The sequence below is a fragment of the Nicotiana attenuata genome, chromosome 12 (genome assembly GCF_001879085.1).
Source record: "Nicotiana attenuata strain UT chromosome 12, NIATTr2, whole genome shotgun sequence".
NCBI lineage: Eukaryota > Viridiplantae > Streptophyta > Magnoliopsida > Solanales > Solanaceae > Nicotiana > Nicotiana attenuata.
The window spans coordinates 32,142,958-32,215,046 of NC_032000.1; the positions used below are offsets into that span (position 1 = coordinate 32,142,958).

The 72,089-nt window shown below is 39.2% G+C and overlaps 2 protein-coding genes across 3 annotated transcripts; both read left to right on the forward strand.

Annotated features, from left to right (window-relative positions):
- On the forward strand, positions 23,248-26,918 carry LOC109235527 (protein-lysine methyltransferase METTL21C). 2 transcript variants are annotated; one of them, XM_019401678.1, is made up of 7 exons: positions 23,248-23,319; positions 23,414-23,472; positions 24,471-24,604; positions 25,392-25,537; positions 25,716-25,787; positions 25,932-26,027; positions 26,120-26,918. In XM_019401678.1, exons 1-7 carry the CDS (start codon positions 23,268-23,270, stop codon positions 26,293-26,295), a joined length of 735 nt encoding a protein of 244 aa, XP_019257223.1. In that variant the 5' UTR covers positions 23,248-23,267; the 3' UTR covers positions 26,296-26,918. The 2 variants fall into 2 exon arrangements, with proteins under 2 accessions (XP_019257223.1, XP_019257224.1); XM_019401679.1 differs by having other exon boundaries at positions 25,932-26,009.
- LOC109235528 (dehydrodolichyl diphosphate synthase 2-like) lies at positions 28,133-31,815 on the forward strand. The gene is made up of 3 exons (XM_019401680.1): positions 28,133-28,632; positions 28,725-28,792; positions 30,337-31,815. The coding sequence occupies exons 1-3, from the start codon at positions 28,234-28,236 to the stop codon at positions 30,782-30,784; spliced, it is 915 nt and encodes a 304-aa protein (XP_019257225.1). The 5' UTR covers positions 28,133-28,233; the 3' UTR covers positions 30,785-31,815.

Here is a 72,089-nt window from a genome sequence, read left to right on the forward strand (position 1 = left end):
TTCCAACGAAAATATATGCTGAAGTCAAGCAATCGCACTACTAGAAATAAGGCCTATAGCAACCCTTCTAAAGCCGTTGCAGTAAATACACTAACCGACCCGACAGTTTAGGACTCGTTCCCGGATTGGATGTTACCATAGGTCTATTAGAACGGTTATGTGGAACGGTTACAAAACCGTCCCCATATGTAAATATTGTAACGGTTATGAAACCGTTACACAATCCGTGGAACGGTTTTTATTCTGTTGGGACGGTTATATACCGTTATGATATATTTGTGCCAACGATATTTTAAGGCTGTCGCAACGGGTTTTATAATATATTGTAACGGTTTCGTGATCTATTGCAACAATTATCTGTAGTCTATTGCAACTGTTGTTAGGGGCTGCTATTATTGTTTGCTAGATCTATTGCAACGGTTATATTGGCTATTGCAACGATTCTTCCTAGTAATTTCATATATATATATATATATATATATATATATATATATATATATATATATATATATATATATATATATATATATATATATACTGAGGAATATTTCCTATGCAACAAAATTTTACACGCCATAACTTATATAAACTGCACAAATAACATTGAAATATCCAACTAGCATTATCCATATACAAAAACAAAATATGAATACATTGTTTGATCAATAATTCTAGTTGAAATAGATGAGTTTGCATACAAAAAGTTCTAAAATAAAATATCCTGGAATATAATGAGAAAGTCTAGCAACGATTAACAACACTCAAGTAAGGTCTTCATCATTGCAATTGCTGCACCTACGAATGACGATCAATAAATGATTAAACAAAGAAAATTTTAAGATGTTTGAATTACAAAGTAATTGACTCGTTATCGATGCTTTACCTAACAAAGTTGAACTCTATTTACTGTCACAGTTCCTTATGTAAGAGCAACAACAAGCTAAAATACAACCAACCCATTTAGAGAGTAAAGAGGCTAACAACATATGAATAATTGTAATTAGTTATACGGTTAGTGTATATAACTTATATTGACTGTTAGAGAGCTACGGAAAATATTACTAATTGTTGTGTTAAAACATGTCATCTATACTCTTTCTCAATAGTTAGAGTTGAATGAAACTTTTCATTTGTTATGACAGAGAGATTTTAAACTGAACATAACAGATGGAGACTTGCTCTGTCTCTTATTATTTTCTAACTCTCCAATTTTTTAAAATTTTCGGCATAGTTTTCTTTGTAAATACGATTATCCCAAATATTTTAACCTGCTCAGAATATCATTATGCCATACACACAAAATCCTAATCATTTGTTATCTCAAACAAGACGCTAAATATTTTCTAACTTTCAATATTTCCATAAGACAACTGACATGTTCTACATTTTCAAATGACATTAGTATTCAAAGCCTCCAACTCCATTTCAAAGCAACTCAATTCCAATAGAAGACCAAAATAATGAAGGAAAACTCTAGCTCTATCAATTTACACCGCAGAATCTAGCATTTGACAATTGAAAATAAAGAAACACACACGCACACGCTAACTGACATATATGTTTATAGATGCACCTAACAAATAAATCCCCCAATTTTGCAAACTATAAAACACAAAATATATCATTTAATACAAATAAAACAGAAGCAAAATAATGGGTTTATCAAAAATATTATCAAAGAAAGAAAATAGAAGGAGCAATGAAATAATTTTTTAGACTAGGGAAGAAGAAAACGAAAATCAAACACAAACATTGAACAGGGTAAAAGTCGATAGCCTACCTCGGAGATTGCGGTATGTTAGCCGATAATGGTCGTCCTTCATCGAAGCTGGTCGATAGAATTTGTCGGTGTGTTCTAGGTTGAGGAATAGAGAGAGACGATACAACACTGTGTTTGAGATTTTGGGAGTCGCTGAAACAAAACAGTCGATGTGTTCTAGGTTGAGGACCTTGTTTTATATTTTAGAGTGATTAAATTATTAGTGGAGTCATCTAGATTTGTTTTTTAATAAATACGCAGGAGGGAAAGTAAGGAGGAAAAACTAAACCGTCCCGATAGCCTTTTATTTCAAAAAACCGTTCCCATAAACAACCCTATCGTATCGCATTTCAAAACCGTCTCCATATCTTTACTTATGGTGACGGTTACTACACTATTGGAACGGTTATTCTTCATAATTGCTCCAGAAGTCTTTTGACTCTATTGAACAATTAAAACCGTTCTAAAATATGATCTATTGTAACAGTTATATAACCGTTGCCCAAAAATCGTTCCAATAAGTTCGTTTTGTAGTAGTGTCGGATTCTCCCTTAGATTTTTTACTTTTTTTCTTCTAAGATCCGTCTCTTTTAATTTGAAAAATATCTACTCCAAGAATGCAACTATGAAAGATGCATCTAAAAGGCCATCTATTCCATTGGGAAACAAGAAGGAAAGGAGGAGAAACCTTTGTAAATGGTAAGATGAAAAGATTTACGGTGCCAAATTAAAGAAGATAAATGTAACGATAGCTGAAGAAAGGAATTCATTAGTGTAGTGTTGCTTAGGTTGTTTAGGCCAAGTCTTTAATTCCACAAAGGCCCACGTTCAGTGGAGGCCCAGTAGAATAGCTGAGTCCAGTAATTTACAAAATTTCCATAGGATTCCAAATAGATTCTAGAAGGAGGACACGTGTTGTCCTTAGAGTTGGTTTGTTATGGTCCTTAGCTGTCACTGATATGTTTCTTTTTTAGGTTCCTTTTCATTGTATTCAAGGCATCAGAAAATTATAACTAGGAGCGGCAAACGGGCGGGTCGGGTCGGATGTGGTTCGGGTTGAAAACGGGTAATGAAAAATGGATCAATTATCCGACCCGACCCATATTTAATAAGGATAAAAAACGGGTTAACCGGCGGACCCATGACTTCTTGTATATGATCACCTTTGGGGGAATTCTTAGTCTCTCTAACTTGAGGAACCCCCAATTTGAGGCTTTACAAATGTAAAAGTTAGACCCATTGGTTACTCATTGGTTATCCATTTTCTAAATGGATAATATGGTTCTTATCCATATTTGACCTATTTTTAAAAAGTTCATTATCCAACCCATTTTTTAGTGGATAATATGGGTGGTTAACTGTTTTCTTTGAACCATTTTGCCACCCCTAATTATAATGAACTTTTCCCTTCTTCTTTAATTTATTTTCCTTCTTGGTTTCCTCATTAACTTTGTAGCAGTCAAGCTGTTACAATAAAGAAGGTTGGAATGGTGAAAACTACATCCTTCACTAACATGCTTGGTTAAAAGAGTAGCAAATGAAGACAATCGTGTATTATTTCATGTACTCAGAAGAATTGAATCATACTTAAATTGGTTTTATCCGCAATTTTGGGTATGTTTTTCCAGACCAAGCTAAGAAAATTTCCTCATACTGTGTCTTTCTATGAGTTTTGTCCATTAGTTTTTCTTCATTAATTTTCTCATACTGATTTATTCGTTTTGGAGCTATTCGTAGGTTTTGGTTTCTGCTTGGGACAAATCATTATTATATTGGTGATTCCTTAGTGTTGATGTGATTAAAATAATACTGCTGCCAATAATAATAACTTCATAATCAGTCAAGGAAAAAAAGATGCATTCCTTAGAAAATGCATTAACCATATGCATCAATGGTCGATTTAATTCATGGACTAATTCCACATATATAAGTTCTTTTATATGGAGGATCTTTCAACATTCTAACTTGACCATTATTAGAAGGACAAAAGACAAAGATGAAAAGAAACAAAGGCAAAAGAAAAACTAATAGAAAATGTAAGAGAAAGTAGGCAGACCAGACCAACAACAGGTATAATTAAAGTCGAAATATTTTACTACCATGGCTTGCAATTTGTAATAGTAATTTATAAAGAGTTATTCTCTTTGTTTCTGGCTCTCCAAATTCATATTTTTAATGCTTTTTCACATGTGTTTCGGTTAGTCTTAAGTTACCAAGTCACTAATCAATGAATCATATCCATTATTTACAGGGTCTTGGTACTTTATTATTTAAATTTTTAATTTTGGTACTTAAACTCAAGTTTAATTTAATAATTTTATATGGTTATGCAAAATTGCATGTTAAGCTAATCGAAATACGCGTGCAACGTATGTGTCAAAAAAACTAATTTATAGAAAGACATAATAGATCTAATCCTAGAAATATTTGTCTAAATTATGATTTCTCTCTCCTTAGTCGTTTCAGTTAATTAATACTCTACTAGTTGAAACAATAAGAATATATCTGAAAAGAAAAAGTAATAATGTCTTTTCCTATTCTTCTTCTTCTTTACTTTTTTTTTTGTTTGAAAAAATTTAAGTAATTTCAAACAAATTCAGTTTGCTATAATAACTAATATTTGCGATCGGATGTAATACGTTTTAGAATGATACTTAAAAACGTTCCTACATTTTAAAGCAAAAATAATAATAATAATAATAAATGAAAAGAGTTGCCTTGTAGGTAGGGGTGTTCATGGTTCGGTTTGGATCGGTTTTTCCCTAAAAAGAAACCAAACCAAGTAAGTCGGTTTTTCAATATTAGAACCAAACCAAACCAATTAAGTTGGTTTTTTCTCAATTCGGTTTATGTCAGGTGTTGTCGATTTTTCAAATTTTTTGGTTATTTGTCGGTTTTTTCTTAAATATAAGACATACACTACTACCAAACACATATTCCGGCAATCACATTTTCAACGTAACACTATCAAATCAACTGCCCTTTGAGAAATCTATTATTTATCAAGATATATTAATGATGATTGAATCAAATAGTGATTGTCACACCTCCTTTTTTACACACCTACCCCGAAGGATAAATGTATAAGGGAGTTTTTCCATTTAAAGTGACATTATTCGAAATGGGATTATTTATTTATTTTTAGAGTCGCCACTTGGGATAGGATTGGCTTTTGGTGTCCCAAGTCACCGGTTTAATTTAAATCCCAAATCGAGGAAAAATTCGACTTCCCAATTGGAGTCTGCGAACCAGAAATTCTGAATAAGGAATTCTGTTGACCCGAGGGAAGGTGTTAGGCACCCCCGGATCCCGTGGTTCTAGCACGGTCGCTTAAATTATTATAAATGGCTAAAAATCTGATTTTTATACAAGTTCAAACCTATAGTGCAATTTTATAAATTATTTACCGCTTTCAGTTATTTTTTACGAAAGTGAACGCCGTTTAAGAGCGTGTTTTTGGATCACGTCACATGAAATGCACCCGGATCCTCAACACCTCTTATTCAACGTTTTAGGATTTGGGTTTAGGTTACATGAAATGCACACCCGAGTTTAGGAAGGTAAAATTATTAAAAGCGCGCCTAAAGCGGCTAGCGTCTTATTAACTTTGCGGAAGCCATGAAAATTCGCTAAATGGCATGTCCCGAATTTCTAAATATATTTTAATAAAGCATTTAATGAGGGCCCCGCGATTTATATGTTTTGTGCGGCGAGGCTCGTCTCATGTTTTATTTAAAGGCCATCCTAAAAGAAACTATGATTTTCTATTACAGTATTGTCTCTAAGAGGGCCCTAATTAATTCGCATTTATAAATTCGGGCCTCAAATTCAAGTCCGAATTCAAACAAAAGGGAAGACCCTCTTAATTTGAACCCGCCACCTAATTTGAAACCCAAATTTATATTTGTGAATTAATTTCCATACTCCTAATGTAATTTTAATAGACTTTTAGCGTCTAGCATTTGGGCTGTGAACTTCTGGCCTAGGCCTAAATTTGAAACAAATCCCAACTAGACCTGGACCTCACCTTAAACGTGCTGAGGCCCAATTAAATTGTCAACAGGTCATTAACCCGTGATTCTGGCGGGCCTGAACCAAAAGAGCTTAATAGATTGCATAATCAATGGGCCAAATTCATACTGTACTTCACGTTTTTGCAACAATGAAACAATGTAGTTATATTTCAAATCAACAAGAGCTATTTATTAAAATCAAATTCCTATGTCCAGATTGTGCCTAAACTGCCATATTACTTCACCAATTTAAAAACTATGCTGAAACTAGTGTGACTACCAACTGAAGTGAGACATTCAAATTCAAACAACAAACTTGCCAAAACTAAACGTTGTTTTTGATTCCAGCACCAGAAACGTTAATATTAAAGCTTAACATTTCCTACACATTTCAGTTTAATCACTAGCTTCAAACTCTGACTACTTCTTGACTTCTAAGAAACTGACTGATGCTATTTTATTATGAACTAATTACGCAAATCACAGTTATCACACAGAGGCAGTCGTAAACTAACAATAATCAGTCCAAATGTCAAACTCAATTGAGAGTCCTGTTACAGTCCAGTCCAATTATAACATTTGGTCACTAAAACTGAAATTAAACTAAGCTACTAATTCAACAATCATCATCTAAAAGTCCACAATCTGTTTAGCTACAAACAGGTATAGTTCAAACCAATTTTATTAGTGATAGAACTAGTAATAACTACAAGGACAAATTCAAATAAAAAAACTCAGTGTTTCTTCATCATACAACTTCAAGGTCATGCAAACTCAATGTTTCCAGAACTCCTAGATTGAGAAAATGTACCTGAGTATCAAATCAACAAGGAAAATAGGAGTCAGCAGCAGTTGGCAACAAATCAGCAGGGTCAGCCAACAATTTCCAGTAGCAGGAATTAATTTAGACTTAGTTAAAAACCCAGGCAATGATATCACACCAAATCAGAACCAATTACACCCAAACGAGCTCGAATACACTCCAAAACCACTTGAGTTTCACTCAGAAGACTTCTGAAGCTTCAGCAGTTCAAAAATCAAGCTAAGAAGTAGAATCAATGTTTAAAATTCAGAATTAACCTAGGAAATGCCATGTAACAGTGTTTTTGAGAGTTTTCTACTGTATTTCTGTTTTGTTTTTGGTTTTTTGGTAGGGAATTAAGATCTGAAATTCAGATTTGAATTCCTTTGGATTTGGAATTCAAATTTAGAAGATCAGCTTTGCAGAGATGGTTTTTAGAGGGGAATTAGAAGCTGGAAGCTTTTTTGGGAATTTTAGAGGTCTAAAACTTTTGGAGGATTTTTTAGAGGCTGAAAAACTCTTGGAATTTTCAGAGGGTCTAAACTTGTGAAACAAGGCAATGGGTGTGCCTTTTATAGGCAAAGCCTAAGGCTTCCTTCAGATTTTAGTTTTCTTTTTAGTCCTTCTCATTTTCAGCTTTTAGGCCCTTATTTTTTAAACTTGTTACCCAAGTAACAACACCTATTTTATTGAAAACTATACTAAAGTCTATTCTAGAAAGTCCTCTACCCATTACAATTCCTATGCTATCCCTTCCCTACTTTAAAAATTACTATTCCTAATAAAACTACCCTTTTCTATGCCTAAATTACCCTTGATCAATCCCAAAATTACTAACTCAAACAAACCCTTTACTTGAGTTAAAAGTTAACTATAGTTAATCCTAGTGAACCTAAATCAGCTATAACCAATCAATTAACCCTAACTACTGAATTAAACTAAGATTTAATCAAGCCATTGATTTAATCAAACAAAACAGTATCCGAACAGGGTTGAAACAACAATTAACTAAGATTAAATGAAACAAAATTGAATTGCAAAGACTTATCGCAACAGGCTAAAACACGTTCAAGAATCGAACTATTGAATCAAATACATACACTAACTATTAAAATTGCTAGAGCACATACTGAATCAAAAAAAATAAACAAAACAGAAAACAAAGAAACAAGAACAAAATCAGAATTAAAAGAAGGGAAAAAAAACAGAATACCTAATAGAATTAGGAACTCGGCTAGGCACTGTTGCTTGAATCCTCCAGGATTCTTGACACGTAACATCCCTAATCGTGTGTTTTCACAAGAACCCACATGATTAGGGAAATTACAGTCAAAAATCCCTAAAATTTTTGAGCTAGGGTTCTGCCGGTTCTATGATTTGAAATTCGAGAAGTTATGGCAAGATTCGAAAGGTTTTGGTTAGGGATTAATGATGGGGAGGTCATGGAGACTGCGGGGTGTGAATTTGGGAGTTATTGGATGAGTTTGTGTGTTGGCCGGAAAACTTCGATCTAAAATTCGAAGCGTTTGGCTAGGATTTGGGGGAAGTGGTTTTGGGGTTTGGAAAGAGGAGGAAGAGAGGAGTAAGGGGTGTATTTTTGGAGTGGTTTGGAGCTTCGCCGCCGGCGGCGGCGATTTTCGGCCGGCGGCGGACGGCGGAGTAAGGCGGCGCTATGGTGGAGTGACGGCCGGTGTTACAGGGGGAGGGGTTGGTACGAGGATGATGGAGTTGGTCTAGGGTTTGCTAAGGTTTGTTTTGGACACTTTTATTTAAATTGAAGGATCGATCGTGGCCGTTGGATAATGGGGAAATGGAGGGCTAAGATCGAACGACGTCAAACGGCGTCGTTTCATTTAATGAGGGGCCAGGTCGGATTTTTGTGGATTGGGCTTGGATTTTGGTCCGGATTGTGAAGAATTTGGTTTGGGCTGGGGCAGAATTAAACAAAATTGGCCCAGAAAGGCTGGCCCTCTTCCTTTTCTCTTTATTTTCTTTTCAATTACTTCCTCTCTTTTATTTAATTTCAATTCATTTTTTTTTAATTTTTTGTTAAATACAAAATAAAAATGAAAAGACCTGATTTAACTCTAAAATTAAACTACTTAATTCTCTAAAATTAACTAAATCCTAAGCAAAAAAAAAAAAAATGCAAAAGAACTAATTTTGCTATTTTCTCTTATTTTTGCAATGTCAATTAACTAATAAACCTAAGAAAACTATAAAATTGGATCCTAAATGCAAATGTGCTATTTTTATATATTATATCAAGTAAAATGCACACAAAAACGCAAATAAACACAAAATCATGCAATTAGATTCTAAAAATCAAATAAAGAAAAATCCTAATTTTAAGAATTCTATAGGAGTAATTTAAGCGAGGCAAAAATCACGTGCTCACACATTCCACCAAAAAACGACCCCCTCCCCTGAACTTTTCCGACCTGACCATTAGAACAAAAGAACCCATCTTCTTCTGCACTCTACGACCAAAACCAACAGAAGCTCCCTCACCTCGTTTCACCTCGCCGCTGTCCACTCTGCCAGCGACCCCGTCTCCAGTCAGCAACCCTCAAACGACGTTTCTCCTTCATCTACACAAAACCAGTGACCCCTACCCAAAATCCTCCAGATTTGTAATCCAAAACAAAGAAGCTTCTACTTCTTCTCCTTGACTTCGATTTCGAGTTTTTGGTTTCAAAAGCATAGAGTTCACTTGAGTTCGAAACTGTTTTGTGTTCGGGTTGTACGAAGATCGCTGGTGAGGTTCGAGTCTGCGAATCCGTGTTCGGGTTTTCGTTGCCGTCGTGGTTTATGATCCGAATTTGTTTGCAACCCTCGTGCTTGCCGTTACCACACTGTTCATTTTGTGGAATCGAGGTTCCGTTCGTCGTCTTTGGTCACAGTTCATTTCACACATGAATCTGAATGTTTACATCATATGTATCGAAGAACATTTTCCATATGTGAAGTATGAAAATGGAGATCAATTGAGGTTCAGAGTTCGACTCGAGATGTTTCTGGTTGTCAATTTCCGTTCGAGTTTTCGGCGCCGCTGAAGTTTTCCGGTCAAGGTCCCGTTCAGTTAATGAGTTTTGCGATTCAAAGCTTTTGAGGTCCATTCTTTCTTCTATCCCACTCTATGTTTGGAATAATTAACGTTTGATTAGTTGTCTGGTTTGTTGCTCTCTTTTATTAGTCTATAAATAATTTTGCAGTATTCATGAACCTTCGTAGTTTTGCTTTAGGCGCGTATTACTAAATAAATTATCGTGATTGTGGACATAGTTACGATTCCAGAAATTAAAACCAAGGTATGCGTTCGCGCAACTTTGGGTAAAGCAATCTTATTAATCATCAAAGCATTATTAATTGTGGACACGTTGGCGTGACATGATTTTTGATGCGCAAAACAAATGAGTACACGTACGCGTGACTCGTTTAAAGATAATTCCTTAATTATAAATAAATCGAGCAATTAAAAGCGGTAAAAGGAGTAAATGCACATGGGTTTCAAATAAGTGATTAGACAACTTGATTAAGCCAAGTAAGATCAAAGCGACCGTGCTAAAACCACAGAACCCGGGAATGCCTAACACCTTCTCCCGGGTTAATAGAATTCCTTACCCGGATTTCTGTGTTCGCAGACCATAAATAAGAGTCAACTTCCTCGATTCGGGATTTTAAACCGGTGACTTGGGACACCCTAAATTATCCCAAGTGGTGACTCTGAATTTGATTTAAATAATCCCGTTTTGATTGTCACTTAAATTGGAAAAACTCCCTTAATACCCCCTTTCGGGGTAGGAAAAGGAGGTGTGACAAGTATAAGTTTGGGGGGAGAGACGAGGAATGCAAAAGTGATAAAAGGTACAAAATGAAGAAAGGGAAGGCAAAAAGAAAGAAAAAGAAAAGCCAAAAAGTCAAAAAGAAAGTGAACAATGTAGAAAAAATAAAGGGATTCAATAAAAGCAATGATGAAAGGCTTAGAATGATTAGAAAGGAGAAAAGGTATTGATATGAACAAGAAAGAGTGACAGTGTGTCTCTCTAGTCCCCTAGGGAAGAAGTAAATGACTCAAAGAGTCAAGAAAATGTGAGCCGAAATGAAGAAAATGAAGTGCTTAAGGAAATATGAGGACCTTCATAGACCGATATATCCTACCTTGAACCAAAAGGCTTCATTACATTCCCGCAAAAGCCTATATGATTTTGAGTTGAGTGAGCTTACATTAGTGGTGATTCACATAAGGGGCAAGCTTATGGTACTTAGAGCCGGACTTGTGACCTTCCTTTGAGAGAGATGAGTGTATTTTCCTCAATCCTTGTACTGAGTGCTACAATCTAAAGTGAGGTTTGCATATGGAGAGTCGAGGAGATGAGTTTGGGTTCCATAATGACCAATGTAGTAGAAAGAGTTTCCTTGATGAGTTGAGTCAACTCTTGATGCTTTTGCGTCGCACTAAAGTCATGGTGCTAAAAAGGTTGTGTGTTGTTAATAATGCATTTGAGTTGAGGGTAATTGTTAGTCCCAATTGATGATTGATGAAGTCACCTTAGGACAGCTGAAATTTTCCTTTCTTTTATCTTGAGGAGGTGGGAATTACTTTGTTTGCTTGAGGACAAGCAAAAGCTTAAGTTTGGGGGAGTTGATAACTAGGGATTCTAGCCTATCTTATGCTCCTTTTTGCTTAGGTTTTGGATAAAAAATGTGTAGAAGTATTCCCGAAAACTAACTTATTGTCTTGTTTGCAGTGTTTGATCAAAATGAGGCAAGAAAGTCATAACCAGCTCATAAAGGAGTAAAACCTGCACAAGTTCAAAGCTGAGCTAAAAGCACTGACAACAAAGAAATAGTGCGGTCGCGGAAGTTGAACCGCTGAGGCGACCATATTCACGCTCTCAGCGGATTGAGGTTCAGAGAAGGCACTTTTGCGCTCAACAGACACCGCTGCCCGCGGTGAAATAGCGTGGTAGCGGAATTACCTGACGCGGCCGCGGTCCATATTACGCTGAGGGAGAAATTTAGAATCAGAGGACTGGAGATTTGAGCTCAAATGAAGAGCGCGGTCCGCGAACATATTTCGCGGTCGCGGTTGAAGACTACGTTGAGGCGGTTGCTTTTCCGCTCCCAGCAGAATCAAGTCCAGACCAAGCTCAGAAGAGAAGAAATAAGATCCGCGCTTGCTTTTGCGCGGCCGCGGAAGTCCAAGCGCTGAGGCGCTCAATATTACGCTGTCAGCGGAATCTCCGTAGGGGCATTTTTGTCCGAAAATTTCAACTGTGTATAAATAGTTCTTTTTCATATTTTTAGGGTAGCTTTTGTTTTAAAGAACACGTGAACCGCCGTACTTAGCAATTTTGAGTAATTTTAGAGTAGCTTTTACCATTAATCTTATATTTTGCTCTTGTAATTACTTTTTATGGGTTATATTTCATCTCCCTCTTTGATTTCTACCTTGATTATGAGTAGCTAAACCCATTAGCTAGGGTTGTGACCCAACCCTAGTGTGGGTATTTAATGGGTCTTCAATTTTAGGGCTTAATTGTTTATGGGTTAATGATATTTAGCTTGAATCATGTTTTAATTGTTGAATTGGTGGTAGCAAACACTGATTCGTGCCTATATGACTTCCACTCTTCTTGAGAAAGAGAGTCTAAGTCTAGGAAATTCAGGCTACAAGGAATTGGGGTGCATTCAAGAGATGATAGCCCCAATTAAAAGGGTTAAACCTAGAGATAGTAATACCCGACTTGAGCCAATTTTGCTTGCGTTGTTTGGACACCCAATTGGGCTTGAGAAAGCCAATTAAGGCAAAGTCACTCGAGCTACCGAGAGGTATAGAGTGAGTAATTATGTGCAATGGTTATATCATGATCCCAATAACAAGTTTGTCCTAAGTTTTAGACCCCGTTAAATACTCGCCTAGGTGTAAGTCACTTCCCTAGTGCCTTTTATTAATTGAGAAAACCCTTACAAAAACATTATACATAGATTACCTTCAGCATTCATTAGCATAAAAGTAGAATAGAAACAAAACAAAACATTGTTAGAAGTGCAATTAAGAACAACGCACATAGCTAGATTGGATAGAAACCCAACTCCAAACTAATATTAGCTCCTTGTGGATATCGATCTCGACCTTTCGGGTAAAAGCTGCATCGACCACTCTTGCCATTTTATAGTGGTATAGGGTTGGAACCGATCACTTTATGGCGCCGTTGCCGGGGAGCTAAACGGTTTTGGCTATCTATCTGACTAGTTTTCTGTCTTGTTTTTCTTTCTTCTGTTTTACTAACTTGTGTGAGTTACTCAATTCAGGTACAACATGGCAAGCAATGATCCTATTGGAAATGTTCCGGGGGAGGAGGTAGATGATAATGCTGGAGATGAGGTGCCTCTAGTACCTCAAGCTCAAAGAAGGGGCCGCCAGGCCAATGACAATATTCCAGACCCTCCCCTAGTTCCTCCGCGAGTGGCTCCTCTGGTGCTTCCAAATGAAGGCTACACAAGTGCAATTGTCCCACCCCGGATCCGAGGGGCAATTTCCAGATTACAAATGTTATGTTGACTTTATTGGAGCAACGAGGGTACTTCACAGATGCTCCCCACCAGAATGCATATAAACATCTCAAGGGCTTTGTGGATACCTGCTGGGGAAGCAAACTGACTAATGTGTCAAAGGATGCATTTAGATTGAGATTGTTCCCTTTTTCACTTAGAGGGAAAGCTTTGGACTAGCTCGAGAGACTTCCCAACCATTCCATCACTACGTAGGATGAGTTGGCCGACAAGATTATAGCTAAGTTTTTCTTGCCGGGGCATATGGCGACATTGAGAGATGAGATCCTAGCCTTCAAACAGGAACCTAATGAACCACTGCATGAGATCTGGGAAAGGTATCAGACGATGGTGAAAGAATGTTCGAACAATGACATGACCGAAGCAATGATCCAGCAAACATTCTACCTTGGCATTAACACGACCAATCAGTGTGTAGTGAACCAGCTAGCAGGGGAAACTTTATGAACACACCTTATGCTGAGGTGTGTGAGATATTGGATGAGATGGCAGATACTTCCTCGGCGTGGCAGAGTCGAGCTAATGTGCCAGAAGGTGATCCCACAGTCATTCACCTGCACAAAGAGCTCTATGACCACGGCCAAGCAATAGTGGAGTTGACTACAACAATGAACCAGTTGGCAAAAGCTCAATTGCAGCAAGTTCAAGCGCCAAGACAAGTAAATGCTATGGAAGGGGTAAACATGTTGGTCAACAAGAGGTGACAAAAAGGTCAACAAAGTCAAGGAAATCCAGATCAATATGAGCAGGGTAGTAGTGGTTTCAACTAAGATAATGGGTATGACGATCAATGTGAAGAAGTCCAGTATGTGAACAATTACCAAGGATAACGGGGCAATGCTCCAAACCAACAACAACAGTGGATATCCCAAGGAAATTGGGGGAATCAAAACCAACAGGGAAATAACAATTGGGGAAACAACAATCAAAATTGGGGCAACCAGAACAACCAGGGCAACTGGGGTGGCAACAATAGCAATTGGGGAGGAAACAAACAACCAAGGGGATTGGAATAATGGTAACCAAGGGAATCAGGGGTAGGGCTTTCAAAGGCCTCCGATGTATCAACAACCAAACAACCCGCCTCCATTTCCGTCCCAAGGCCTAGCTCGTCAAACAATGAGATGGGGAGGATTGAGATGATGTTTGAGCAAATGATAAAAAATAACGCCGACTCCGATGCTCAATTGGCGTAGCATAATACTTCTATCCAAAACTTGGAGGTTCAACTTGGCCAGATTTGTGATCCATATAGATCAGCACTAGTAATAGACAGCTTCCTGACTTCTTTGTGACAAGAGAGTAGTCATAGTGGCTTTGTGAGAATCCCATCTTCTGCAATGCTTCTGTGAGTTTGATATTCCACTATCGAGAAGCCTGTTTAAGACCATACAATTACTTATGAAGTCTGCATGCCTGGTACTCCCCCTACCTTGCAGCATCCGGAGAGAAACCAGGAGGAATAGTCATATACACCTCTTCATTCAGATCACTTTGCAAGAATGCATTGTGAACATCCATTTGATAAAGAGGTCAACCTGAGTGTGCATCAACTGCTATGACAGACCTCATAGTGACCATTTTGGCCACAAGTGAGAATGTGTCAGTGTAATCTAAGCCTTCCGTTTGAGTATAGCCCTTAGCCACAGGCCTAGCCTTATACCTTTCTACTTCCCCTAAAGCTTTGTACTTGATTTTATAAACCCATTTACACCCTATGGGTTGTTTGTTAGCTGGTATTTGAACTAGACTCATATCTGATTATCCTCTAGAGCTTGAATCTCCTGTTTCATAGCTGCAACCCACTTGGGATCCTGAGCAGCTTCAAGGAAGTTTCCAGGTTCTACCTCAGCAGAGTATGCTGCAAGGCACTTAGAATAGGATGGTTGTAATTAGAAGTAATTGATGGAGTCTGAAATAGGATAAACACAAGAGTTTTACTTCTATTGAGGCACTACATAGTCACTCATCCATATGGGAGGCCTAGACACCCTAGCAGAGTATCTAACAGTGGATGGAACTGCAGCTTCAATATGCACCATTGGTGGTGAGCTGGAAGCTGGAGGCTGAGAAGAACTAGTGATGTCGCCCAAACTCACACCACAAATATAGGTTGTGAGGCGGTCGAAGCAATAATAAAAACCCAACACAAGTCGGGGTCGAATCCACAGGGAGTTAGATATGGGATTAGGTATATATCTAGACTAGGTGAATAAAGTGCCCAAGATTGCACTTCCACGTATATGGTTGTTTCTTTCTACTTCTAATGATTATGCTAATGCTTGCAAATAAAAAGCTAGGAGACAATATTTTTTGTGTTGTTGTTTTTCAAGTTGATAAAAGGTCTAGGGTCGTGACTTCCACCTAGGTGGTTACCTAACGGGTTGTAAACTCTAGGGAAAATTTGATTGATCGGGGTTTTAATATCGCAATCACACGCAATTACCCACTCAGTACCTCTCGGTAGTTAGAGTGATTTTGCCCAATTTGGCTTTCTCAAGTCCAAATGGGTATTGCACAAAACAAGCAATAAATGCTCAAGTCGGGTCTTACTATCTCTAGATTCAACCCTTTATGGGCTATCAATTTTTTGAGCTCACCTCAATTTCTTGTTAGCCAAGTTTTCCTAGATTTAGTCTCTCTTTCTCAAGTAGAGACTAAGTCAATTAAGCATGAATCAATATTTTCAACCATTAATTCTGAATTTCAAGCAAGAACTAGGCTAAATATCACTAACTCAATCACAAACAAGCCCTAAATCAAACACCCATTAAGTACCCACACTAGGGTTGGGTCACAACCCTAGCTAGAAATTTATGTTCTCATGGAAAATGCAGAAATTAAAGAAGAAATTAAGATAAAATCCATAATAGAAGATTAAGGGAAGAAAATCTAATGTTAAGATGCTAATCTAGTACAATGTTACCTAATACAGTAAATAAAAATGGCCCAGGTTCTCCCAATTTACAAAACTTGACTTTAAAATAACAAAAAATTCTATTTATACTAAGCTGAAAATATCTGACAAAATTGCCTCTACGGAGGTTGTGCGGCCGCAGAATTACGTGTGCAGTCCACACATTAAGACTTGGCTTGACAGGTTCCATTTCTGCGGCCGCACAATTCTGGGTTGCAGCCGCACTCCTTCAATTTTTGCGGACCACACAATTTTGAGTGTGGTCGCGCTCTTGATTATCCAGTCGCACAAAAATGGTGCAGTCCGCATTTCTTCTTGACTTTAAAATACCATCTCTCTAATCTTTGTCTTCTGCGGCCGCACCAGAATTGTGCGGTCCGCACTTTGCGTAGCATTTCTTGTCAGAGGCTTTCTTCATTATTTGCGGCCGCACTCAATTTTGTGCGGTCCGCACAGTGCCCTTTTAGCCTTGTTTCTGTCCTTATCCAAATTTACTCCTTCTTGAGTTGATTTTCATCTCTTTAGCTCATATTCTAACACTCCTGGAAGAAAGCACATTTCATTAGTTTTCGGGAATACCTTTAAGCAATTTTGAGTTAAAACGGAAGTAAAAGAGTGCAAATAAGTAGTCAAAATCTCTACTTATCAACTCCCCCAAACTTAAGCTTTTGCTTGTCCTCAAGCAAATTCCCACCTCCACAAGACAAGAAATATTTCAGTTGGCCTAAAGTGAATCAAACACACATCAATTGGGACCAACAATTACCCACAACACGTATGAATTATCAAGAATGCATTGATTTGACTTTTTGAGTACAATAGTTCTAATGTGACACTGGAGCATCAAGAGTTGACTCTATTCATCAAGGACGCTCGCTCTATTATGTAGGTCATTGTGGATCCCAAACTCCTCCTCTACTCTTTAGCATATCTCACCTTAGAATGTAACACTCAATGCAAGGATTGTGAAAAGTTCGCTCATCTCTCTTAAAAGAATGTCACAAGTCCGGCTCTAAGTGCCATAAGCTTTCCCCTCATGTAAATCACCACTAATGTAAGCTCACTCAACTTGAAATCGTGTAGGGCTTTTTCGGGATGTAGTGAAGGCTTTTGAATCAAGATAGGCTTTGTTGGAATAGAATGGGTTCACCTTTCCTTAAGCACTCCATTTTCACTTTTTGGCTCATACTTTGTCGATTCTTTGAGTCAATTTCTTTTTCCTCGGGGGAACTAGAGAGACGTAACGTCCCTCTTTCTTGGTTAAGACATTCATTTTTCTCCTTTTCTATTTACTCCATGCCTTTCATTTTCATTTTTCTTTGAATCCCTTCAACTTTTTACTTTATTCACTTTCTTTTTTGGCATTTTCCTTTTTGTTCTTTCTTTATTTTATTTGCCTTCCCTTTTCTTCATTTATTTCTCTTCTTTGTACCTTTATATCACTTTCAAACTCCTCGTCTCTCTCCCAAACTTATGTTTTTGCCAATTATTTTTCAAGGATGCCAAGAAAGATCGGGTGCCAAGAGAGGGTCATTACAAAATGGATAAAGGCTTGTAACGTGGTTATTGAAAGAAAAAGGGCTTAGGCTCAAATGGGTTGACTAGGGATATCACATTGGTAGGCTATGGAAGATTTTAAATTTCTGATTGTATCAAGGAGATCCTACAATCATTTCTCAAGCCAAGCTACACTTAGAATTTCGCCTAGAAAAATATTCGGGACAGAAGAGACATCAGTTGTGGAAATGGTCTTAGAAGAGGAAATGGCAGGAATATGCAGATCTTCTGAATCAAAAGGTACACTAAGAGAATGCTGAACTTCAATGGTTTCAGATGGAGATGTAAGAAATGAATCTTTGAAAGGGAACTGATCCTCTTTAAAGATGACATCCCCGCTCACAAATACACAATTATTATGTAAATCAAATAATTTCTATTCCTTTCGTGCCAGGGAATAGCCTAAAAGTACTGCAGGAATTGCTCTTGGAGAAAAATTGTCCTACTTCTTGAGGTTTGCTGCATAACAAAGGCAGCCAAAAACCCTCAGATGATCAAGAGATGGTTGTTTGTGAAATGCCAGCTCAAATGGAGACTTACCTCCTAAAATTCTGGATGGAATTCTATTAATGAGGTATACTGCTGTCATCGCACACTCTCCCAAAAACCTTAAGGGCAAATTGGCTTGAAACTTTAGGGCTCTTGCAGTATCTAGGATGTATCTGCGTCTCCTCTCTACAACACCATTCTGTTGTGGGGTATAGGGACAGGTACTTTGATGAGTGATACCTGCAGAGCTTAGCAGCTCTTTCAATTGACTATTTATGAATTCTCCCCCATTGTCAGTTCTGATGGTTTTCACAGTAGCAGAAAACTTAGTAGTCATCAGGGCAAGAAAGTTTTTTAGTACAACCACTAGCTCATCTTTAGAATTCATAAGGCATAACCAAGTATATCTACTAAAATCATCCACTAGAGTGAGGAAGAATCTTTTACCATCATGAGTAGGTACCTTAAAAGGGCCCAATACATCTGCATGAATAAGTTCTCCAAAAATAGGACTTTTATTGCTACTATTAGGAAAAGGCAGTCTACTTTGTTTCGCCAGAGGGCATACATCACAATAATCAGTACAGTCAGTAATCCTTGCATTATTAAACATAGGAAATCTCTTCATTGTATCAATAGACACATGACCTAATCTTCTATGCCATAACATGCCACTTATTCTATTGACTACTAATGCAGAAGAAATCCCATGCACTCCTAAATCTCATGTGTAGTTGCCTTGAATAACCAAATCCAGCACATATATGTCATGTTCCAATCTACCAATCCCCTTCACCTTCCCACTGTAGATGTCCTGGAACACACAATATTCAGGAAAGAAGGATATGAATAATCCTGCATCCTTGGTAAGTTTTGATACTGATAGCAAATTATACCTAAGCTCAGGTACATACAATACATTCTTAACAAGCAGGTTATCTAAGATACTGGAGGATCCTAGGTGAGTAATGACACTTATTTCACCATTTGGCAATTGCACTCATCTCATTTCAGTCTTAGAAAGCTCACAAAATCTTTGTAGACATCCAGATTATAGACCATGAGATTAGTGGCTCCGGAGTCTATAATCCATCTATCCTTTTTAATTTTTCTCAAAAGTGAGATACGTATACTTGTCACTTTAGCATGAGCTGCTGTTTCAACAGGTGTGACATTCTTGTTAAGCATCTGGAGTAGTTGCTGATATTGTTCCTTTGTAAAGAAGTTGCCATTCCTTGGAGAAATATCTTTGTGCTCCTTCTTCTCCTCTGATCCTTGAGTGACATCAAGCTGCACATTGTGAGCTGCAGCAGTGTTTCTAACAAAAGGCTTCCTCTTCGGTTTATAATTTGTAGGGTACCCTACCAGCTTGTAACAGTTATCCCTAGTGTGGCTTTTTAGTTTGCAGTAGTCACAATAGAGTTGTGCTTTCTATCTATACATTGAAGGTGCCCCTTGCATTGTGTTGTATTTCACTTGATTAGCTCTGTGAGCTGGATTGTAAGGAATTACACCACCTACATGTCTTGAGTTATAACCCACAGCAGTAGCTCCTATTCCCAAGTTGGTTACACCAGCAGCTTTAGCTCGTTGGCTTTCATCCTGTACTACTATTCCATAAGCTACATTGATATTAAGTGTAGGTATCATCATCATGATTTGTCCCTTTGCTTGTGCAAATGACTCAACCCACTCAGAATCTGAACTAGTCGTTGTTGTTGTATATGTTCAATATTATTTTTGATTCTAGACAATGGCACGATGGTGTGGGTATCATAGTATCATATTCATCCCGTAAATCCTTCAATTTCGAAAAATAGGTGGAAACTGGTGCTAGTCCTTGTTTTAAGACGTTAATTTCCTGAAGCAAATTGTAAACACGTGAAATGTTTCTCTTATCAAACCTCTAATTTAAATCGTTCCACACATTATATGTTGTAGATCCATAAACAGCACTACTGTAAAGTTCCTTTATGACAGCATTCATGATCCACGAGAGAACAAAAGCATTACACCTATCCCACTGATCATGTAATTTCTTCCTAAACTTGTTCTTCTCACACGTTCCATCAATAAAACCAACCTTGTTCTTCACGAAAAGTGCAACCCTCATAGATCGACACCACAAATTGTAGTTATCTGTACCTAGAAGTTTGAATTCGATCAAATGCTCACCTGGAGAATCAGAAGGTCGCAAATACAGAGGATGGTTGTAATTGATTGCAGTCTCATCACTCGTTCCTTCTCCTACCGCCATTGCAACTCTGAAGTCGCAAACCCTAGCAACTGAATTGAGTTGATAACGAATAAATTACCAGCAAATTGAAGAGAAGCAAAGTCGGTATCAGCATTCGATCGTAGGCTCTGATACCATATTGAGATTCTAAGATCAAAATGAGAAAAGAAGAATGAGAGAGGGGGGGAACGACTGGAGAGAGCAAATTGCTTTTTCATTTCATTGTAGAAGAATGAATACATCTCTGTATCTTTAGCTAATCTATACATGTATATATATGACTAACTCCCAACTAACAAAATCATCTATAGCTACTTAACCAACTCCACTAAGTTAGTTATAACTTTGGATTATATACATTTAGGTCCCTAAAGTTTCTATTATTTCACGTTAGCTCAATAACTCTGACTTACGCTCTTTTTGAAGACTTCTCACTTATGAGAAAGCATGTGATGTCATCAAATTAGAGATGATACATGAATTTTGTGATATGTCGTGACATTTTTATTGGCTTCTCCAAGTCTAAAATCTTTGTGACCCCTATATCTCAAGAAATACTATTCTTAGCCGGCGTATTTGTTATTGGGTATGTATTTCCTTGACAAACGATGGAGGTAAGTATTTTGATGTTCCGCTTTAAGGACTGTGGTGGTGTAGGTGCCTAGGTGATAGTAGTTCATAATAATGAGCGGTGACAGTGGTTAAGGGTAAAAGTGAATGATAGTGTTTTAATGATATTATGACTTTATTATAGATCTTTATCACTAAGATTTATTCGATTAAGTGACTGTAAAATAAGAAAAATAAACACAATTGATGATTAAAATCTTAATGATTTAGATACAAATCTAAAAATATAAAATAACTTAATAACTGATATCTAAATAATTAAGATTCAATGATTTATACCTTCATATGAGAGGATATGGATGAAGTTGTGCATGGTATTCTGCATACTGAGAAGCTTTTCATAGGATGAGATTTCAATGGCCACACTGGGGTGGCCTCTGGGGGTTATTATGACGTGCATGGCGGCTTCGGTTTTGAAGTTAGAAACGGAGGCGGAACTTCACTGTTGGATTTTGCTAAGGCTTTTGATTTGGTGATAGCTAACTCAAGTTTTCTGAAGAAGGAGGAGTACTTGATCACCTTTCAGAGTTCGGTGGCTAGGACCCATATTGATTATCTACTCTTCAGGAAGCCTGATAGAGGTTTGTGTGCGACCTGCAAGGTCATCCCGAGTGAGAACGTCATGATCCAACATATGCTCCTGGTCATGGACTTGGAGATCATGAGGAAGCGAAGAAAGAGAGTTGTGATGGTCTACCTAGGATCAAGTGGGAAGATTTGACTAAAGACGGAGCCCAGGAGTTGAGGGATAAGTTACTGGCTATGGGGGCATGGAGGAGTAGGTGGGACGCGAGTGGTATGTAGACCACGACTTCGAATTTCATTAGGAAGGCTACTAGAGAGGTATTGAGACTCTCGAAGGGCACATCTGGTGGCTGCAAAGGGGATTGGTGGTGGAGTACTGAGGTCCAAGGCAAAGCTCAAGCAAAGAAAGCGGCATATTTGAAGTTTTTAGAGAGCGTAGACGAGGAGCAAAAGCGAACAACATGTTGTTCTTGTTGTTGCTTTCGTTTCGATTTTCTTATTGCAGTACCTAGTGTTAGTTTTGTACTTCCGCTTCGATTTTATGATTGGTGGCTTATTGTTTCCCTTCCTTTACCTTTCCTAAGTCGAGGGTCTACTGGAAACAACCTCTCTACCTTCTTGAAGGTAAGGGTAAGGTTTGCGTATGTACTACCCTTCCCGTACCCTACTTGTGGGATTCCATTAGTTTTTTGTTGTTGTTGTTGTTGTTGTTGTTGTTGTTATTGTTACTGTTGTTGTTGTTGATTCATACCTTGGTAAATTTCAAATAAATGAGGCCTTATTGGAGAAAAAAGTAAGAGTCAAATCTACTTTATCCCCTTAACCTTTAAAGGTTGAGAAACATACCCACCTCGCGTTTTGAATGGGAAAGAGAACCCCATTGTGCAATAGCTTTCCGCTGAAATAATTTTCCTTAATAAAAATCTTTTCTTTTTTCAATAGATAATTTTTAGAATAACCAAGTTCTTTCACTATAGTTGAAAAAGCTCAAGATATGACAAGCAATTACGATCTATATAATTTATGGAGTTCCCCTTTAGCCTTCTTCCTTTATAGTTTAAGATATGATGTAATGCAAAAACGTCTCCATAATAAATCTTCAAATGTGACACTATCAACTCTAAATTCTGTTTAATAAAGATATTTTCAAAATAAGTAAACTTTAATGATTGCTTTAGTATAATAATTTTAACATACAAAGAAAATACATAAATAAATTAATATAGCAACAATTCTTTCATCTAATATATATGTCAGAGAATTGACTATTTCAGTGTATCTTTTTCCCTTCATATTGAAATGCTAAAGCATCCATGGTGAATGTGCATTTAGCATATTTCTTAAATTTTATATGCAAAATATTTTCTCTGTTGCAAATATTTTAACAATGGCCTCAATATAATAGAAAAATATCTTAAATTTTATAAGCAAGAAAGACGAAATTCAAGTATTGGTTTGGATGAAAAATATTATACTTCACCTTTGAAAGGATAGAGAGAGAGAGAAAAAATTATTTTAAAAGAGGAATTCTCACCAAAAAAATATTGCATAAGGGGTTCCTTTTCCCATTCAAAATATGAGCGGGTATTATTTCGCAACCCTTAAAGGTTAAGGGGGTAAAGTAAATTTTACCCCAAAAAATAAAAGAACAGAGGGGGTGTAATTTGTAATTTACAGACAATATAGGGGCAGGTCTGATAATAACAAAAATGATTGTATAATCAAGTCTTGCTCGTTTCCCAAATTTTCCAATCACAGTAATGGATGCTGCTCTGTTTTCTCCTTCTTCCCTCTTCGGCGGCAACTCCTCTGGTACTCCTTTTACTATTTCCTAAAAATATTCCTAAAGGATTCAAAATGCATTTATTTTATATTAGTTAAAGAGATTTGGGTTTTTTTTTGGCAGATGAAGAGAACACGGAGACCCAGCAAAATGTGGAGAGGAAGCACCAGTTCCCTGGAATGGTGAGTTTAATCATATTTTCAATAAATACCCCCAACCAAGTTTATTATTATTTGTGTTTTGTGCTCAGCTCTTGATTCTGTAATTTGGGTTCCCAGAAATTGTATAGTGTAGCAGTTACTCCCTCTGTCCCCCAAAAAAAATACACGCCTTTCTATATTTATAAATAATTTAACTTTAAGCTTCTCATTTTAATACCAGAATTAACTAATCAAAATCAATTTTGACATTATAGTTAGTGATTGACTCTCCACTTTCTGAAGATTTACTTGGTTTGTGTATTAGTTCTATAAAGTGAATGCAGGTGAAGCTTGATGTATGTACATTTGTAAAATCAATAATTTCGTCTTGTCATTTTTTACTGTGTGCATATTTACAAGAAGATGTGATCTTTTTATGCATTGAAAATTTTTGTTGCATGCTGCTTATCAGCTCTAGTTGTAGGTTTACAAGGAATATCATGGTTGCAAGTTGTAAAATAATAAGTCTAAGGAATCTTTACAATATTATGTATAGTTCCCTTGGACAATTACCTGGGAGAATATACGATTTTGTTATTATTTTTTACTGTACATTGATACCATCTTCTGGCTAAATAAATTCAGTTTGAGATCAGTATTCAGTTAATTGACCAAATCTTCCACTTATCAGAAGTTATGGGGTAAGCTTCCAAGATTTATCAGAATCAGTGGCGAAGCCAGAAAATTTTCCAAGCGTATTCAGACTTGAAAGAAGAAAAAATATTCCCGATAAAGGGTATTCAATATTTATGTTATATACATCTAAAATCAATATTTTACTTATATACACAATGTAATTTTTCGTAATATATCGACAAAGGACCACCCTTAGCAAAGGGTGGTTTCGCCCCTGATCACAATGCTGCTATTTCTTTGTCTTTATGCCAAAATAAATGTGTCTGAGGGATATATGAGTACTGAGTATGTTGTTCATTGCGTTCCTCAGCATGGAAACTAATACACTTTGGCATGCCCCGCAGGAGTTGCTCATCCAAGAATTCTCTTTTCACCAGCTGAATGCTAATTTACTTTGGCCTGGTACATTTGCGTTTGCAGAATGGCTTGCACAGCATACGTCCTGGTTTAGAGGGCGACGCATAATTGAGCTGGGCAGGTAATACCTTAAAGCATTTAACGTTTTGTTCTCTCATTAAAAGATTGGACGTTCTTCAATGTTTTCTCTGCTAAACTTCATGCCTTCACAGTGCAAAGGAACCTTGCACTTCCATTTCTATAATGTTTCTCATTATAGACTGTCATATTAGCAATTTTCTATGACGTGTTTTCGTCTTTAGCAAATGTTTACACAAGTATCGTTCCATCTAAGAAACTTTCAGTTATAATGCTAAGTTTTGCAACTTATAGTTATAATGCTAAGTTTTGCAAAGTAATAGAGAACTTTAATAAAAGCACTTCTTGGTATAAGGAGAATAGACAACTCCTTATATCTTCAGTAGCCCAATTGAAGATGAAGCAGGATCCCAGTATGAAAATCAGAATTGAATTACGTTGTGCAGTTTGAGCAGAAGCTGCTTTGTTGGAATAATTTTGGTACATGCATGTTTTAGAAATGATTAGTGGTTCTGATTTGTGAAGTTATTTTGTACTGTGTTAGTTGTTTGACCTTTGTTAATGTTTATTCCAGATTTTCCTTCTTTTCTGTTATTTAATTTGCAATCTCATTAGTATCTGTCGTTCTATCATCTGAAAGAGTTCTATTTATTTGCATTTATTTGTGTCCTCTTGGCTCTCATGTGTATCTAATTTTGAAAAGAGGAAAGTGGAAGAGAAAAATTTCTTTAAGTTGAAAATGTTAAACTGGTGTCTTTTCCTCTTTCTCTGTCCTTCCTTTGAGACTTATATGTGGTGGTCCTTGTGCTAACTTTTGATTTTTGTCACAGTGGGACTGGAGCTTTGGCCATCTTCTTGAGAAAATCGTTTGAACTGGATATTACAACGTCGGACTATGATGATCCAGATATTGAAGAGAACATAGCACATAATTGTCGGGCAAACGGCGTTTTACCAGCCCTTCCTCACATAAGGCGTTAGCTCTTTTCCCCTTGAAATTTATCCTTATACCCTTCTTTTAACTGTGATGAAAATGCCCCCTGGGGAGAAAGAAAACTATATACCATAAACAAGTAACTTCTGGTCTAATATACAAGTTATGCTTTTTGAGCAAATTTTGAAGAAATAAATTGACATTGCATCATTGTTCTCAGATTCATGGGGAGATGTGTTTCCAATAGCTGATCCAGACTGGGACCTCATAATCGCAAGTGATATCCTACTATGTAAGTAATTTACCTCAGGCTAGCTATCGTCCTGTAGTGGGCTTATGTTTACATGAATTAGGCGGTCTTGACATATCAGATCTCTCATGCGTATCCTCTAACCTTTCCCCTTTCTCCTTTTTCTTGTTCATTTGCTACTTGCAGATGTTAAACAATATGAGAACTTGGTAAAGACCCTATGCTTTCTCTTGAAATCCTACAAGCCAAAAGTTAATGAAACAGGTAATAGTGAAGAAAAGGGTAAGTTTTGTACATTTTGTAAAGCTTGCATATTTATCTTATACAGCACTAATCAGGTTGCTTAACCTGCTCTATCAAAACTCATGGCTCAGATATGTGCCCATTGCCTCGGCCTGCTTTCTTAATGAGCTGGAGGCGCAGAATAGGGAAAGAAGACGAGTCACTCTTTTTCACAGGATGTGAAAAGGCCGGTCTTGAAGTAAACCATTTGGGATCCCGTGTGTATTGCATTAAGCTCAAAGAACCGAGTGCCATTGAAGCAGTATAAGATAATCCAGTGAATTTTAAGAGCGATGGAATTGAGTTTAGCTTAGTGCTTGGTTCTGTGGATACTCCCTTCAAAAGCTGGCTAACCCCATCGTGAGGCCACAGGCGTCTAGTATCCTTCGCCATATCTTCAAGTGTCATTCTTCCATTATTTTGGTCTCGTGCATGTTCTGCAATACTCCCTTTTTTGGGTGGTGTACGAGGATTTCTTTGTTCCTTCTGGGACACATGAAGCTACCTGGTCTAGTGGTAAGTCAAGTCCCCTTACGACATGTAACGCAGAGCCTGATATGGCTCATTTGGGTTGTTGCTTGTTGGAAGTATTGGTATTCTAGCGCGTAAGCAGATTTTTTCATGCATTCAACAGCAATAGGTTTTTCACCATGCTTTTTTGCAAACTTTGGAGCAGCTTAAATTACATTCACTAAAAGGACTAATCCATGCTTATAGTCTCAACAAAATACTTGTACTTGACAGAGGATCACATGCCCTGCAGCCTGCAGTACAAAAGTTGGGACTGAAGCTTATATAGGCTGCACAAATCTTGTCTTAGAAACTGAATTTTTGTTACTATCATTAAAGCAATTAGATTGCAAATTAAATTACATGAGAGCAATTCTCCTCTTTGCTGGATCGAAAAGATTGGGCAATTCTGATACGCAATGCAAGGTAATTAACCAATTATATTGATTAACCAATTAGTCAAAGGATTTTGAGCTGAAATTGAAGAAACAAAGTGATATTGATCCTATGGACTAGGACATTTCTTACCATCTTGTGTATGTTGACGTCTTTCTTTCGGTATCACATGTTCCAAAGCTAATGATGCTGAGTACTTCCGAAAGAAGTATGGCCTAATCAACAAGTGCGAATATTTGGAAAGTCTTCTCTGTCGACCACAAAAGTAGTGAAAATTGCTTGTTTTTTCGTTGATAAAATCAGATATGTTTGGAGAACTCTTCAGACCACAACATAAAAATCTTTAAAATATAAAACAGTTAGGTTCTAACAGTTGCTTTCTTAAACTCTTCCAAAACAAAAATCAAGAGGACTAAAATAGAGTTCAACTTTGAGAAAAATGGTATATATATACATGTGAAGTTCGTAATCAAAGTAATGCAAAATTCAACTCAACGAACCAAAGTAATGTGAAAAAAAAGGAAAAAACATATTTACTTAGAGCGCATGCCTAGCGTACGCTATACCAACATTACCAAACGTCCCAAGCTAACATATTTACCTGTCCTTTTTCCAATCAGCCTTATATGAGTTCCTATAACGATACGCCTATCATTTTAATCATATCCTTTCCACTGTTCATGCATCATCTACTTAAACCAGACTTGTAGTCATGAAGAAATCATATTTCATTATTCCGATACAAAGGTCATTTGTTCATCAGCTTCATCTATAATTTTTTTTGGAATCTTTCAACAATGATGAATGAGTGACAGATTAATCAAACTAAGGAGGAAAAAAAATAAAAGATCCTGTATAAAGAATCAACTAACTAGGATACTAAATATTCTATACACAAAAAAAAAAAAAAAAACTATCTTACCTCAACGAAAAACAAATCAATCAATGAAAAACAAATCAATCAATGAAAAACAAATCAATATACAGCCAGACCTCTCTATAACAACATCCTTATATAATAACACTTCATTATAAAAGTTAAACTTTTTCGGAACCAAATTTTATTTTCTGTTATAATATATATTTTCGATAACAACAATACTCTATAACGTTCAAAAATATTTGGAACTGAAGTTTGACTGTATAGGTCAATGCCTCCAACAATATAAAGGAACAAGGAGTCACTATTATGTATAAGACCGCGAGAGAAAGAAAAAAAAGAGAGTGTAGCCAAGAGTTTCTCACAGCCGTTCGTTGATTATCCAGCAACACGAGTCTTGAAAATCAACTCCCTCCAAAAATGGTGTTCTCCCTCCATCACCTGCAACTCTTCCATTCGCCCACCAGATTTAGCTCTCAACCAAAATCAACAACTAACCACCCTCTAATCTCCCTCAAATTACCAACAAGACTATCTAATAATCCACTTGCCTTTGCTCAAAACGCCGCCACAAGCCACATCGACAGTGAGAAAGCAGCCTTATTGCCTCCGCCACTGAGGAAAGAATTAATGCCGAACCATGTTGCGGTGATAATGGATGGGAATAGAAGGTGGGCTAAAATGAAAGGGTTGCCTATTGCCTTAGGTTACGAAGCGGGTGTTCGAGCACTTAAGAATCTTGTTCAGCTGTGTTGCGATTGGAGAATTAGTGTTCTTACTGTCTTTGCTTTTTCCTCCCAAAATTGGTTCCGTCCAAAGGTAAAGTCTTTGAGTTCCTTTTTTAAGTCTTGGGGTTAATGATATTTGGTTTTATTTTGTGTTTGCTGTAAAAAAATTCTCTTGTGTTGTAGATGGAAGTTGATTTTTTGATGGGCTTGTTCGAAAGAGGGCTAAAAAATGAACTTGAAGATTTTGTGAGGTATATTAAACTCTAATGCTGACATAAATTTCCGTATTATACTAACTAATTCATTGTTTGGTTTGTAGCATTAAAACTCAGCATCACTAGTGTAATCTTGCATAACTGATTAGTTATTTTCGATATACAATTCTACTTAACTAATCAAACATTTGGGTTGATATACTAAATTCTAGCTTATTAACACTGTTTGCAATGAATTTGTGCAGAAAAATAAAACTGCAATCACAAACAACTATAAAGAAAAAGGATTTTATTGATAAACGTTGTAGGTTACAACTCTGTTTATCCCTTGATTCTTCCGTCCGATTTATTCTACGTGATTCGAGGGCCTTACTCGAACGTAAGACTTTAAGCAAGATATATTTGACATGTCTTTGATCTCTTAATGAATATTCCAAGAGTTTCATGGAATTTCGGAAATCTCATATTTGATCTCTTTGTGCATATTCCGAGCGTTTATGAAATTGTTGAGATCATCTTTGAAGGACACATGTAGCCTTATTTATAGGCATGAATTAGGCTTTGGGTGGAGTAGCCACTAAGTAACCCTAATAGACTCCTAATATTTCGAGAGTTGTCTTGAATATAGTAGTTATCTTGATGTTAAAATTTCAGTGTCTACAAACACCAACATAATTTATGCGAGAATAATTTATGCGAGAATCTGTGGATTGTTTTATACGGGATAGAATGTGGACTATTAATACACTAGTAAATTTGCTCGCGTGAAGGCTTGGTACATTTACATAGAGATTTAATATGATGACAACAAATTTAGATTCAATTCCTCTTTTTTATTGGAAAGATAAAGCTTATAAACAACATACATTTGGGTTTATTCATCCGTCAGTTTAAAAATTTAGTTTATTTAGAGCATATACTTCTATATAATATTAATTATATACTACCAAAGATGCTTATTTAAGTTTTATCTAATTAAGAAAGATCTAAAGGAGTATTAGAAAAAAAAAAAAAAAGAAGTAATAACTCATATAAGAGTATCTAAAGACAAAAGTTCCCTTAAAGTAGATTAGTAGATAATTCCGGCATAACATCTTTGTTTTTATTTTCACCATATAACAATTCCTACATTATTATTCACCACACGGTTTCGTTGTATTATAACTTTTGTGTAAATAGACTGTGAACCAAATGACCTTTTAGTACATAAAACATGGTTTATAAGGCTATGGCTTTAGTAACGCATGTTGTGTGCTAAGGTCATTAATTTGTTGAAGTCGCCAAAAACCCAATGTTAAGATAATTGCTTCACTAATATCATTAATTAGTTGAAATTACTGTCAAGATGAATGCTTAACGTGTTAACACCAGTTGATCACAAACTTTGACTTAATAGACTCTTTATGTTTGTAGTTGCAACTTCATCAGTTCATAGTACAAATTCCAATTTTCACCTGTCCAAATACACATGCTTGCATGCCCTTTCTTCTTTTCCTACTTAGAGCTTTAACTTTGAGTTGTTATGATTGACTTTATATAGTCTACAGGGTTTCCTTATATGATTAATTATATTTCTACAGAGCAGGGATTCGGATGTCTATAATTGGAGACTCCAGTAAGCTCCCCAAGTCATTACAGGACTTAATAGATAAGGCTGTAAAGACTACTAAGGAAAATTCACGGCTTCACCTCGTAGTTGCAGTCAACTACAGTGGACAGTATGATGTTGTACAAGCTTGTCAAAACATTGCTCAAAAAGTGAAGGATGGCATTATCGAACCCAAAGACGTAGATGGTTTCCTAGTAGAGCAGGAGTTACAAACAAACTGTACTGGTTTTCCGTGTCCTGATTTACTTATAAGGACTAGTGGGGAGCAGAGACTTAGCAATTTCTTACTCTGGCAATTGGCCTACACTGAACTGTTCTTTTCACATTCACATTGGCCTGACTTTGGAGAAACTGAATTTTTGGAGGCTTTATGTTCCTTCCAGCAAAGGCAGAGGCGCTATGGTGCACAGAGTTCCTAGCTTATGCCATGTACTTTTAGAGTAACTCTGAGGCTGAACAAACATCATTGAATATCTGTGATTCTGAAGGCAAGTTCTTGCAAGAAAGAATTTTCGGGTATTTAAGAGAAGCCAATACTTTTGAAAAGTCTACTTCTTATAATCATTCGGCACCTGAATCGAAATGATGTTGGGATTTTACTATAGGCCCAAAAGAATACTCAACTTCTTTCATGTCTATAAGCTGAGGACAGTAGTCAAAGAAAACCTTTTATGGCCTGGATTTCGGAGAGTAGTCAAAGAAGACCTTTTGTGGTCTGGATTTTTCTCGTCCACTGGATTACACATCTCTCATGGCCCCGCAAATGGACAACTGTAAGACGTTTCATCTAATTGCCAATTACAGTCTATCTTGTCTCCAAACTAGTAAATGAGGCAGTACGACTAGGGTCATAAGTATGGTATCTCTGCCACCTGATCGAGGAGCATCCCGGATGGTCATAAATAACTGGTATAGACTGGACATGAGGGACAATAAGCTACTTCAAACTTATCTCTACCACCTGATCGAGGACCATCTGGCATGTATTCCTCTATACTATTGTGATTATGCATGCTAGCTTTGAGCTGAAGGTCTATCGGAAACAGCCTTTCTACCTGCTTAAAGGTAGGGGTGAGGCTGCGTACGCACTATCCTCCCCAGACCCCACTTATGGGACTACACTGGGTACGTTGTTGTTGTTGTTTGCTTATGTCTTGTCCCCTGTTACAGTTCCTCAACTTACTGAAAATGCAATTACTTAATACCACTATGATGCATTTGATGCCATAGTTTGAGCAAGTGATACATGTAATGTAGCATTCAGTTTAAAGATAATTGAGTGGTTGGAGAGCGGATCTTTTGCTATGTGGATAACACCTTGAACAACAGGTATATAGTCTATAGACTCAGCCCCACACTATCTTTTTCCTTTTTTCAAATAGAGAATACATTTTGTGCAACAAACTGTATGCTGAAGGAAGAAATATTGAGCCTTGAAGTTTTTAGAATGTTTCCAGTTATACCCTGAAAACTAACTAGTATTGATGTGATTATATTATCTGTTACTTCGTGAGACTTTTTGTAAACTGCAAGCCAGTTACTAAAATGGAATCTTGATACTCATGAAAATCAAGATTCCATAAGAAATAGAATCACTATTCTTCCAATTTGTGAATGGTCAAAGCTTTTTTGGCTATTAGTGTTTATATGGAGTATAAGTTGTAAATTCTGACTGATGAGAGGCGGAGCCTTGGAGCTACGGTAAAGTTATCTTCATATGACTTATGGGTTCGAGAAAGCCATTGGCACTTGCATCAAAGTGGACTGCGTACATCACATCCTTTTGCATCCGGTCCTTCTCTGCATCCCGTGTGAACATGAGATGCTTTGTGTATTGGGTCGTCCTTTTATCGATTGATGAGAGGCCCAAGTAAGCAAACAAGACTTTCCTTTAGAGCTAGTTTAAGATCTAAACCACTTGGAGGATAAAGGTTCAACTTTAGTAATTCCTTCTTACTCTTTCAGAAGAAGTAACTATCTCAAGTTTCATCCATAAAAGTAATGATCTTTATTAATTTAAGAGGCAGGAGTTATTTTTTCTTATTTTGCACAACTGAACTATAACCTATTACGAGTCTTGTGAGATGATTTATGTTCCTAGAGCTAGAATCAAATGATCAACTTATGATATATCAACAAGAGGAAAGAATAAGTGCAAAAGCAACTGTTACATTTGTTATTTTTGACAACTCAATTTTCACAATACTTGAGGGTCTTCCTTAAAAACCCTCAAATTTAGATAGGTTAGTTGTCCAAGAAATGGGTTGTTCATCACTCCACGGATGCTAAAGTTGAATTTTTCTCTAAGGCAAATCAAGAAGTTGTTATGTCATTGTCATAGACAACCAATCATATTTGGCCCTACTACTAATTAAATTAGTAGTATAATCCATTTTAAATATAGAACTAATAAAAAAAATGATGCTATACATCATTGGTTATATTGCTTGCTTTTAATTTCCTACTAAAGATGGTCGTCTCAATGATGTTGCTTCTGGATATGAGACGAGCAAAAATTAGAATATGCAGCCTAATCAAGATGACAATTTCTATCATGGGCCAGCAAATTAATGACAAAGTTGGGATAGTATTATTTTCCACTGTACTAACCGCCTAACTAATTTTACTGCTCCTTAATTAATTGTCTACAGCTGACGCTTACAAGTTATAACCAATGGACTTGATCAGGTTAGCTTATTAGCTACGAGTTTAATCAAATCTAGTATTTCGTCTTGGAACATGGGATATATATGTGAAACTAAACTTTAACAAATTTTGCATTTCAAACCTATAATTTCAAAAGTTCAATCAGAGTGAAAGGTTGAACTCATCGAGTTTAAATGTGAATCTGCCTCAAAGAAGGTAAGTGGTGGGGATTAATTTGAGTGCTAATATCAATTGAGTCACTGGAATACTTACTAATGACCCATTTACAGCAGCAATCATAAATACGGTTAAGTCAAAACTCAATGTTTTAAGCAATAATTGTTGATACTCAAGTCAACAACTAATTAAAGTCAGGTTTTTATAGGTGGTTATGGGTTTCTTTAAATAGATTAACCGTATTTTGGTTGGTACATATTACTACTACAATGTTTATTTTTCCAGGGTCATGATATAATTAATCTTGTCTCTTTTTTCTTTTTTCCTTTTCTCTCTCTAAAGTTTCTTGATCCATTCTAGAATCATAATATTGCAATTGTACACTCCTAGTTAAGCAAATGATAATTAATTATTGTCTTTGGCAATGTGCAGGAAACCTATGACTTGAATTCCTCATTTCCATGTTCATGCATAGTAAATACGTGGTATACGGTCAACTCGGGTTTGCCCTTTTTATGCGACTGATCGAGGCTGGAGCATGATTAGCCGAGGATCAGCTTCGAGTTATATCAAACTACGATGCAGAGTTAGGTTGTCAAGCTTGAGACCCTGAGACCGATTAAGATCGAGACCGACCAGAACCGGTACCGACCAATATTGAGATCGACCAAGATCGGAACTGAATAAGATAGAGATCGAGGGAAGCTTACTGGGTCGAATAGCGGAATGACGAAATATCCGCAATCGGGCGAGGATCACGATGCAAATCTCGGCACGTATCAAGAAGAGGCCGATTAGTTAGCCAATCATGGGATCTCTTACTGTATTTAGAATTGTACCAAGAATAGGACTCCCCCTACTATTTTAAGGGGGTCTGATCATTTGTAAAAGACATCATATTCACGTTACAAAAGCAATATATTCACTTTCTCTTAAGCTCTCAACATTCCTGTTACTTTGCTCATACTTTCTGGAAAAATAGTCACTTGATTCGAAGGCAACTTAGCTCAAGGATTAAAGCTATACATTTCATTTGGTTTGTTTTATTTATTAATTTCAGTATCCATTTACGTTTTCTCACAGTTTGTGCCAAGTGAATCACGTGTCCTTAAAATAACAGTATAAATTCAATTGTTATCCGTTTTTAGGGTAAACAGTTTGGTGCCCACCGCGGGGCTAAGGATACTAGTGATTGCCTGGTACAATTATCGTAACACACACTATTTTACGCTTGTTCTTTGAAGTTTCTTTGATTACAGGATTAAAAAATGTCAAACTCTCAGTCAGTACCACAACATATTGACAATGATCTCAGCCACTACGGCGAAAATGAGAACATTGCACCAGGAAACATTGTACCCCCTGCTGGCCTCGATGGAGCTTCGGTTGTAGACCCGATCGATGTCAGTTCACATATAGCCATCAATGGAAATGCAGCCGTCGATCCCAAAAGAACCATTCGTGGGGGTACCCGATCAGCTACACAGAATACACATGGCGGTGAAGATGGCGGGATCAGCCTGCGGGTAATCTTCAAAATGTTGCATACCCAACAGGCAGCAATAGCTCAGCTCCAGAATTAGAACCAAACGCCAAGCAGGGTCGAACTCGAGCCATCCCGAGAAGTTATACACAGGGTTGAATCGGCTTCGAGAAAATCGAACGAGAAAGAATGGGAGACCAATCCTATTATTATAAAGATGTCGAAGAATTGACAAAGCGGATCGAGACATAGGAAATTAAGATCGAGGAAAATGATAAGAAATTGGAAACCTATAACTCCAAGGTCGACCAAATCCCCAGGGCACCTCCGATACTGCTGAAGAAATTTGGGGAGACTTTATCGAAGGGTGCCATGAAATGGTATCATAATTTACCGCCTAATTCTATTGATTCGTTTGCTATGCTCGCAGATTCTTCTGTAAAGGCACACGCCGGAGCCATTAAGGTTGCAAAAAGAAAGTCGGACCTTTTCAAAGTAAGGCAGAAGCAACGAGATGCTCAGGGAATTCGTATCTCGGTTCCAAACGGAGAGAATGGATTTTCCACCGGTCACCGATGATTGGGCTGTTCAAGCTTTCACTCAAGGCCTCAACGCTCGGAGTTCTATAGCCTCACAGCAGTTGAAGCAAAATTTGATCGAGTATCCAGCTATCACTTGGGCCGATGTACATAATCGGTATCAGTCGAAGATCATGGTCGAGGACGATCAATTGGGACTCCTTTCGGGTCCGTTTATCCTAACAGGCCCGTGGATAGAATCAAGAGGGATATAAGGCCAAATAGAGATCGATATTAACCGTATAATGGAGACCGTAGAGGCATCGGATCTGGGTGAAACTTTTCACGGAATGAAAGGAGAAATGATCGAAGTCAGAGTTCACGGGGACTTATGAGCAAGAGTGGTTTCGATAGGGATGTCGGGTCCAAAGAAGCAGCGCGATTGTCAGAATATAACTTCAACATAGATGCATCGGCCATCGTATGGGCCATTGAACGTATCAAAGATACTAGGTGGCCTCGACCTCTGCAGACTAATCCGACCCAGAGAAATCCCAACCAAATGTGCAAGTATCATGGCAGTCATGGCCATAAAATAGAAGATTGCAAGCAGCTAAGGGAGGAAGTAGCCCGATTGTTCAACGAGGGTCATCTTCGGGAATCACTTCAAAAACAGAGATTCCAGTAGACAGAACGAGCAGGAGGAACCACTACACGTGATTCATATGATTATTGGAGGGGTCGATACTCCTCAAGGACCAGTATTAAAACGCACCAAGGTGTCGATCATAAGGGAGAAGCGACTCAGGATTACGTAACGGAAGGAACCTTGTCTTTCAATGATGAGGATGCAGAAGGGATCGAACAACCTCACAACGACGCACTGTAATATCTGTACTTATGAATAAGACTCAAGTTAAACGTGTTTTGATTGATCCAGGTAGCTCGGCCAACATAATTCGATCAAGGGTCGTAGAACAGCTCAGCCTACAGGATCAGGTTGTACCCACGACCCGAGTTCTAAACGGCTTCAATATGGCATGTGAAACCAACAAAGGAGAAATAACTTTTCTAGTTAACGTGGCTGGGACCATCCAAGAAACAAAGTTTCATGTGATCGAGGGCGATATGAGGTATAATGCCCTATTCGGGAGACCGTGGATCCATAACATGAGGGCAGTGGCTTTGACCCTTCACCAGGTTCTAAAATTCCCAATGCCAGAGGGAGTCAAAATGGTCTACGGGGAGCAACCCGCCACCAAGGAAATGTTTGCCATCGACGAAGTGATACCGATATCAGCGCTCTCATCAACAAAAGAGTCAAGTTCGAAGGGAAAGCAAGAGATTAAATAGCAACCATAGACACCGGCCTCGACCCAACCGGAGGAGCAGGGGACTTACGAGGATGATGACTATATGGTCCTCGATCCTTCATAATCCCTAATGATTCTGATGCCACAAAATCAACGGTCGAAGAGTTGGAATAAATCATACTGATCGAGCATCTGCCCGATCAAAAGGTATACCTGGGCACGGGGTTAACTCCCGAGCTCAAGAAAAAACTTATTCAATTTCTTATAGCTAATATGGATTGTTTTGTCTGGTCCCATCTCGATATGACAGGGATCCCACCGGAGATCACTTCTCATAAACTAAGCTTGGACCCGAAGTTTCGCCTGGTGAAACAAAAAAGGAGGCCTCAGTCCGAGGTCAAACACACTTTCATCAAAGACGAGGTAACCAAACTTCTCAAAATAAGATCCATCCGGGAAGTAAAATATCCCGAATAGTTAGCAAATGTAGTAGTAATCCCTAAAAAGGAAACAAGATTAGGATGTGTGTAGACTACAAAGACCTAATAAAGCATGCCCCAAGGATTATTTTCCTTTGCCTAACATTGATCGCATGATCAATGCCACGGCCGGCCACGAGATCCTCAGTTTTCTAGATGCCTATTCCGGGTACAACCAAATACAAATGAACCCGGAAGACCAGGAAAAAACTTCGTTCATCACTAAGTATGGTACCTACTATTATAATGTAATGCCATTCAGACTAAAAAATGCTGGTGCAACCTATCAACGCCTAGTAAACTGAATGTTTGAAGAATAAATAGGGAAATCTATGGAAGTTTATATTGATGAGATGCTAGTTAAGTCCCTGCGAGCAGAGGACCACTTGAAGCATTTGCAGGGAACTTTCAGTATACTAAAGAAATATAACATGAAGCTCAATCCAGAGAAATGTGCGTTCGAGGTCGGGTCCAGCAAGTTTCTCGGATTCATGGTGTCGAATCGGGGAATCGAGATCAACCCCGATAAGATCAAAGCAGTCAAGGATATCACGGTAGTAGATAATGTGAAGGCCGTACAATGGCTGTTGGGCGCATTGCAGCCCTGGGTTGATTCATCTCGAGATTGTCCGACAGAGGTCATCGATTCTTCTCGTTGATGAAAAAGAGGAACAACTTCACATGGACCCTAGAATGTCAACGAGCTTTGGAGGAACTTAAGCGATACTTGTCAAACCCGCCGTTGCTTTACACACCGAAGGCAGACGAACAACTTTACTTATATCTGGTAGTATCGAAGATAACGATAAGTGGGGTCCTAGTCCGAGAAGAACAAGGTACATAATTCCCTATATATTATGTTAGTCGGACCCTAGGTGAAGTCGAAACTAGATATCCTCATCTACAAAAGTTAGCACTCGCTTTGATAAGCGCCTCTAAGAAACTAAAACCATACTTTCAGTGTCATCCCATATGTGTTGTAACAACTTATCCCTTTCGAAATATTCTGCATAAACCCGAGTTTTCAGGGCAATTGGCCAAATGGGTCGTAGAACTCAGCGGGTACGATATTGAGTGTCGACCCCAAACATCCATCAAATCTCAAATCTCGGCATACTTCGTGGCTGACTTCACGCCGGCCCTAGTGCTCGAGGTTAAAAGAGAATTATTAGTCAACTCGGGTACATCTTCGGGGATTTGGACCCTCTTTACAGACGGTGCTTTAAACGTAAAAGGGTCCGGACTCGGTATCGTGATGAAACCACCCACAGGGAACATAGGAAACGTGGTTAGACAATCTATTAGGACTGTAAAACTGACTAACAACGAGGCCGAATATGAGGCCATGATTGCAGGTCTCGAACTAGCCAAAGGCATGGGAGCAGAGGTGATCGAAGCCAAATGCGACTCCCTCCTCGTTGTGAATCAGGTTAAGGGAACCTTTGAAGTTCGAGAGGAATGAATGCAAAGATACTTGGATAAGCTACAAGTAACTCTACACCGGTTCAAAGAATGGACTTTGCAACATGTGCCTCAAGATCAAAATAGCGAAGCCGATGCCCTCGCAAATCTAGGCTCGTTAGTCGAAGACAACAAACTCAATTCGGGGGCTGTTGTACAACTCATGAGGTCAGTGGTCGAAGAAGGCCACACCGAGATAAACTCCATAAGCCTGACCTGGGATTGGAGAAACAAATATATAGAGTATTTGAAGAACGGAAAACTTCCTTCACATCCAAAGGAATCGAGGGCCCTGCGCACGAAGGCAGCCCGATTTAGCTTGTCCGAAGATGGATACTTACTCAGAAGGATGTTCAACGGTCTGCTAGAGATATGTCTGGGACCGGTAGATACCGAGTATGTTTTGAGGGAAGTCCACGAAGGCACATGTGGAAACCACTCAGGCGCCGAATCGCTGGTTCTAAAGGTAATCAGATCCGGCTATTACTGGATTGATATGGAAGAAGATGCGAAGGAGTTTGTGCAAAAATGTGATAATTGTCAAAAACATGCTCCGATGATTCATCAACCCGGGGAGCTGCTGCATTCGGTTTTATCCCCATGGCCGTTCATGAAATGGGGAATGGACATTGTCGGCCCTCTTCCATCGTCACCAGGTAAGGCTCAATTTGTTTTATTTATGACTGACTATTTATAAAAGTGAGTTGAAGCACAAGCCTACCAGAAGGTCAGGGAGAAAGAAGTTATCAACTTCATTTGGGATCACATCGAATGTCGATTCGGAATATCATCTGAAATTTCATGTGACAACGGAAAACAGTTTATTGGCAGCAAGGTGACCAAATTTCTTGAAGGCCTTAAGATCAAAAGGATCTTATCAACATCTTATCACCCTAGTGGGAATGGGAAAGTCGAATCGACCAACAAAACCATAATACAAGACCTTAAGAAAAGGTTGACCGACGCCAAAGGAAAATGCAGAGAAGTCCTGCCCGAAGTCCTTTGGGCGTACCGCATAACTTCAAAGTACAGTACCGGGGTTACCCCATTCTCTTTGGTTTATGGCGCTGAAGCTTTAATACCGGTCGAAGTAGGGGATCCAAGCATCAGATTCCGATATGCAACGAAGGAATCAAATGACGAGGCCATGAATACGAGCCTGGAACTATTAGATGAACGACGTCAAGTTGCCTTTGTTCGATTAGCTGCCTAGAAACATTGAATCGAAAGGTACTATAATCGAAGGGCCAACATTTGATATTTTAATGTCGGGGACTTGGTACTAAGGAAGGTCACGTTAAACACCCAAAATCCAAATGAAGGAAAATTGGGTCCGAACTGGGAAGGGCCGTGCCAGATTCTCGAGATCACCAGGAAAGGTTCCTATAAGCTCGGAACGATGGACGGAGAACAACTACAGAATAATTGGAACGTAACTCATCTCAAGTGATATTACTGCTGAGGTACGACCCCATTTCAATTCTTTCTATTTTTTACTAACACTTGCAGGTTATCGACGAGGAGCGGTACGAAGCCTTTTGGTCTGAAAGCACGCGTTGCACTCTTTTTCCCTTGAACAGTTTTTGTCCCAAATGGGTTTTTCGGCAAGGTTTTTAACGAGGCATCAATGGATCGTGCTACCTTAGAATTGAAGGCCGATCACAAATCGGTATCAAAAACTATGTTTATAGTATCCGAGATTTCTCTACGATCAACCTCGAATAATGGGGGGGATTACCCCTGGATATTGAATTATTCTAGCAATTGAATTATTCTAGCAAGGAAATTATTTCGAAATGAAAGTGTCTCAATAGGTAGGATTTATTGTAAGGGCCAAACGGTCAAAACGAACCGTGCCCGCATAGATTGCTCGAGGCTTGACATAAAATATGTACACATGTGTGATTGTTTTTGACAAGAATAAAGAAAAGTACCCTCCTTGCAACTATTTAATGTCTAGGAAAAATTTCCGCTTTATAACCCCATACTATCGATCTATTATGGAAACGAGCCCAAGGGCCGATTGCAACCGGAGTTTGAATAATCACTCAGACACTCAGAGACTGCCGTCCATAGAATAAACTCAAAAAGATCGAACTATTGAACATCGAGGGCATAAGACCTCTTAGGCAACCCTCAAATTTTAAAGGCCACGACCATACCCACTCGGGGACTATTATCTTAGGCAAGTCTGGACAACTCGGGAAAGCGAGCTCACCGGGCTGCACCCGACCTAAAAAGCTACGTCCAATTTAACACGGTTCGAACCCTCGAACACAACCTTATTATTTTGTGCTAAGGCACTCCAACCTTTGTGAATACAAGCAATAAAACAAAGAAAAATTTTAAAGCCGAAAAGGGTGGAAAGCCTTATATATATAAAAACGATCGTTTGACAAAGGCTAGATCGGACAAATACAAAATTTACAAAGGCCTAAGGGCTAATTTTGCTTCGAGTTCGAGAGATCATTCTCACTCGACTAGAAAACCTAAGGGCTACCTTATTTCGAGTTCGAGCAGGTCCTTACTCGATCATTAAGTTTAAGGGCTACATAAACTCAAGTTCGAATCATCATTCAGGGTCCATTGATTAGAAAAAGACAAGGGCAATGCTTATTATCGGTCCTTACCATCCCAAACCTTGGACCCTCGAACACAGCCTCATAATCTTATGCTAAGGCATTTTGGCCCTTACATGAAATAACAAAAAAAAAAGACAACAGATTCAGAAGCCATGGAAGAGAAAAAGTTCATATATTCATCCAAATCTTTTTACAAGGGCCACATGGCCCGATCCAAAATTCTTTACAAACGCCGATCGGCCTCAACATAAAAGCAAAAGTTACAAAACCTAAGCAGCATGATCCTTATCGGAGGAAGATTCTTCGCCCTCGGAATCTTCTCTACCGCCAGATTCGCTTAAATTCTCGTAGTCTTCCTCGGGAAAAGCCAGCTTCAGAGCCTTTGTTTCCTCTACCCTGGCAATCTCGACTTCAGCAGATATATCAAAGCTTTGATCACGGGCTTCCTTGAGGGCCTCCCTTCGAGCTTGCCACCTGGCATGATCCACCATGCTCTTGGCATGCGCTAGGGGGGCTTAAACATCGAACTTGTATTGGGTCGCATTAGCCTGGGCCTTGTTATTAGCCGCGGTCGCCTAAGATCTGGCCACCTCAAGCCTTTGGCCAAGTTGGCTAAATTGAACTGAAGCTCCTCGATTTTCTTTGCCTATACCGAGGCCTTCTCCCTTGCAGAACGAATCTGAGACTCGGCCGACTCCAACTCTGCTTGGACGTCCTCCTTTTTTGAAGCTAAGATGTCCATGCACCCCTTGAACTTTTTAGCCTCAGCTCATACTTCATCTATTTGCCTTTGAAGGTCCTTGATCTGTTCGAGCCTCTGTCGAACTTGCAGAATCAGATCGTTAGTTGTTATCTCCAACTCATCTTCACTATTATGAAGCATTTGGAATACCTGCTCGGCCATCTCAACATGCTCATATTGAGTCGTCACCAAGTCTGCCTGAAGCTTCTCACTGAGAAGCTTGTAGGTATCGCATTTCCCAGTGAGGCCCCGAACCTCAGCCTTGCGCTCCTCTCGGATTCGAAGAAAGGCCTCATGATGCAACACCGAAGCCTACAAGTAAGGAAGAAAATGTTAGAACTATCTACGATTCAAAGTTATAAAGAGATAATGGAATGGCCCTCGAACTTACCCGATTCAGAGCATACTGGACCTCGTTGAACAAACAATTTACTTCCACCCCATCCATCTTGGCTTGGTCTTCTACGGTGACCAAGCATCGGTATAGCCACCCCTATGGGGGTAGAAAGAACCCGAGTATCCTCCGGGACTGAGATGATAATGGATCGCTTACTCCTGGGATCGACACTAGGGGCCGAGAATTGATCAGTCAGTTTAAAGCTCGAGGAGGCTTCATTCGAGCCCTTCCTCGGCACTTCCAAGTCACCCAAACCGGTGACATCTTCCACTCCAACAAAGTAACCACGGAAAGGGTCTTCTGCTCCATAGACCCCTTCACCGTGGCAAGCCTCCATCGCCGGAACCTCCTTGATCATCGAATCAGAGAACGAAGGCAACAAGGGGGAATCTCCAATCTATATTGCCCCAAGCAAATCTTTTGGGACGCCGCCTTCATCTCGGGAGGGGGGGGGGGGGCTCGAACATGGTTTCTACCCCAGCATCGGCCACCTCCTCAACGACCTTCTCATATCGAGGTGAAGAGTCTTCAGCTCTTTCTGGCTCGGGGACTTTGTCAAATCGAGGCGAAGCAGTTTCAGCTCCCGTCGGGCCAGTAGTCCCTTAAATTCGGTGCTAGTTCGCACACGGTCCACCAACCCAGAGTCTTCTTCCTCTTCGTCATCTTCGGCCTCATCCCTCAGCTGTTGGACTGAATCCATAGTTAGGCGGATGATGTTCCACTTAGGTTTACGGGGCCTCCTTGCCGGTTTTTTCTTTCCCGGTCCCGGAGAGCTCGGAGCCCCTTTTCTTTTCTTCTTCTTGGCCTACTTTGATGAAGATGAAGAGAGAAGTGCCTCTTCTTCAGTAGATGGGGGCCTCATTGCTACATCCTTTCCGAGTCCTACAAATGAAAAAAGACGAGTAAGCTCGATATAAGACCCAAACGATAACCATTCTAAAGAAAGAAAATTACAGTGGTTACGGGCCTCCCATTGACCCTTTGATAACTCCATCCAAGCACGCTCGGAGTAAGACTTCTGCGACACTAAGCCCTCGACCCATTGCCTAAGATCGGGGATTACTTTCGGCACGTGGGCCACAACTGCAACACAAAAAACTTAGATGAGGAAAGAAGACGAAAAGTAAAACGGTAAAGTTAGATATTCAAGGCAAAGCAATAGTTATGATTCATGTTCCATTCTTCAGGAAATGGCATGTCTTCGGCAGGGATCAGATCCGTGGTCTTTATTCGGACAAATCGGCCCATCCAACCTCGGTCTGGGGTCTCGTCTATGCTCAAGAACGGGGGTTTGGTGGCTCGGCAGTAAAGCTTGATCAATCCTCCTAGATAAAGCCGGGGACTGTAGAGGCGCATAAGGTGGTCGAGGGTAAAAGGATGCCCCTCGATCTTGTTTACAAAAAATCGGAGTAGGATCACGATCCTCCGGAATGATGGATGGATCTGGCCAAGGGTCATATTGTACCTCTTGTAGAAAGTAACAATGATGGGGTCTAAAGGACCCAATGTGAAAGGATAAGTGTAAACACTTAAAAACCCTTCCACATGGGTAGTGATTGATTCCTCAGGCGAGGGAACCACCACGTGTTTGTCAACCCAGTTGTAGTCCTTTTTTTAACTTGGTCGAGAAGACCGTTGGTGATTGTGCATATGTATCTCGACACCAGTTTGCATCGACCCGGTGTCGAGGGTGTATTCTCTACCTTAAAATCGGCAGCAGTGAGGCACTTTGTCGGAACAAAGTCCTCTAGGGGAGGTTGCGCCACGGCTCCGTCGTCGGCGGACCTTGATGAAGAAGCCTTTTCCTTGAGCGGGACAGTCTTTGAAGTCATAGCCATTTTACTTGTACGAGTTAAGAAGAATGAAAGCTGAGAAGAAACACTTGGTATTTTATGATGGAATAGGCAAGAAGATCTGAAAGCACAAAGCTTTGAGGAAGGCAAAGGGGTTTTTGATATTATAGTGAAGAAGATTTAAAAGTAAAGGTTTGAAAAATGAAGAAAGATATATTTATAGGTTAAAGATGACGGTTCAATTCAGGTGGTGGCCGGTCGTCGACTAGCACGCATTAAATGCCTGGGAAACTGTACCGACGAAACATTTCGGTTACCTTCTGTTGCTTACGTGATGGTGCTTACGTCATGATGTATCGAGGTGAAGGTCGAGTACTCAAGTCGTTTCTTGTCATTACTCTCCAAAAAACGAGGGGACTATCTATATACGATCAAATCCGGCTTGCCCTTTTTATGCGACTGATCGAGGATGGAGTAGATTAGCCGAGGATCAGCTCTGATTTATATAAAACTACGATGTAGAGTTAGTTTGTCAAGCTCGAGACCCTGAGACCGATTAAGATCGAGACCTACCAGAACCGGGATACCAAGATTGAGATAGATCAAGATCGGGACCGAATAAGGTAGTGATCGAGGGAAGCTTACTGGGTCGAATAGCGGAATGACGAAATATCCGTAATCGGGCGAGGATAACAGTGCACTCTCGGCACGTATCAAGAAGATGCCGATTAGTTAGCCAATCATGGGATTTCTTACTGTATTTAGAATTTTACCAAGAATAGGACTCCCCCTACTATATAAAGGGGGTCTGATCATTTGTAATAGACATCATATTCACTTTACAAAAGCAATATATTCACTTTCTCTTAAGCTCTCAACATTCCTGTTACTTTGCTCATACTTTCTGGAAAAATAGTCACTTGATTCGAGGGCAACCTAGCTCAAGGATTAAAACTATACATTTCATTTGGTTTGTTTTATTTATATTTGCAGTTAATTTTAATATCCATTTGCGTTTTCTCATAGTTTGTGCCAAGTGAATCACATGTCCTTAAAACCACAGTATAAATTCAATTGTTATCCATTTTTAGGGTAAACGTACGTACTCCCTCCCTTCACTTTTACTAGTCCAGTATTCTAAAAACAGATTTTCAATTTTACTTGTTCACTTTCCCATATCAAGGGAAAAATAATTTATTTTTTCTGTTTTGCCGTTAGCATTAACTACTCATTCTAAATCATTTTTCAAATGCATTAAAAATATACACCAATCAATATGGGTATCATAGGGAATTATGCACTTTATTTATTATTTTTAAAGGATATGCAAAGTCAATAATGGACGAGTATAAGTGGACGAAAGGAATACTAGTAGCCAGCACTTAAACATTAAACGCAAATATGTGGTTGATAAGTTAAAAGTTATATGTTTGGAGCTCAATCTTTTAAGAACTCTTATGTGGAAAATAAAACATTTCATATCCGTCATTTAGGAGACATGCATTACATTTTTCCAAAGTCTTTGTTGGTAGGTGGGCGAAGTGAATTTTACTAAGAGGAAAGTGAAATTTCATTTTCTATGCACACTTGCAATATGGAAATCAATAGTTCCCAATTGTACTATAAGCCTTCTAAAAATTGAAGAACTTCTATTATATAGGGACTAAGAAAGGAGAAGAGGGGAAAATAATAATCAAACCTATTGAGATAACTGTAGTATTTATCATTTTCCTTTGTTTGTATATTTTATAGATTTAGCTAGCTAGCCTAGTTTTGTTGATTATAGTTTGTTAGTTAGTTAGCAGTTAACAACTGTTGCTTAGCTGTCAAGGTAGTTAGAGTTAGTGGAGAAATACCCACGTGTATATATGTTATGCTGAATATCAAAATTACATAGCTTTCATTTCCCATATCTGAGAATCAAATCTCCTATTCTCCTCTGCTCATGTGAAGCTTCTAGAGCTCATCAATGGAGTCTCTAGCTAATGGTGTAAATCGATGATTAAAATCCACAAATTGACATAGTATTACAGCGCAGGAGTTTCCGATTCAATCATCTCTAAATATCTCCTAGCTCAAACGATCTGAGCAGTGTCCTTCGATTTACTCTAATTCACAGTCGACCCACGTAGTATGAGCTTTGTTTTGTCTTCGATTTTAGATTTCCTCAACTCTCTTCTAGCTTTTCTACTCTACATCTCTTCAATTTTTCAATATGGCTATTGTCGATCAAATTGATGCCACTAACAATGCGACGAATGTTGAAAATACTGTTAATTGCGTGTTAGATCCAAGTGATCCTCTGTATTTACACCCGACGGATAATCCTGGAGCTATGCTAGTTAGTGTGACTTTTAGTGGAATTGGGTATTGGTCTTGGAGACGTGCAGTTTTGTGTGGCCTTTCTATTAAAAACAAAACTGGCTTCATTAGCGGAAAATATAAGCGTCCTGATTCTCATTGTTCAAAATTTCGGCAATGGGAACGGTGTGATGATATGGTGACCTCGTGGATTTTGAATTCACTCTCAAAGGAGATAGCAGATAGTGTGCAATATGCCAGTGATGCTATTGAGTTATGGAAGGAGCTGGAAGATCGATATGAACAAACTAATGGTGCGAGATCAAATACAAAAGGAAATCTATCTCGGGGAGCTCTAGACATTACATGCTACTACACTCAATTGAAGAAACTTTGGGAAGAACTGAGTACCTTAACTGCAAAAACACATTGCAGCTGCCAGTGTACATGTGGTGCTAAAGAAGGTATGCACAAGGCTGAGCAGGATAAGAGATTAATTCAAATTCTTATGGGGCTTAATGAGATGTACACAGCAGTGAGAGGTAGCACTCTTATGATGAATCCTCTCCCTTCGATGGCACAAGCTTTTTCCTTGCTCATCCCGGATGAAAAGAAACGTGAAATGAGACCTTCAAATCATATGGTTGCAGAGTCAATCTCCCTTCATGCCAATGCCTCAGGAAATGCCAACAATTTTAGGAATAACAACTTCAGGACCAATTACCCTCCCAATTCCAACTTTCCAAATACCAATAGGTCAAGGCCTTTTCGTGACTACTGCAAACATCTAGGCCACACTAAGAACAAGTGTTTCAAACTTCATGGCTACCCTCAGACTTCAAGCAACAACCAAAACTTTAGGTATAATAAGAATAAAAGAGTTGTGGCCAATGCACACTCCAATCTGTCTAATAAGATGTCTGTCAAGACTGAGGAGTTTGGAACCAAGGATGAGAATCAGAATTTGAACCTATCCAAGGAACAATATAGCCAGTTGATCAATATTCTTCAGCATTTTAATACCAATAGTGGAGGAGAAAGTTCACAGAACACAAATCATGGAGCTGGATCAGTAAACCTTGCTGCAGGAACTATGAACTTTACAGGTATAGTAACTTGTACATCTTCTATTGATTTTGCAAGATATCCTGTAGATGTTTTAGAACTTGGACTGACACATGGATTCTAGACTCAAGAGCTTCAAATCATATGACTTTTAATAAAACCTCACTAGTTGATGTTAGGATCTTACCTTATCCCTTGCTAGTCACTCTCCCAAAAGGTTATAGAGTCAAAGTGACAGAAATTGGTAGTGTGTACCTAGCTTCTCAAATTACTCTACACAAAGTCATGCTTGTTCCTTCTTTCAAGTTTAATCCCATTTTCGTATCCTCTTTGACTGCACAGCTTAAATCCTTGATAGCCTTTACTGATACATGTTGTCTAATGCATGCCCCTTCAATGAAGAGGCCTCTGGAGATTGGTAAGATCAGGGATGGACTCTACCTCTTGTGCTCCCTATGTTTGAAGAGTGCTAGTACTGGTTCTGGATCTGTTTCTTCTTTTCCTATTTCATGTCATGCTTGTGATGTACATAGTTTGCAAAAACCTTCATCTAGTGTCTGTGAACACAGTACTTCACAAAGTCATTCAAATGTAAATAGTTCCATTTGCAATAAAACACATGACTGTGATCCTTCCTTATCTCATAAGAGTGATGTTAATGTGTTGTGGCACAATAGATTAGGCCATGTTCCTTTTGAAAAAATGAGAAATATCACCACTATATCTACTGCCTTTTTTAATAAACAACCTTTTCTATATTCTATATGTCCCATGGCCAGACAGACTAGACTACCCTTTGCTGATAAAACCAGTGGCACTAAACAAATTTTTGACCTTTTACATGTTGATCTTTGGGGACCCTATCATGTTCCCACATATAACAATTACAGGTACTTCTTAACCATGGTAGATGACTATAACAGGTCCACATGGACTCATCTTTTGTCTATCAAGAGCAATGCTCTACAGATCCTCAAAGACTTCATCTCTTTTGTCAAAACTCAATTTCACCTGAACATTAAATCAATAAGATCAGATAATGGTTTAGAGTTCACCAGTGCAGAAGCAAACTCTTTCTTTCAGATCCAAAATATTGTTCATCAAAGAACTTGCCCATACACACCACAACAAAATGGTGTGGTTGAGAGAAAATATAGATACCTCCTTGAGACAGCCAGGGCACTTTTATTTCAATCAAAGTTACATAAAAAAAATACTGGGGTGAGTGCATCCTAGCAGCTACCTACCTCATTAACAGACTCCCCACTACATACCTTAAGACTAAATGCCCTTTTGAACTTCTATACAAAAAGAAACCAAATTATTCCCATCTGAGAAGCTTTGGATGTTTGTGTTTCCCCACTATACCAAAAATACACAGGGACAAATTTGATCCTAGAAATGTGCCTCATGTATTTGTTGGATATCCCTTTGAAACCAAAGAATACAAAGTGCTGAATTTGCAAACCAAGAAAATTCACATATCTAGAGATGTAATTTTCCATGAGAATGTGTTTCCCTTCACTGTGTCACCAGTTATAAGTACCTCTTTTCCAACTCTACCACCTTTCTGATCTACACACTACTACATCTCAACCCACAGTAGGAAATCCACCAAATCCAGATAGCCCTGGAGTAGCATATGACCATTCTTCATCTGATCATGATAATGATCACTCTTCAGATCACTTTTCATCTGATCACTCCACACCTGTTTTTCCACAATCAATCTCTTATTCTCCTGAAAACCTCCCACAAAATCTATCTGACCTTACTTCACAAAGTGATTCTTATGTTCTGGAGCCCAGAAGGTCTAGTAGGGAACACAAACTACCTACAGGACTACATCTATTCAATACCTCAATTAAAACAATCCTCTATTTCTATGCCTATTGATCCACCAGTCACTCCAACTTCCCTTGATGCCTTATTCTCCTTAAATAGTCATATTTCTATTGATTCTCTAGTCCATGATAGACAGTTATTTGTTATGAATGTCTGCAATGATTCAAAACCATCTTCATATAAGGAGGGTGCTCTCAATCCTGCTTGGCAAGCAGCAATGACACAGGAGTTTGAAGCCTTGCATGCAAACCACACCTGGGATATTATGCCCTTGTGGGAAGCAGGCAATTGGCTGCAGGTGGGTATACAAAATCAAACACAAAGCTGATGGAACAGTAGAGAGATTCATAGCTAAGCTGGTAGTAAAAGGGTATACCCAGCATCCTGGCATAGATTACACAGAAACCTTCAGCCCTGTGATAAAAATGACAACAATGAGAGCTCTTATAGCTACTGCAGTAAAGAAGCAGTGGCACATTTTTCAGTTGGATGTATACAATGCATTCCTTCATGGGGATTTGCATGAGGAAGTCTATATGCAGGTGCCACCAGGACTGGAAATCAGCTCCCCAGGTTTAGTGTGTAAGCTGAACAAATCCTTATATGGACTTAAACATGCAAGCAGGCAGTGGTACTCTAAGTTGACTGAGGCTCTTTGCTCAAAGGGCTATGTGTATTCTCTCAATGACTACTCACTTTTCTGGAAGAAATCAGAACAATCTACCATTTATATGCAGTATATATAGATGATGTTATCATCACTGGGACAGATCTTTCAGAAATTACTCATGTCAAGTGCTTCCTACATGATCAGTTTAAGATAAAAGACCTAGGAAAGCTGCATTATTTTCTTGGTTTGGAAGTCCTTTACACACCTGATGGAGTGTTAATATCTCAGAGGAAATTTTCCTTAGACTTACTCAAGGAATATGATTGACTTTCTTATAGCAGTCTGTCTACTCCCTTGATCCAAATGTAAAGCTAAGAGCCAAAGAGGGAGCAGTATTGTCAGATCCTACCAATAAAGGAAACTGGCAGGGAAATTAAATTTCCTCACCAACACTAGACTAGACATAGCTTTCAGTGTATAGCACCTTAGCCAATTCATGCAAGACCCCAAGGAACCACATTTGAAAGCAGCTTTCCACTTACTTAGGTATCTGAAAAGTGATCCAACTCTGGGAATTTTCCTATTTAATGACTCTGATTGCAGCCTGAAGAGCTATTGTGACTCAGACTTGGTTGTGTGTCCAGATTCTAAGAGGTTAGTAACTGGATACATAGTCTTACTGGGAAATAGCCCAATCTGTTGGAAGTCCAAGAACCAAGAAACAGTGCCCTTATCTTCAGCAGAAGCAGAATATAGATCCTTGAGAAAAGTTGTTGGTGAACTAACTTGGCTATGCAGACTGTTTGATGAACTAACCATTCCCTATTCTAAGCCTGTTTCAGTGTTTTGTGACAGTCAATCTGCCTTACACATAGCTCGTAATCCTATTTTCCATGAGCGAACCAAACATATCGAAGTCGACTGCCATTTTGTGTGAGATAAGCTACAGGAAAAATTGATTTCTCTCCATCATATTGGTACCGGTGCTCAGCTAGGAGATGTCCTTACTAAAGCTCTTACTGGGGTCAAACATTCTGCGATATCGAGCAAGTTGGGTGTGAAGACTTCACCTCCAACTTGAGGGGGGGCATTGAGATAACTGTAGTATTTATCATTTTCCTTTCTCTGTATATTTTGTAGTGTTTAGCCAACTAGCTTAGTTTTGTTAATCATAGTTTGTTAGTTAGTTAGCAGTTAACAACTATTTCTTAGTTTTCAAGGTAGTTAGAGTTAGTTAGTGGAGTAGCTAGTGGAGAAATACCCATGTGTATATATGTTATGCTGAATATCAAAATTACATAGCTTTCATTTTCCATATCTGAGAATCAAATCTCCTCTTCTCCTCTGCTCATGTGAAGATTCTAGAGCTCATCAATGAAGTCTCTAGCTAATGGTGAAAATCGATGATTCAAATCCACAAATTGACAAAACCAACACTTATTGTCTGAGTAGTTTTCACTCATACGATTAGACTGTAAAATTGACTTAGTGGTCAGTAGAAGCCTTCGTTATGTAAAACATGAAAATTTTGAACAATGAAATGGTAAATTACAACAAATCTACTCTCTAGTACTTAATGAATGGAGGGGGAAAATACTTTGAAGAATGAAAAAAATATTATCTCAAGTAGGGATTGGTAAATGGTGCGGTGCGATTTTTGTATAAACCCACAAAATTTCAACCCCCGTCCCGCTCTGCATAGCGTTTTCAGCAGCCTCCACCCGTCCCGTATATCCACCCCCGTCCACCCGCCCCAACCCCCACTTGAGCTTTTTCTCTCTTTTATGTTTAACTTGTTAGTTTTTTTTAAATAAAAAAAAAGGATCTTTTGAATGAAATTTTCGATGTAAGTTTAAAGATGGGTGCACCTGCTTTATTTAATTTTTCTAATATATTGCATAGGATTAAAACTGCATAAAGTGTAAAAATAATAATAGAGATCTTTAGACATTTAATACTCACAAATATGAAGAGAAACGAGATCCAAAACAGAAGGTATTATTGATATTTTGTTGATCTTTAAATTTTTGCTGGTACCTCTTTGTTGAACATTGATACATAATAACCGTGTATGTCATGATTTTTCTGTACATTTATTCTTATTTTTCTCTATAGAATATTTCAAAATTTAAATTTCAAGAAAAAAGCTCCCCACGAAAGAGTCCTTCCTATTTAATATTGTAAATCATTTCAAAGTATAAATCAACTAAGTAATAAATTACTAATCATGAAGGAGGAGAAGTATAGTCATTTTACTTTTTGCTTGAATTAATCCTACTCAGGCATCCAAGTCGCTGCGCCAAAAAAAAAATATTTGGCTTATTCTTATTACCATTATTTTTAATTTAAAATGGTGCATAAATAAACCCTAACCCGCACCCACACAGAATATAAAAAGAATTATTTCGACCGCCCGCCTTGTGTTTGGAAGCATGCCACACTAATAGAAGGGAAAAATATTTAAAAGAGAAAAGCAATAAATTGCACAAGACAAGACAAGAGTACGTGGTCTGGCAATTTTTTCCTACTCCACAGCCACACGAAGAATAGCTCTTTATTAATTGAAGAGAAGGAAGAGGTTGAGGGATGATTTGTGTAACGACCCGACCGGTCGTTTTGAGCTCTAGCACGTCGTTCAGCGGTTTGATGCCATGAAAAGCTTCACTTCAGGTATTATGACTTGTACGCGTGCTCAGAATTAAATTTTAGGAAGTTCGGAGTTAATTTGGAGAGAAAAACTCTCACATCGGAAGCTTTAAGTTGGAAGAACTGACTAAGGTTGGATTTTTGAGTAAACGGCCTCAGAATCGGGATTTGATCCAGTAGGTTCGTATGATGATTTCGGACTTGGCCGTATGTCCAGATTGGGTTTTGGATGGCCCGGGAGCATCTCAGCGCCTATTGTGGAAGTTAGCATTTTGGGAAGAATTTCATAAATTTGTGTTGCAGTGCATTTCAGTGTTATCGATGTCCGTTTGGAATTCTGAGTCTGGGAATAGCTCCGCATGGTGATTCTGGTAATGGAAGCGCATCCGAATGTGGATTTGGAGGTTCATAGGTCATTTCGGAGTCATTTGTCAAAAGTTAAAAAATTTCAAGGTTTTTGAGAAGTTTGACCGGGAGTGGACTTTTTGATATCGAGGTCGGTTTCGGATTCCGAAAGATGGTGTAGGTCCGTAATATCGAATATGACATGTGTGAAAAATTTGAGGTCAATCAGACGTGATTTGGTAGGTTTCGGCTTGAATGTAGAAGTTTGAAGTTCTAAAGTTCATAAAGCTTGAATTGAGTTGCGATCTGATATTTCGGTGTTGTTTGATGTGATTTAAAGGCTCGACTAAGTCCGTAATGTGTTTTGGTACGTGTTGGTATAATTGGTTGAGGTCCCGAGGGCCTCGCGTGGGAACCGTACGGTTTTTTCGACTTGGAAGAAAGGTTAGAGCAGCTGCCTTCTAGTGTAACCGCACCTGCGAGGTTTGGGCCGCAGGTGCGGGCCGTAGAAGCGGCCATAAGGGTCGCAGAAGCGGGCTAGAAAGGGGAGGCTAGTGACCGCAGAAGCGGACCAGAGACCGTACCTGTGAAGGCGCAGGTGCGAAGGAAGCCATCGCAGAAGTGGCACAAGCGTCACAGAAGCGGCATGTGCACCGCAGGTGCGAGAAGGCTGGAGGCAGTGAGGTTTCTTTAAAACGGGGGTTTGGCCATTTTTCTTCCATTCTTTCTTGGTTGGACGATTATTGGAGAGCTTCAAGTGGGGATTTTCATCATTCAAGTCAAGGTAAGTTATTCCCACCTCATTATAAGTTAAATACATGATTTTATTTTGGATTCAAGCATAAAAATTGGTAGAAATTTGGGATTTTGAAGAAAAACCTAGAAATTGATATTCTTGGATTTTGATCACGATTTTGGACATGGAATTGAGAATAAATTATATATGTGAGTTCGTGAGGTTATGGATAAATTTTATTTTCGGAAATTTTCGAAATCCGGGCACGTGGGCCTGAGTGTGATTTTATCGACTTTTCAAGCGGAGTTGGAAATTATTGTAAATATGATTATAATGAGTATTTGAGTATGTATTAATGGGTTTTTATAATTATTGACTAGTTTTGGAGGGTTGGGCATCGGTTTGAGTCGTCGGAAGGGCTTGGGAGCCGGTTATGGAACTTCAGAGTGAGGTATGTCTCCTTTATAACCTTGTAAGAGGGAATAAACCCCATAGGTGAACTAAATTATTATGTGCTTCTATTTTTGGGGGCTACGTACGCACGAGGTGACGAGAGTCCGTACGTAACTACTAGTTATGCCTATGTCCGGGTAGTTTTAGGCTTACATCATGTCTTGTTGATATTGTTGTTAATTTATGTTTATTGTTTGTCTTGAGAAGAAGAGAGATTGGGTTAGCTTATTAAAAGTTTTGAAAGGAGTTTAAATTGAGGAAAAGTTGGGAACTTAAAAGTTTTCATTTGAAAATCATAATTTAAAGAGAATTGAGGAATACTTTAATAACTTAAGAAATCTATGTGTAACCGCGTCGCATGTATGTTTCGTGAGCGGGGTAATTTCCTTAAAAAGCTACAAGCTGAATTTCCCTTATTTTGAAAGGAATCAAGAAAAAGATATTGTTTTAATGTGAAATTTATATTTGACCGCGTCACACGTATGATTCGCGAGCAGGGTATTTCCTTCTACTACTCTTATAGGATCGGGCCATTCGCCTCGGCAGGATTTATGTACCACACTCTCATGGAAGCGGGCAGTTCGCCTCGACAGGTTAATAGATGCATCTATGGTTCGTGTCGTTTGACCCTCGACAGTGCACAGTTTATTTTTACGTTGGATCGGGCCGTACACCTCGGCATTTCCTATATATATATTATTCTCATGGAATCGTGCGTAACATTTGGCTAGAAGCTAGTGTATCTGAGGGTTTTTCCCTGATTTGAATTATGACAACCTCTTGATGATATCCTATATATCTATATATATATGCTCCGGTTACGGAGGGAACTTGCTAGTTAAGAGCTTGAGTAAAATTTTAAAGAGGAGAATTGTACCCCACATTTTGTGCATGTTTATTTCATATATTTACTCTGTTAAATATTTATTCACTTCTTTACTGTATCTGATATTCTTGGACCACTAGTAAGTGTCGAATTCGACCTCTCGTCACTACTTCTTCGAGGTTAGACTGGATACTTACTGGGTACGCATTATTTTCATACTCTTACTACATTTGTTGTGCATTTTTATTGAGCATGCACATGTATGTCTAGTGGCCTAATGGGCGTAGCGGCATGGTTGATACTGAGACTTAGGTGAGCTGCATCTCTCGAGACGACCTGCAGTCAGCAGAGTCTCCTTCAGAGTATTGTATTTTCTTTTCTATCCAAATTTGTATTCCGGACAATTACTGTACTTCATTTTATTTCCTAGTGGTTGTTCATGCACTTGTGACACCGATTCTAGGTGATTATGGGATATTCAGTGTTGAAATCGGAAAATATTATACTTTATTTTATAAAGTTCGTCTGTTACTAGTGGAATTGAAGAAAACTTCATGATTTCAAAAATATAAAAAGAGAATTTAGTTAACTATTTAGTGTTGGCTAGCCTGACAATGGTGTCCGGCGCCATCACGGTCCTTAATGGATTTTGGGTCATGACAACATGGTATCAGAGCACTAGGTTGACGTTGGTCTCGCGAGTCATGAGCAATTCTAGTAGAGTCTTGCGGATCGGTACAAAGACGTCTGTACTTATCTTCAAGAGGCTACAGGGCTATAGGAGCACTTCCCTTCTTGATTCCTCCTCGTGTGGTTTTATTCCTTTGAGGCTTATGCCTTTGTTTCTTTCCTACTCAATCTTATGCGACGTGAAGCGCTTGCTATCGATCGAATTGAGGAATTGTAATGGTACTACAGATGCAGTGCGGGATGTTTCCCCCTGCGTAGTTGATTGGGCTATTATCGTCGCCTTGTGGAAGGATATTTCATCATTTCCTCTCAGTAGTTGTACTTCTGAGAGCTTAGAGGCTATGCACAGGTTGCTATGATGCTCATGAGTTGTTATCGCACAGTATTGAGGTGATACTAAGATGCTTGCCTATGTGTTGGGGCAGTGAATGACTTGAGAGGAGGTTCGCTCAGTGCATCAGAGATTCGGTATTTTATTTCCAGCGGAGGAAAAAGCAACCGGACTACAAATGTTCAGGTTTGGGTTGATGAAGAACGAGACTTGGTATTTTCGAGCGTGGTAGAATCTTCATCTGTGATGCAGTGTCATTGTCCTTGTTGAATACGTCAAGTTCGTCGGTGTCGCGGTTTTCTTCAATTCGCCTTTAGGGCAGATAGGAGGTGTCTTGCGGTGGATAAAATTCTAGATGGCCAAGTGTGAGAAACAGGAGTCGGGTAGTTGCTTAAAGGAGTGAGTTTGACCAAAGTGGGAGAGTGGCAGAGTAGCATATGGGTTCTGTGGAAGGATGACTACACGCCTTGAGAAGAGGTTAGAATGATTTGGGATTCATGGTGGAAGTGACTAGCTCTACGAACTTAATTAAAAATATTGGCTATTATACGGGAGAGGTTGGATACGACAGAAAAGAGTTGCTTGATATGAAGAAGGGTACAACATGACTTTGGATTGAAGTGTATTGTCGCACCTTTTAGTTGATTTCCATGAGAAGTGAACGGACTCGTACGACTGGAGAATGAGCATGGGCTCAGGATAGTTACTGATTTTGTAGCAATTGTACCCAGTGCAACGACGAAGGAAGAATCTTGGTGGGTTCCAGGTTAATGCAATGGTAGATTCAAGCTAAGTAGGACAATCCCACCGCCTAAAATTGGATTGTAATGGTTATCTACTTGTGAGGTTTCTGGTGATCGGCATATTGATGGGTTATTACGACTAAGAAAGAGAACATCAGTGGCAATTTGAGCAAAGGATTAGAGGAATGTGTGCAATAATTAGCCCTATTAATTCATGTTCAGGCTTTGGGAAGATTCGGGATTTATGCTTCGTGTAGAGGTGATTTACAAAGAAAGTGATTCAGCCGAGTGCTTCTTCGAGAGGGTGTTCATGTGCTAGAAGAGCCTTGGAGTTTGATTATATTCGAGACCAAGACAGAGTGGGTGACTCTCAACAACGGTCCTAGTGGATTCAAAAGTTAAAGTGTGGTGCCTAGGATTTCGAGTCCATAATATGTAGAGTATCGAGCTTTCGCAGCGGATTATGAAGAAGGGGCTTGGAGTGTTCTGTGTTATCTTTGGTCTGTGGTGTATCATGAGAGGAATGGGAGCAAGTGACTTTGGGTTCATAGGGAAATTATCAGAATGAGTGTACCAGGTGAAGATGCGAATGTGCGCACAAGGAGGGTATGAGATGGTTCGTGGGTTTTAGACAATGTGGTCTTGTGAAATGGGGTCACTCAGGACGAGTGCGGATTGAGTTCGCTATGTTTTGAATGGAGCTATTATTATTCCTAAGGAAAGTCTGGGGTAAATTAGAAGAAATTGGATCAGTTAGCAATGGTGGCAATGATCAACTCCTTCAGCGTGTTGGGTTACTCATGTGGTTGGTGACGCTACGTGCGAGGTTCGACGATCGTCGTAATTGATTTTATTTGGAGGCTTTCGGGTATTATGGCATGTTATGTGTAGATGGGTCCCGAAAGAGTTATGGTGGTTTAGACCACTACTTAAGGTTGGAGTTTTCTGCGGATATGAGGATTCAGTCATGTGTTGCAATGGTTCTCTTGAAATGAGTTAAGTAAAAGGTTCCTATATGATGAAGTGTTCACCCTATTGGTGGTTCAGGAGTTATGATGACATTTTTGTACTATTGTGCATTAGCATGATTAGGTGCAGCGGGTAGCATGGGAACTGGAAGTTGAGGATCAAGGTTGACGTTTGGTGCAGGCAAGAATATCACGAGCTTGGAGGAGCAGGAAAAAAAAAGGATTCAAATGGTTAGAGCAAGCTGGTATTATTTTCAGCGTCACCTGAGATCGCTGTCTTATGTAAGAGGCTTTGCGTACTGGTTGCTGATTCTTGATTTGTTTTACGGCATTAGTGCGGCCGGTGGTATGGGTGTGCAGATTGTTACCTGGTGCGGAAGGTCGTGGGGGCGTACCCCACTGGAAGATTGTATAAGTGTGACATGTAGTCACTTGATTGATTGAAGATTGAAACCAAGTATGAAGATTGTGATAATATCGCTAATCTGAGAATGCATGCCTAGAGGGAGCTCGGTCTATTAGGTTGTGGACTGTGGAAGTTTGTTCCGGTTATGACGGTTGTTCTTGTGCATCATAGTAAAGAGGGTTATTGTGAATCCTTGAAATATTATTAGCCCAGTGCGGTACGATCAGAATCGGCTTGAGGTCCATGGATGGATATAGATATGATTGTGGGCTATCAGGTCGGATGTATTCATTTCAGCATAGCGCTCCTTATGGAGGAGTACTCGAGCTTTGGATGTTATTTCGTCGTCAGCTAATTCAGGCAATACTATATTGTGTCGTGTGGGTTGTGAAACGGTTGGATTAATTGCATATGTGTTGAGGTTCCACGTGGCGATGGTGTTACGTGAGCAGGATGACTCTCAAGATGCGGGCCATTTATTGCACCTTAGTTGTGCTTGAGTTTCGTAGCTTATGGCACTATCCGTCTCCCCAGGTTTATATTATGCACTTCGCGTGCCAGTTGATTTCGGTATTTCACAAGTATGAGCATTTTAGCTCAGCAAGTATTTCCCTTATAGATTGTCATGTGTGGATCGGGTGGCACATCGCCACGGGTATCATGTGTGGATCGGGTTACACGCCGCAACAGTGTGATGTTGAGTACAGTCCCCTATATCTATTTTTGTGCGTTTTGTTTCCCATTTTCTGAGGAAGGTTCATGACACCTTTTCGGTTGTCTAATTAGTTACGTGGGTGGAGTAGTTCTTTCCAGAGTTCATTTTCCCTATGTATCACATTCGATTGTAGATTATTGGCACGTTATGGCATCATATGAGAATTTGGGTAGTGTCTTAGGTGGCTTATTACCTAGGCAACTTATACTGGGTGAGATGAGATTATGGGACCTGGATCAGTGCGGTCAGATTTATATGAAGTATAGTAAAGAGCAAATATAGTTATTTGGTTGATAATGAGGCAATGATTCTTGTCAGGAGGAGAGGCTCAATGAATTATTGACTTGGCAGTCGGTTATGAATTTCTACGCATCTCTTCCGTCGTGGCGGTATTGCAGGAGTTAGAACAGGACTTATATACGTCATGAGACGTATTGGGAGCATCAGATTCGTGAAATTTCGACTATTGATATCAGAGGATGTTATTATGGTTATGTGAGTTATGTAGTGCGTAGTGTGGATTCAGCAAAGGTTCGCAATCATGTATCGGTGTATCGTGTGGTGATTGATACGGTGTTCATATGATCGAAACAGGCCTGGCCGAGAATTTCGGGTGTTGGAATTGGGATCTAAGGCTTACTCACCAAAATAAAAGAAAATATCTTCAGATCTGCTCGAGCTAATGTGCTCAATTGAGTTGTGGTAGCACGGGTAGGTGCACGAGGTGTTAAGAACCGATTTCGTACAACTCCAACGCAGTTCTTAGCATGTACGAGGACGAACGTATGTTTATATGGAAGAGAATGTAACGACCCGACCGGTCATTTTTTAACTCTAGCACATCGTTCAGCGGTTTGAGGCCATAAGAAGCTTCACTTCCGGTATTATGAATTGTACGCGTGGTCAGAATTAAATTTTGGGAAGTTCGAGCTTGATTTGGAGAGAAAAACTTTCACATCGGAAGCTTTAAGTTGGAAGAATTGACTAAGGTTGGATTTTTGACTAAAAGACCTCGAAATCGGGATTTGAAGGTTCCAGCAGGTTTGTATAATGATTTCGGACTTGGGCGTATGTATGGATTGGGTTTTGGATGGCCCGGGAGCATCTCAGTGCTTATTGTGGAAGTTAGCATTTTGGGAAGAATTTCATAAATTTGGGTAGCAGTGCATTTCACTGTTATCGATGTCCGTTTGGCATTCTGAGTCTGGAATAGCTCAATATGGTGATTCTGGTATTGGGAGCGCGTCCGGATGTGGATTTGGAGGTTCGTAGGTCATTTCGGAGTCGTTTGTCAAAAGTTAGAAAAATTGAAGGTTTTTGAGAAGTTTGACCGGGAGTGGACTTTTTGATATTGAGGTTGGATTCTGATTTTGGAAGTTGGAATAGGTCCGTAATGTCGAATATCACTAGTGTGCAAAATTTGAGGTCAATCAGACATGATTTGGCAGGTTTCGGCATTAAATGTAGAAGTTTGAAGTTCTAAAGTTCATAAAGCTAGAATTGAGTTGCGATCTGTTATTTCGGTGTTGTTTGATGTGATTTGAAGGCTCGACTAAGTTTGTAATGTGTTTTGGGACGTGATGGTATAATTGGTTGAGGTCCCGAGGGCCTCGGGTGGGATCCGGACAGTGAACGGATCGAGTTTGGACTTGGAAAAAAAGTTAGAGCAGCTGCTTTCTGGTGTAACCGCACCAGCGAGGTTTGGGCCGCAGAAGCAGCCATAAGGTTCGCCGAAGTGGACTAGAAAGGGGAGGCTAGTGATTGTAAAAGTGGACCAGAGACCACACCTACGAAGGCAGGTGCGAAGGAAGCCATCGCAGAAGCGGCTCAAGCCGCAGAAGCGGCCTGTGCACCGCAGGTGCGAGAAGGCTGGAGGCAGTGAGGTTTCTTTAAAACGGGGGTTTGGCCATTTTTTTTCCATTCTCTCCTGGTTGGGCGATGTTTGGAGAGCTTCAAGTGGGGATTTTCATCATTCAAGTCAAGGTAAGTTATTCCCACCTCATTATATGTTAAATACATGGTTTTATTTTGGATTCAAGCATGAAAATTGGTAGAAATTTGGGATTTTGAAGAAAAACCTAGAAATTGGTATTCTTGGATTCTGACCACGATTTTGGACATGAAATTGAGAATAAATTATATATTTAAGTTCGTGAGGTTATGGGTAAAGTTTATTTTCGGAAATTTTCGGAATCGGGACATGTGAGCCCGAGTATGATTTTATCGACTTTTCAAGCGGAGTTGGAAATTGTTGTAAATAGGATTATAATGAGTATTTGAGTATGTATCAATGGGTTTGCATAATTATTGACTAGTTTTGGAGGGTTGGACATCGGTTTGAGTCATCGGTAGGGCTTGGGAGCCGGTTATGGAACTTCAGAGCGAGGTAAGTCTCCTTTCTAACCTTGTAAGAGGGAATTAACCCCATAGGTGAACTAAATTATTATGTGCTTCTATTTATGGGGGCTACGTACGCACGAGGTGACGAGAGTCCGTTCGTAGCTACTAGCTATGCCTATGTCCAGGTAGTTTTAGGCTTACATCATGCCTTGTTGATATTGTTGTTACTTTATGTTTATTGTTTGTCTTGAGAAGAAGAGAGAATGGTTTAGCTTATTAAATGTTTTGAAAGGGGTTGAAATTGAGGGAAAGTTGGAAACTTAAAAGTTTTCATTTGAAATTCGTAATTTAAAGAGAATTGAGGAAAACTTTAATAACTTAAGAAATCTATATGTAACGGCGTCGCATGTATGTTTCGCGAGCGAGGTAATTTCCTTAAAAAGCTACAAGCTGAAAATCCCTTATTTTGAAAGGAATCAAGAATGCGAAATGATTTTAATGTGAAATTTATATTTGACAGCGTCGCACGTATGATTCGCGAGCGGGGTATTTCCTTCTACTACTCTTATGGGATCGGGCCGTTCGCCTCTGCAGGATTTATGTACCACACTCTCATGGGAGCGGGCCGTTCGCCTCGGTAGGTCAATAGATGCATCTATGGTTCGTGTCGTTCGACCCTCGGCAGTGCACAGTTTACTTATATGTTGGATCGGGCCGTACGCCTTGGCATTTCCTATATATATTATTCTCATGGAATCGTGCGTAACATTTGGCTAGAAGCCAGTGTATCTGAGGGGTTTTCCCTGATTTGAATTATGACAACCTCTTAATGATATCCACTATATCTATATATATATATGCTCCGGTTACGGAGGGAACTTGCTAGTTAAGAGCTTGAGTAAAATTGTAAAGAGGAGAATTGTACCCCGTATTATATGCATGTTTATTTCATATATTTACTCTGTTTCATGTTTATTCACTTCTTTACTGTATCTGATATTATTAGAAGTAAGTGTCGAAGTCGACCTCTCGTCACTACTTCTTCGAGGTTAGACTGGATACTTACTGGGTACGCGTTGTTTTCGTACTCATACTACAGTTGGTGTGCATTTTTGTTGCACAAGCACATGTATGTCTAGTGGCCTAGTGGGCGCAACGGCATGGTTGATACGGAGACTTTGGTGAGCTGCATCTCTCGAGACGATCCGCAACTAGCAGAGTCTCCTTCAGAGTATTGTATTTTCTTTTCTGTCCAAATTTGTATTTCGGACAGTTATTTTACTTCATTTTATTTCCTAGTGATTGCTCATGCACTTGTGACACCAGGTTCTGGGTGATTATGGGATATTCAGTGTTGAAATCGGAAAATATTATACTCTATTTTATAAAGTTTGTCTGTTACTAGTGGAATCGAAGAAAACTTCATGATTTCAAAAATATAAAAAGAGAATTTAATTAACTATTTAGTGTTGGCTAGCCTGACAGTGGTGTCTGGCGCCATCACGATCCTTAATGGATTTTGGGTCGTGATAACATGGTATCAGAGTACTAGGTTCACGTTGGTCTCGCGAGTCATAAGCAAGTCTAGTAGAGTCTTGCGGATCGGTACAAAGACGTCTGTACTTATCTTCAAACGAAAAGGCAGACCCCTTTTATAGGCATTTGAATGCCCTGCCGACGTAATCACTTACGTCATAAGAAAAGAATTCAAAGATGAATTCTTCTGCATATCATTCTGTTTCATACTACTTTTTCTTCTCTGTTTGACTTTTCTTTCTTTTGTTTTGTCTACTTTTCTTTCTTTCACATACAACAAGGTTTGCTCTCATCAATCTCCCCCTCAAACCTATATTACAACAAGAAAGAAATTTAAAAAATAAAAAGATTTGCTATTATCTGGTGGCGCCTTTACATTATCAGTCTTGAAGGCTAATTGAGGCAGTGCACGTTACGAACTCATGGAAGCAAACTATAAGTTAGAGAGAGAATGTCTGACTTCTCTCTAGAAAACATTGCAGAAGAACCCTAGCTTTCCTTCCCAGCCTACCTACAGTAACATACCATCTACTGCACTACTCAAGACTCATGCTTGACAAAACAAATTTAGAACAACAACATAATGCAAAAAACACACAAGCCCCCGACGCGAATGACTCTGAAATGGAACACCTTGGAGATATTAACACGAATATGCAGATCTCAAACCAATACTTGAGCACCCAAGCAATGGGAGAACAGCAAAACCCCCCAGAACAAAGTGATAACAAACAAGACCAAAAAGCTTCCTTCTTAACCAAACTGCAAGAAAACATAGAAATCATTCAAACTAAAAACCAAATAGCAGTGCAGAAATCCATCCTAGGTTTTGACACTTCGGACGAAACTGAAAACACCTTTGACTCGGACAATTTAATACCCATTACTTCAGAGGATAAGGAAAGAATATACGAAAACTGGGAAAACTCTCTAATAATCAAAATCTTCGGCAGACGAGTAACTTACCAATTCCTCCAATAAAAAATACATGCTATATGGAGACCTGCTGAGCACCTAACACTGATTGACCTTGGGCATAATTACTATCTCATAAAATTCACTAGACCGGAAAATTGCGATAAGGCACTACACGGGGGACCTTGGTTCATCGGAAACCAATTCCTCACAGTAAGGAAATAGGAACCCAGGTTCATCGCCTCAATATCATCACTAACCTTCTCAGCTGTCTAGGCTAGATTACCAGAGCTCCCAACGGAGTTCTATGACTACGAGATCCTCCACAAGATAGGAAACAAGCTAGGCAAACTTCTTAGGATCGATGCCTGCACATCCTCAACCATTAGAGGAAAATATGCAAGGGTATGCATTCTAACACCCATAGAGAAGCCCCTAAAAACACACACCTCATAGGAAATCACTATCAAAAAATAGCTTACGAAGGATTCAATCTTCTGTGCGAATCATGTGGAATACTGGGACATAATTCAAACAACTGCCCTAATGCAACGCCTATTACTAAACCAAAAACTTTCAACAACAATGGAAAGACCATGGGAATTGATACCCTAACCAAAGAGATTGATCACTGGACCATTCTAACACATCAGAGAAAATCAAAAATAAAACTCACGCTTAATGCCAGCCTGAACGACCCATCAGCACTAAACAGGCTGGCCTCAAACCACAATACAAGGACCCAAACCGATGAAGCAAAACCTGGCGATACCACACTAGGACAAAACCAGAAACAAGATTTCAAAAGAAATTCAATGGTTAACACAGCGGTCACTACCCAGCCCCTTAATCAAAAAAGAAACATTGACCAACCCACTGAAACCCTAGGAAGCCCTAGCTACTACACCATTGACCAACCCTCTGAAACCCTAGGAAGCCCTAACTGCTACACCAATCCAACAAATCCCTCGTACAAAAGTGCAGTGGACAATAATCATTCCCCTCAATTGCCAAACCACTCCCTAACGCAATTAATGCCCCAATTCATTACCCAAGAACCCACATCCTCTGGAACCAACAAGGACAAAGACTCAAACAAAAAAACCAGTGGACAATCCCCAAAAAACCTAGAGACAATACCAAAACCTGCCGATCAAACCCTAAACTCAACCAAAACGAACAACTCAATGGATATTGACCCTCCCCTTACCTTAGGCAAAGCCCCATCAGCATTAATTGGTGATTACAATCCCCCTAAACCAAAGCTTCACCTCCCCTAAAAAGTAGACATCAACTCACATGATATCATGTCAAAAATCATCCCAACAAAAACCATTGAAGCAATCATCTCGAACCAAAAAGCTGAAACAAACAAAGTCCCATCAACCATGTACATCACTCCCAGGTACCACAAATTGAACCCTATTTCTAACAAATCCAACGAGCCCCCATCACCCAAAGATACCAACTCCAATCTACCAAAGAGCAACAAACAACAACATGGCCAGGTTTCACTCCACCAACTACCAAAGAAGACACCACAGAAACAGAAGGAATGTTTGGATGAGGCAACAACAAAGAACAACACTCCATGCACCATACCCACCCATGAACCCTCCCGAGCCAATAATCTACACAACACCACCACTACATAATGAACCATGTTCCACAGTCATGGCTGGAGTACGGGCTGACATGCCTCTCCTTAAATATGAATCTGCAGCTGGAGGGTCAAGACATCACAATCCAGCTAGAGAATCCGAGCTACCTTGCTCAGATAGTGACGGAGGGTTTGAGAATAGGGCTGGATAACATAGCAAACCACCCTTGGTTGGCCATGTTCAACAACCAAATGCCCCCCCCCCTCAATCCCCCAATCTTGGGGATCCATCCATCACCATGGAGCAGACAACCAAGGCCGACCTCTTCAGCCCCAATAGGTCTGAGCATGCAACTCCCCTTATTTCAAGAAACCATCCCCCCTGAACACAAACCAAACACAAGCAAGGGCAACTCAAACCCTAGCTACAACAGCAACATCAAACAGTGCCCCTCCACCTGCCCAAACACAGACGGAAGAGGGGGAAGAAGAGGAAGGATCATCGACAGCAAGACGAGTGGAGTACGGCATGATAAGGGACCCAAAGACGCTGGTGTTCAAGGAAAAAAGGTACATCTTACGTTGCCCACAATACTTGAGGAAATTCTCGATCAATATACGAGTTCTTCAAAGCCCTCCGGCAATCTACAAGTACGAGGCAATGATAATCCCAACTCTATACGAGCATCACTGGACGAACCAAGACAACAGGGCATGGGGGAGCTCACCCCAAGCAAACCCACGGCAGGTACAGGAGGAGGCACCCCAAACCCTAAGTAGATCAATGAGTGTCATAATTTGGAATTGCAGGGGAGTGGGTAATGAAGAATTCAGAAGGATCTTTAGATCAATGTTAGATTACAACAGACCTTTTCTGGTAGCCTTATTGGAAACAAAGTTAGCGGACCACCAAGCTATTAGTGATGACTTTGGCTTCATAAAAATGACCCAAGTCGCAGCTCAAGGCAACTCGGGAGGGATGGTTATGATGTGGAATGAAGCAGAGGTAATAGTTGATCAAGTTGCTAGCACTGATCAGGAAATCCACGCCATGGTAAAGGTAAAAGATTCTCCACACCAATGGCTTTTAACAGTTATTTATGCTAGCTGTTTATTAGATGAAAAAAATATTCTGTGGAATAACCTAAAAACAGTAGAAAACTCCTTTAAGGGCCCCTGGCTAGTCACTGGAGACTTTAATGAAGGGACAGGGGCAAATGAAAAATTTGGCGGATTACCGTTAATAACAGTAGGGTTTCAAATTTTATCAACTGTATTGACTACTGTGGGCTCCTGGACCTAGGGTTTAAGGGTACTAAGTACACTTGATCAAATAAGAGGAAAAAATCTAAATTAATAATAATGGAAAGGTTGGACATAATACATGGCCAACCCAAACTGGACTAATCTCTACCCAGAAGCCCAAGTAACCCACCTAACCAGGGTTTACTCGGACCACTGCCCAATTAAATGAGACTTAAAGAAAATTATGCCTCGCAAAAATAAAGTCTTTAGAATAGAGTCAATGTGGCTATCCCAACCTTCCTTTAAACATGTAGTAGAAGACAATTGGAATAGTCATGACTCTCTTCTAATGGCTATTGAAAATTTCACAAAAGATGTAAAAAACTGGAACATTAATACCTTTGGGAACATTTTCCATAAAAAAACGTCACATAGCTAGGCTCAACGGAATTCAAAATTCTCCTAAATATACTACGAGTCAATTCCTAAGAGACCTGGAATCCTCTCTAACAGAAGGCCTTAATGGGCTTCTAAAACTAGAAGAGGACTTCTGGAAGCTCAAATCAAGAATACAATGGCTAAATGAGGTGACGCAAACACTAAATTCTTTCACATTACCACCATGCAACGTAGAAGAAAGAATAGAATCCTTAGCCTAAGAGACGAGGGAGGTAACTGGCTTTATGAACAAAAAGAGATCATCCTATTAATTACTGAGTTCTTTAAGAATCTCTTTACCACCAGCCATGATCTCTCCCCTCTAAATCAAACGCCAATGTCCTACTATGCTACTCTCGATAGCAAGGACCAACCTGACCTAAGCTTGGAACCTACTATCCAGGAAATTAAACAAGCAATTTTCTCTTTTAAGCCTTATAAAGCTCCAGGACCGGATGGTCTCCACCCTTTCTTCTACCAAAAGTTTTGGAATGAAACGAAAATTTCTTAATCAATTTCTATAAGGAAACATTTAGAAATAAAAAGATGGTGGAGGAAATGAACAAGACTTATATTTGTTTAATTCCAAAATGTCAGAATCCAGAAACTATAAAACAATTTAGACCTATAAGCCTCTGTAACACTGCCTATAAAACCATTACAAAAATTATTGTTAATAGAATCAAACCGCTCCTCCCAAAGGTCATAAACCCCACCCAAACAAGCTTCCTAAAAGGGAGAAGGGCCTCTGATAATGCCATCATTGTGAACGAAGTAATGAACTACTTTAAGAGAACTAAGGGAAAGAAAGAGAAAATGTTAATAAAAATAGATCTGGAAAAAGCCTTCGACAAAATAGAATGGTCCTTCGTAAGGCTCTCACTGACCTCTTTAAATTTCCCCAAAGACCTAATAGACCTAATAATGTCCTGTATCTCTACCACTTCAACCTCTATCCTGATAAATGGGTCTAGCACAAATTTTTTTAGACCCACAAGGGGGATTAGGCAAGGGGACCCCTTATCCCCCTACCTGTTCATAATCTGCATGGAAATGTTGTCTAGGCTTATCCATCATGAAATTGACTGCTGCAATTGGATCCCCATAAAAATGTCTAACAAGGGACCACAACTATCACACCTATTCTTTGCAGATGATCTAATCTTAATGGCAGGAGCCAACCAAAAAAGTTGCAACTCAATAATAGACACCCTTAATAAATTCTGCAACTATTCAGGCCAATCCATTAATTTTCAGAAGTCAAGAGTTATCTTCTCCAAAAACACCTCCTCCAGAAACAAGGAATGCACCAGCCAATGTTTATCCATGAGATCCTCAAATGAAGTAGGAAAATACCTGGGATTTCCAATCCTGAACTCAAGTCCATCCAAAAAAGATTTCTAACATATCATTGATCAACTCAACAGTAGGCTACAGGGTTGAAAAATAAATCTCCTAACTATAGCAGGAAGAACTACCCTAATAAAATCCACCCTAGCAGCAATCTCTAACCACGTCATGCAAATTTACAACCTCCCAAAAGCTACCCTTAAAAATATCGACACCATCCAAAAAAAATTCTTGTGGGGGAGCACTTCCGAAAAAAGAAAATGTCATCTTATTAATTGGAACACAGTGACTAGGGATAAGTAGGAAGGTGGCCTGGGGCTATACAAATCCAAATGGAAAAACCAATCTTTCAATGCGACCCTGGCATGGAGATTTGCAAGGGAAAAATAGTCTTTATGGGTAAAAGTCCTGCAGAGTAGATATAGCATCAACAAGGCCTCCACCAGATGGAATTACCTGGAAAAAAAAGGAGGAACCCACATCTGGAAAAATATCTGTATAGGAGAAGAAATCTGTGAAAAAGGCATCCATTGGGAAGTAGGTAATGGGGAATCCATAAACCTATGGCATGATGCTTGGATCATGGACTCGGGCCTCCTATGATCCCTCATACAGGGGCCCCTACCACTGAATGACAAAAATCTCCTTCTAAGTTCCATACTAGAAGAGGGATCTTTCAACATCAATAACCTCTCCTTCGAGCTTCCAGAAAGCATTCGCAAAATTTTTTTAGCACGTATGTAAAACAAAGCGAGCCGGCAGTTGACAAATTTACATGGGTGGAAGGACCTAATGGGTCTTTCTCTACAAAGGCTGCCTACCAAATTGTTGTGACTCAGTCGAAAGAAGAAGGAAACCTGACAGACTTCTCTTGGTTATGGAAGCTAGATACTCTAAACAAAATTAAATCTTTTTTATGGACGGTTGTCCACAATAGACTCCCCACATCCAAAATGCTTTTTAATAGGAAAATCACTGCCTCCAGCATTTGCAACATCTGCCAAAATGAAGAAGAAGACATGGAACACATGTTCTTCAACTGCCGTCACTCAAGACCTATTTGGGATCAACTGGGAAGCTTCTACAAATACCCAAACCAACCCCACAATGACCTCACTATGCACAACTGGTTAATAACTCTTTGCCAAAAAAAATCCTCTTTTAACAGATATTTAACAAAGGCAGATATCCTGCCTTTCACACTTTGGCATATCTGTATCCACAGAAATAATCTCATCTTTAATAATAATAAAACTCCTCTCTTGTTTAAAAATATTGTTAAAAGCGCAACGAAGTTTAAATTGTTAACAGAGTCTATTAAGAGATCTTGCTTAAGGACTACTATTTACATAAAATGGAAGTCACCTGATCGGGGAACCTTCAAATTAAACATAGATGGCTCAAGCTTAGGTAACCCAGGAAAGGAAGGAGTTGGGGGGGTCTTCAGAAATAGTGATAGTAACTGGATTCTAGGTTTCAACATGTCCATTCCTCATGCAACTAATATCTACATGTAAGGCCTCGCCCTTCTACATGGTCTAAAAATAGCCATACATCAAAACATCAGGCCACTAGTGGTTGAAACAGACTGCAATGTCCTAGTCAACATGCTTACTAACGATAATTGTCTATATCAAAATTTGATTATTGATTGCAGATGGATGCTTACTAGAGCAGGAGAGCCACAGGTCACTCACGTCTTCAGGGAAGCTAATGGAGTGGCTGATATTCTGGCCAAGCATGGAAGCAACCCGAACTTTTTTGGAAATCCTATGTTGTACTTCTCCCCGCCCCCTTTGTTGTTTCTACTTTTGAACTGGACAAGCTAGGAACCTTGTGTCCTAGAATAGTCCCAACTTGTAATAACTTTTAAACATGGCAGAATAAATATCTTCATTACCAAAAAAAAAAAAAAAGAGGCTGTGCACAGCCTCAGTTTTTCAACACCAACAACTTTGGACAACATGTCTGGCGGGTTCTTCGATCCTGGTATCTTCTGTAGGGAAAGAGTTTTTTCACTAATAAACTCTCGGATATGATGATATCTCAACGGGATATGCTTCGATCTTGCATGAAGCACTGGATTCTTAGCAAGATGAATTGCACTCTGGCTATCGTTGAAAAACTCACAATTGTCCTGCTCTTTACCTAGCTCTTTAAGAAAATTCTTGAGCCAAATCATCTCTTTTCCAGCTTCTGAAATTCCCATGTACTCTGCTTCAGTGGTAGATAGAGCAACACTTTTCTGAAGTCTGGACATCCAGCTAATAGCAGTACTACCCAAGGTGAACACGTAGCTTGTGGTATTTTTTTGACTATCCAGATCGCCGCCAAAATTTGCATCAGCAAAACCTTGTAAGATAATATTACTCTTTTTAAAACAAAGTGCCATACGTGAGGTGCATTTGAGATATCACAATATCCATTTTACACCTTCCCAATGCTCTTTTCCTGGATCTGACATGTATCTACTAACAACTCCAATATGGGCTATGTCAGGTCTAGTACAAACCATAGCATACATCAGACTTCCTACTGCTGAGGTATATGGAACTTTGGCCATGTACTTCCTTTCTTCATATGTCTTTGGTGATTGGTCCTTTGACGAATTAAGATGGCTTTCCAGTGGAGTGTTTCTGGTCTTTGCATCATGAAGACTGAACCTGCTTAGTACCTTCTGTATGTACTTTTCTTGAGACAACTTTAAGGTTCCTTCCGACCTGTTTCTGCTAATCCTCATCCCAAGAATTTGCTTAGATGGTCCTAAGTCTTTCATTTCAAACTCCTCCGCTAGTTGTTGCTTAAATCTGTTGATCTTATTTATGCTAGATCCTGCAATTAGCATGTCATCAACGTACAACAATAAAATGATATATGATTCATCAAGATTTTTGATATATTAGCAATGGTCCATCTCACATCGTGTGAAACCATTATTATGCATGAATCCATCAAATTTCTTTTACTATTGTCGGGGAGCTTGTTTCAAACCATACAAACTCTTCTTCAACTTACACACAAGGTTTGCTTTACCAGAAACTTGAAAACCTTCAGGTTGCTTCATGTAGATGTCTTCTTCAAGGTCACTATGCAAGAAAGTAGTTTTAACATCTAGCTGCTCCAAATGAAATTTTTTTGCAGCTACGATACTTAGCTCCAACCTGATAATAGTTAATTTGACTATAGGAGAGAAGATCTCGGTGTAGTCAATTCCTTCCTTCTGCTGAAAGCCTTTTACTACTAATCGTGCTTTGTATCTCTTCTTACCATCATGCTCATCCTTGACCCTGTGCACCCACTTGTTTTACAATGCCTTTTTTTCTTTTGGTAACTCTCCATGTTTTATTCTTTTGGAGAGAATGCATCTCTTCTTTCATGGCTAGCTTCCACTTATTAGAGTTTATCACTTGCATTGCTTCAACAAAATGTTCTAGTTCTTCATCATCAGTCAGAAGTAAATAGTGGAGAGAGAGAGAGAGAGAGAGAGAGAGAGAGAGAGTTAAGCTATCTGGAGCATTCGTGACTCTTTTAGATCTCCTTAATGTAGGTTCAGGAGTAATTGATCCCGAATTTGATTCAAGTCCTGACTCTAGATTTGGTTCTGTATACGATTCTATCTCTGGTTCTAGTTATGGTTCTGGTTCTGGTTCTGATCCGGATTCGTCTTCTACTTCTTCGTCTTCAATTTCAGAATCAGTTGTGATCCCTCTATCCACTTCATTTTCTGAGATTTCTTCTAACTCAACTGTTTCAGATGTCTGTTCGCTGGTGGTTCCACTCCAAGCTTGTCCTTGTACATCCCATTTTCATTAAATGTGACGTTCCTGTGTCTTATGATCTTTCTATTTTGATCATCCCAAAATCGATAACCAAAATTTTCATCACCATAGCCAATAAAGAAACATTTCTTGGCTTTAGGATCAAGCTTATCTCTATAATTAGAGTTTACATGCACATAAGCAACCCAACAAAATATTTTCAGATGTGAGAGAGTTACCTCCTTTCTTGTCCATACCTCCTCAAGAATTT

Coding starts and splice junctions, on each gene's coding strand:
- LOC109235527 (XM_019401678.1), top strand. CDS start 23,268: ATGGATGCTGCTCTGTTTTCTCCTTCTTCCCTCTTCGGCGGCAACTCC. Junction 23,473..24,470: donor AGCACCAGTTCCCTGGAATG/GTGAGTTTAATC, acceptor CATGCCCCGCAG/GAGTTGCTCATCCAAGAATT. Junction 24,605..25,391: donor CGCATAATTGAGCTGGGCAG/GTAATACCTTAA, acceptor TTTTTGTCACAG/TGGGACTGGAGCTTTGGCCA.
- LOC109235528 (XM_019401680.1), top strand. CDS start 28,234: ATGGTGTTCTCCCTCCATCACCTGCAACTCTTCCATTCGCCCACCAGA. Junction 28,633..28,724: donor AAAATTGGTTCCGTCCAAAG/GTAAAGTCTTTG, acceptor CTTGTGTTGTAG/ATGGAAGTTGATTTTTTGAT. Junction 28,793..30,336: donor GAACTTGAAGATTTTGTGAG/GTATATTAAACT, acceptor ATATTTCTACAG/AGCAGGGATTCGGATGTCTA.